The sequence below is a fragment of the Nuphar pumila genome, chromosome 7 (assembly GCF_984573655.1).
Source record: "Nuphar pumila chromosome 7, dmNupPumi1.hap1.1, whole genome shotgun sequence".
In the NCBI taxonomy this organism is placed as follows: Eukaryota; Viridiplantae; Streptophyta; class Magnoliopsida; order Nymphaeales; family Nymphaeaceae; genus Nuphar; species Nuphar pumila.
In genome coordinates, this window is record NC_143255.1 from 5,500,559 (window position 1) to 5,572,647 (window position 72,089).

At 38.2% G+C, this 72,089-nt stretch overlaps 2 protein-coding genes, 1 long non-coding RNA gene and 1 pseudogene across 3 annotated transcripts; 2 read left to right on the top strand and 2 right to left on the bottom strand.

Annotated features, from left to right (window-relative positions):
• The first annotated feature begins 13,592 nt into the window (after positions 1–13,592).
• On the top strand, positions 13,593–14,483 carry LOC149830966 (uncharacterized). Its single transcript, XR_016433250.1, has 3 exons — positions 13,593–13,699; positions 13,818–13,861; positions 14,106–14,483. It is a non-coding gene; the product is annotated as an uncharacterized LOC149830966 (long non-coding RNA).
• Positions 14,484–17,885: 3,402 nt separating this feature from the next.
• On the top strand, positions 17,886–19,172 carry LOC149830967 (tryptamine hydroxycinnamoyltransferase 2-like). The gene has a single exon (XM_090011859.1). It carries the CDS (start codon positions 17,886–17,888, stop codon positions 19,170–19,172), a length of 1,287 nt encoding a protein of 428 aa, XP_089867985.1.
• Positions 19,173–23,993: 4,821 nt separating this feature from the next.
• LOC149830968 (tryptamine hydroxycinnamoyltransferase 2-like) lies at positions 23,994–27,565 on the bottom strand. The gene is made up of 2 exons (XM_090013576.1): positions 26,471–27,565; positions 23,994–24,527 (listed from the first exon to the last, which is right to left on the bottom strand). Exons 1-2 carry the CDS (start codon positions 27,389–27,391, stop codon positions 24,159–24,161), a joined length of 1,290 nt encoding a protein of 429 aa, XP_089869702.1. The 5' UTR covers positions 27,392–27,565; the 3' UTR covers positions 23,994–24,158.
• An 18,207-nt stretch (positions 27,566–45,772) lies between these two features.
• Positions 45,773–49,221, bottom strand: LOC149830969 (tryptamine hydroxycinnamoyltransferase 1 pseudogene; annotated as a pseudogene).
• Between the last annotated feature and the right edge of the window lie 22,868 nt (positions 49,222–72,089).

The window sequence follows — 72,089 nt, forward strand, 5'->3', positions numbered from 1 at the left end:
TATCTTTGATCAGCTTCGAAACAAACTCGGGTTGTGGATTCACCCCAACTCGAGTTTGAGGGGGAATGATAGTGATAAGGCAGCAATGAAGAGTTCAAACTTAATAAAGAATCTAGCCCATAATGCTAATGTGAAGAATCCAGACGATAATGCTATAAGGAGTTCGATTAACATGAAGAGTTCAAACTCTATGAAGAATCCGGATAGCTTTATGAAGAATCTGGATAATATGATAGCTTGTAAAACTTTATATAAATGCTCAATGAAACCTGCTCAACTATCACGTTGAGTAGAGTCTTTCATCGTGGATGTAGGTGTTCATAAACACCGAACCATGTAAATTCGTGTTTCCCTTTCTGCTTCTCATTTTTTTTGTTTTCAGAAACACCAACGAAAACGCAAAGATTTGCAGCAAATTTGCACACAAACCCATCCACTAAAGTCTGTTATGTGGGACATCTCTTGCTTCAATGCGAATCGAGGCTCACCCACCACCATAAAAATCTCAAATAAATGGGATCACTGAAGATTTTAGTATGTGGTCGATAAGAAAGGTAACAATGAGCTGATTTTCGTAGCAACGTTGATGAGAAAGAAGAAGAAGAAGAGCTATCACAAGAAGAGCCGCCGAAATCTGATGTAGGCCGCCGGAATCTGCTGCTAGTCAAAACACGATCACAGGCTCACAGTCGGAACCCGCTCCATCGTTCTCCGATGGTTGTCATTCGGACTCTCGCCTCTCAGGTTTAGCATAAACCCCAGGCCGGTGGAGGACACGGGAAAGAATCTAAACCGCTGAGTTTGAGAAGTCCAAATGAATCCAGATTTGCAAGATTTTACAGATAAAATGAATAATTTACATTTTTATCGTTAGGAGTTTGGGTTGGGTTAGTTTGCAGTTTTAAAGGTTTTGTTAAGTAAGGTTAATTAAGCAAAAGACCCGAATCTATAGATACCCATTTAGATTCATTTTATGATCTATTTCTTAATTAATATAAGTTTTATCTTTTTAAGAATTTATCAAACTAGGTGTTTTACTTGGATTGAGATTTGTGAGACATTATTTGAAAGCCCAGAATTCAGAGTTGGACTATTAAGAATTGTTATTTTCTTTGAGTTTTATGCAATTTTCAGTTTTTTCTTATTATTTTTAGATTTTGTGCATTAGTTTTATCGTAAATCGAGCCTTGGCAATTTACATCAAGGGCTGAGAAAGGTTTGAGCACATAGTAAAAACTCTTGTTATACGGATTTTCTTCACAAAAGAAAATCTCATAATAAATATAAAAAAAAAATAGTTTTTACAGATTATATAAAAACAGAGACAGACCTGCATTAGGACAGTCCCCTCCCCTCCGAAGAATTTAAAAATTCCATTGGAGTCTTTACTTGGCAGAAGATCCTAACGTAGTTAAAAAATTTCTGGATCCCTATGAAAAATGAAATATCTTGTTTATGTTTGCCATCTCCCCCTCCAATAAAATATAGCGTTTTTTACTATCATATTGGCTTTTCAAAATCCCACGATAAAATCAAGAGGTTTTGAAAAACTACAGCAATATTTGAGATAATGGTTGGGGATAATTAATGTTCAAAGTATTTTAACTCAAAAATTGGATTTTGGATCCAAATATCCAAATTAAGGCAGACTCTGGATCTGGACCTGACTCGGTATAGGACCACCTAAGTTGACGGTTTCTGCTTACTGGGCCCACCTTTATACCTAGATTCAACATAATCAAACCAATATGCATATTTTAAATATATAATAATCACGGTTTTTGTACATTTTAATTTGTTTGTTCGGATTTGACTGTGTCACAACTCTATAGTTGGGATTAGATTTATTTATTTTATTGTTGAACTACATTACTGATATTGGCATGAAAAAGAATCATGAATGACCAGCAAACTCAGAAAGTTGGATAGGTTGTATTAATGGTCATTAAGGCCTCTTGAAAGGATCAATTTAATTCATTGAATTATTCTAATGAAACAAATTGGGATGATCTTATGCCTTATTGAACCTGTTTAAATGTGTGCTTAACCCATTTTTCACTTGCAAGTTAAGAGACTAACAAATCAGTTTGGGTTGGGTGGTTGGCTTACCATATTATAAAGATCCAAGGAAGTCTTGCCTACGATTCAAAGATTATTAGCGTAAAGCCTCATGGAAAATGTATTGTAAAATTGTAAAATCTAGCTGCATAGGGCAAATTTCTTGAAGTGAACCCAAACAAAAGAATCCTATTCCTATGTGGTTGTGGTTGGTGAAGACTGAGAATTCCTGTTCTCTCCATATTTCTGCCCTATCCAGACACGCCCTTAGGGCACATTTGGAAGCAAAAAATGCATAGAAAAAGTGAAGCAAGGTAAAAAAAATGTACTGTTTTTCCAACCTTTCCAAACAAGAGAAAATGTTTCTCGTCCAAATATTTTGAAAAAGGTACCGTTTTTATAGGAAAGACTCATCACGGAGGTGGAGTCTTTCCTATCAGAGTTTTTCAATCTCAACGTTTCCTGTGATGGATGGTTTTGGTTCCATCAAAGGGCTTAGATTCCAAGCAGGTTACCCATCTCAACATTTCTTGTGATGGTTTTGGGGTTACCCATCTCAACGTTTCATGAATAATCATCTTGGAAGGCATCTTGTTCAATCCAAAATGAATTACCCTGGCAGCAGGGGAGCTTCTTGTATTTTCTTTGGTAATAACAAAACTATATTTAGTTTTATCAGTATTGATTTTCTAGAAAAAAGAGAAAAAAAAACAGGCTTGTCTTGTTCAATCAGATGTAAAGAAGGGGGCAATACGGTTGTGTGCCTTTTCCTTCATTTTTCTATTGAACTATGCCTTGGTGTCACTTATCTCTTCAGTTTCCCTATCAATTAGCAATGCAATTTTCATTGTTATGCATGTGGTTCTTGACACTTGGAATTGAAGTTATCGAACTTTTAGTAATGAGTATTTTGCATCGTTTGCTCAATACAATGCAATTGATGTGCATTTCTCAAGAGAAGAAATGCTTTAGAAACCAATCTGACCATAAAAATGGTTGAACTAAGAGGTGTTGCACCGAGTTATGCTATATATGACAAGCTTCTTCAAGTTTTCATAATCCATTAAAACCCTCTGGTTCTTATTTAATCATACGCAGGTCTAAAAAAGATTAAAAATGTTTGTCCTATATGGCATATTGGTTGGTTATTATGCAGTCTATCATATTTTGTATATGTTTTTGTTATGATTATTTTTCTCATGTTTATTCATATATTTGAATATTATAAATGTGAAATTAGGGATGAATGAAAATGCATTTGACATAGATGAGAGCATACCTGAGGCACATATTGTAATTTGCTCTATGGTTATTATGATTTGCTCTAAAAATTATTGTTTTGATCTTATCAGCTGATGCACATATCACAACCTATAATGTATGATTGGAGAAGGTAAATGTAGGACCAACTGAAAATTGGATGTTGGTAGAGCTCAAGAATTGGTATGAATTCATGTTGCGGCACTCTCAGCTTATTGGATGGCCTGTTGAATACTTTGTGAAAAGCAGTACACGTTTCAGGAACTGCATATGTATATTCGTGTACTGGCTACTATGCACACCTTCATATCATATTAAATCCACCATTATGGGACATGGAGTCGTCAGCACCGATGAGTATGACTGTTGTTTAACACAGTGAAATTGTCCAGAATCTCTGAGACTCTTCATTGTGGAACGTGTGCTTTCTTTTCTCTTTCATATATATCTGTGTAAACCTATGAACTTTGTTGCATCTCTGTCTGTGTGCCAAGCACAAGGGAATGTGTAAGTCAAATAAATGTTCTTTTTCTGTCTTGTTCAATTGTCTAAACCTTCATAATCTATATAACTTTAACCATTGAATTTCATTGCATCTTTTTATTTATTTATTTTGGTATTCTTTATTTAACCTGTTTCTTAAACTTCCCAAAACTGCTTGAATAGTTGACTCCACAAATGCAAAAATAATGTAACAGAAAAAGAATAAAACACACCCAAGTGTTCCCATGAAGGAGATAATACAAACGCAAGAGAAACTAAAAATGTTATGGCTATCAAAAGAAGTTGAAAATCAGTATTCTCGAGCCGATCCCGATATTTAGGAGAACTACCATTGTTAGTTAGGAGGAAATTTTTTCCATGCACAAACAAACAAGCAAAAAAAATTCTCTTTCATTTCCAGCCCATTTTCCTCATGCTACACAAACAAGCAAAAAAATTCTTTTGGAAAACTTATCATAACTTCTCATAGAAAAATTTTTCGTTTCATATGGGAGTTTTTCTTGCTTCCAAACGTGCCCTTAATGTGTTTACTTGTACATTTCATCATTGTAAAGGTTGTCCATTATATGTAACGGTGAAAGGATTGTATCAATCTAGTTAGATAGGAAAATTTGCTTAGATAAAGCCCAATCCAATCTCATTCTTAATTTCAAGGGATTTGAGATTGATCACAAGTGTATTTCTATGTGCATTTTCTTTGAATAAAGACTTTTTTTTCATATCATTTTGGGGTTCTCCATTTTAACATGGTATCAAAGCACGATACATGAACTTGTTAATCTTAGCCATGTTATCAGTTTAGTCAGCATCATCTAATGCATCAAGGATGTCCAATAATGATGAAGCTGACACGTCCATTATAAATCCTGTCTATCTTCATAATTTTGATAGTCAAAGAGCAGTTCTCATCACCCAAGTTCTCAATGGAGAGTACTCTACATGGAGGCCTGCCATGTGCATTGCTTTGAGTGCCAAAGGTAAAATGGGTTTATCCATTGTTTCTTTCCAAAATCTAAAGCATGCAACAACATGGTATTGTCATGGATACTACTTAACTTTCACAAAGATCTGGACAAGCATAATATATGTCAATATGACAACTGAAGTATGCATGCGACTACATGACAGATTTTTCCAAACCAACACTCTGAATATTCTAGATTCAACATCAAATAATCAACCACAAATAAATGCAGTCCTTCATGGTGACATACTTCACAAAATTAAAGGGCTTATGAGACAAACTTGCATCTTATATTACATTGCCCATGCACTGGGGCAATGAAACACGTTAATGGTCTTCATCAACAAGATCATTTTATGCAGTTTTTGATAGGCCTCAGCGATTTGAATTCGGTTACCATTGGTGGAATTCTTGCCACCAATCACCAAAGAATATCATTGATCACGCAAGAGGGGAGAATGGAAGATGAACATGCTTCCACCATGTTTCTGATAAGGTCGTAAACATGAGAAACATGCACACCCACTATTTGAAAATGATGGCTATACTCTGTTTGGTGGAAGTATGGCAACAGAGGAACACCGTCAAGAGAGTCCTTAACACTATAATAGAAGACGTCATATCTACCATTGATGCTTTGTGGCCTGAATCTGGTCTCGACTAGAAAAGGCAACATGATTGTCACTCACTGTTCAATGGATGTTTCTCTCGGGATCGCTTAATTATAGATGCCCATTAGGCCGAGGGCTCATTTCCTGAATTCTGCATTTTTGCTCGGATGTTTCATCCCTTTGATCTTTCATTGTTAAACTTTTCTTTAATTAATTTTGTTTCATTCACAAAAAAAAACTATTTTGATGTAAAACTTTCTTTTTTTCTGGGCATAAGGGGATATGGATTTTTACATTCTTTTGAAAGTTGTCTAAACGTCAACATTTTTTAATTTAATTCATGTTCACTATTAAAAAGACTAGATGATTTGCATGCACAAACACATACATGTGTGTATAATTTAATTCATGTCTTAATTGCCTGGTCCAAAACCTGTTTCCTACTAAACAAACCTTGCGGATCACATATATAGGTTGATCTAACAGAAAACTAAAAAAATTGACGGTTTCTACACCATGATGCCCAATATAAACTGGAATATGTAAACCAACAAAATATGTAAACTAGTATGAACCTATATATATATATATATATATATATATATATATATATATATATATATATATATATATATATATATATATATATATATAGAGAGAGAGAGAGAGAGAGAGAGAGAGAGAGAGAGAGAGAGAGAGAGCCGAAAGTAATTCAACATTACCACTCATGAAGATCAACAAAATGTTGAACCCATGAACTGAACAAGAACAAAATCCAAAACAAATAAAGAAAGCACAAGAGAAAAGAACATTAGACAGATAAAATGGGCTCACGCCATAGCCGCGTGCCCAGATTGTGACAAAGGATAGGTAGCATCAGCAGGAGGGAGTGGAAGATCACTAAGATGCATACGCAAGATCGCATAAACATCTACCAAAATTTTATGCACCAGGTTTTGAATGTTAACTCGAATATGACGAAAATGAGCATCGTTACGCGCCATCCAAACAAACCACCAAGAGGTAAGCAACCACGTCCGCCAGATGAACCTCCACCTCTTGCTGCGCCTAATACAAACCGGCCCCAATATCAGATCTAGCGCAAATGACTCCTCCTTAACAAATACTTCCGGATGCCTCCAGGTTCTACTAAAGATTTCCATAAATATTGGGCAAGACCAGAACAAGTGAAACGTAGATTCTTCTGCAGCTTGACAAAGCACGCACCAACTCGGCAGTTGAATGCCCCACTTCTTTAGATTACTGTGGGTCTGGATCCTATCGTGCAAAATTAACCAAGCCAGGACTCGCGAACGGGGGGAAGGACCCTTCGCCCAAAGCACATCCTCGGGCAACCAATCAGCCCCTGGCGGTAGCAACGATCTATAGACTTTCTTGGTGAGAAACTCTCCACTTGGAGCCAACGCCCACTGCAACCACTGACCAAAATTTCCGGAGACCTCAAAATGGTCTCTAAAGCAGGCTAAAGCCCTCAACCACGATTTACGCAAGTGCGAGAGCGCCAAACCTCGGGTTCCCAGACGAACCGGAATAAGAGTTGGATCCCCATATTTAGCAAGAAGAAAACTAGCACAAGGGTTATCCGGTTGGTGGGCCAACCAACATTGCTTGGCGACAAGAACAATGCTTCGCAGTCTGGGCACCGGGATGCCTAAACCACCCATACGCCGAGGTAGAACCACCGAACGCCAACCAATCAAGTGACGCTTACCTGTGAGTTTACACCCAGACCAAAGAAAGTCTGCCAGCAAGCGCGTCAGCTGCTTCTCTACTCCCACAGGCATCACAAACAGAGACATGAAAAATTCTGGAATAGTTGAAAGAACATGTCTGACTAAGGTTAGACGTCCAGCGCTAGAGAGATAAGACGACTGCCACGAAAGCAATTTGCGCTTCACTTTTTGAAGCGTCGGAGCCCAAGCCGCTAAAGATAGAGGCTTCACTTGTAACGGCAAGCCAAGGTACATAATAGGCAAGTTAGAAGTAGTGCAATTAAAAATTCTCTTTCCAGCTGCAAGCATATTGGCATTAACATTGAACATGGTAATAGAGCATTTGGTCTCATTTAGAGAAAGCCCAGACATGGAGAGAAAGAACTGAATGATAAGCTTGAACCTGAGCATCTGTTGAACATTTGCACGACCAAAAATGATCATATCATCAGCATAAGTAAGAATATGACCCGGGAAGTCGGAAACCTGCAAAGGATCAATGAAACCCGATACAACAGCCCGCTTAAGCAAGACCACAAGACCCTCAGCAACTGCATTGAACAACAAAGGTGATAGGGGGCACCCTTGCCGCAAACCCCGCCCTAGCTTGAACCGGTCTCCTCTAATACCATTGATATTTAACATGGCCTGGGCATTTGAGACCAACTCTCTCACCCAACCAGAAAAACGACGACCAATACCGAAATTTGCTAACATTTGAAATAAGAATGGCCAATGCACAGAGTCAAAAGCTTTATGAAAGTCTAATTTAAGGACAAAGTAAGGTTGACCGCTATGCTGCAAGGAATGGACCACCTCGGACGCCATGATGAACGAGTGCTGGACCCTCTTATTACGGATAAAGGCGAACTGAGAGTCTGAAAAAATCTGGTTAGCCACCGATTTCAACCTATTCGCCAAAACTTTGGCAAACATCCGATAGAGAGCACTCATAACTGAGATAGGTCGGAATCGAGAAATATCATTGGCCTCATCATCTTTCGGAATGAGCGAAATAATAGCAACATGCAAATGATAAGGCAGTCTGGAGTTACGATGAAACTCATCGAACATACTCACCACGTCTGATTTAACACAGTCTCAAAAGATTCTAAAAAAGTCGACATGAAACCCGTCAATGCCAGGCGCTTTCCAACCCGACAGATCCTTAATGGCCGAAAAAATCTCATCTTCAGAGAACCTTCTTTGCATATATCTGGCTTGCTCAAGCTGAATTGAGCAAACTAGGAAATTACCAAAGACACCCTCCGCAGTTAACGAAGCAGAATATAAGTCCTTAAAGTATAGCGAGACTGCCGGATTAACGTGCTGATTGAGATAAGAAACACCCTCAATGGAGATAGAAGGAACAACCTTCCTCCTATGACGATGGGAAGCATATGAGTGAAAAAATTTAGTGTTGCCATCACCAGCCGCAAGCCATTTCACCCTAGACCTTTGCTTCCAACGAATTTCCTCTTTGATCCTCCAGTTTTTCAAGAGCATGGTTAATTCTAAGGACCTGGCCTGAAGATTGAGAAGTTGCAAATCAGAAAGAGAGTCAGGAGAAGACATAGACTGATACAACTGAGAAATCTCTTGATCCCATGCGGCTATTTGCTGAAATTTCTCCACCTTACGACTATGAAGCCAAGCTTTGATATTCTTAGCTAGACGAGAAAGCTTATTTTGAACACGTAGCGCGGCCCAATGCACATCAACAGTTTTGTTCCAAGAATTAGTAACAACCGTGAGAAAATCTAGCTCCTGAAGCCACCATTCTTCAAACGCAAAGCTCCTAGTGGGTTGAAAGCCATCTCCCCAATGAGTGATGATCTGCCCATGATCCGAGATAGAGGGAGCAAACAACACACACTTAACGTCGGGAATGAGGTCCAAAAAATTAGGTGTGACAAAGACCCTATCAAGGACCCTACAGCACGAACGAGACCGCATATTCGACCAAGAGAAGCGCTCCCCGGTTAAAGGAATAGGGTAGAGAGAATGACGGTGAACAAAGTCTTGGAAACCTCGCATAGAGGGATTGGGAATTACGAGGTTATTAGAGTCATGGATAGATAACAAACAATTGAAATCCCCCATAAGAAGGTGACAATCCGCGTTGGAAACGACAACCCTATCCAAATCATCCCAAAAAGCGGGCCTCATGGCGGCGAGATTAGGACCATAAACAACAGAAACCACTACTCTTCTATCAACTGCCTGCAAATTGAAAGCAACAGACAAAGAGAAAAGACCCACATCCAACTGTGATAAATTTAAAGACTGCTTTCCCAAGATAAGGATACCGCCTGCATGATTTACCACTGGCTTATAGAAATAGTCAGCTCCCTGCCAGATGCTAGAAACGACCACGAGCGAGATGACCTCCATTTTAGTTTCACATAAAGCAAGAAGGTCGGGCTTTTGCTCCCTAACCCAATTAGCCAGAAACAAGCGTTTAGTGGGACAATTTAAGCCCCTAACATTCCAACAAACAGTCTTCATGGAACAAAATCTGGAAAAACCCGTGGTTGGTGGCACCGAGATGACCTTCTTGGGGACCTAGCATCGGTAGCCGAAACAATTAATGAAGGCCTCCTTCTTCGCTGACCACCAGCACTGACAGACGACCTCAAGTGACCATCGAAAATGCCCAACTGCTCGCAATCTGCTCCACCAGAGTTGCAGAGAGAGTCCCCAATAATCGCAGAAATATCTGAAATCATAGAATCCATATCAACAGCTATCGCTTGCAGCTGTGAAGATGAGAGAGAGATATCCAGCAACTTAGCTGCATCGACAACTGTGACACCCAGGGGTTGTGGACTAGGATGCTGCTGACCCTGTGCTGGACTAATGAAGGAGACCGCGTCTGGCGGAATACCAAAAGATTTGGTAGAAGAAAAAACCTCAGAGACATAATGCGATACAGGGAAAGGACGAGGAACCGAGGAGCCAAGCACCATGCATCTGATTGCCATGTTGGTTCTAACATTAAACGCAATAAGATTGATAACCAGATAGTCATAGCGTCTGGAGGGAAAAATAATAAGGGACGATAGCAAATTCGTCCTTTGTCCATCACGCGCAAGCCTGCCCAACCGCGCCTCCAAGCTGAAATGGCAATTGGTACAAAGAGAAGCAGATACCAGGCCTCGAGCTTGAGAAAAAGCTGACGACTGAACTCCATTAGAGAAAGCATTGCTATCATGGTCAAATATTTGTGGGCTCACCCTAGACAAAGCTCGTGATGACGAGGATGGCAAAAAATTTCTCTGCTTCCCACGAGCATACCTACCCAACCGCGCCATCAGTCCGCCACGAGAATTAGCGCTAAAAGAATCAGACGTCGAGCTCTGAGCATTATAAATAGTGAGCGGCAAATCTCCAAGAGATGAAGCATTGATGGCAGACCCAAATGCTTTGGGGCCCACCCCTGGCAGAACTTGCAAAGGTTGGGAGATGCCATCAAAAGCTGGCGAAGAGTCTAACATAGATGGAGCAATAGACGGAAAAGATAGCCCAAAGTGCTGCGGCTCGACTGGGACCCAGATAGACCCAATCTTGACAGCATTAAATGAAATCGCCGGGTTGTGGAGATTGCCAATCTGCACCCATGGCGAGAAGCATAATTTTTGGGAAGGCCGTTCAGGATTCCGATTTGCCGGATGACGCACCACCCCAGAAAAATCTTTAGAGACTAGATTCATCCCCGATGAATGAGAATGAGAGGGGTTAGATCGTCTTCGCTTCCAGACTGGGTGCCGACGAGAGAGAAAAGATAAGCCGCACTTATGACAATCACAACGTTTATGAAAATTCAAAGAAAAACAATTAGCACACCACCAATCCCCCGGCCTGGCACGACTCAACTGAGATCTATAACGAATAGCATGGAAGGAGCTTTGCCAAGTAGATGAGACCTGCTTCCATCCTCGATCAGCAACCCATTCTGGAAGCTCACGAATGAAGAAAGGAGAAACAAGCAAAGCCTTAACAGAGCACGCTTCGAGAGGCTCCCGTCTAATAGCTCGCAGGAAAAACCTAATGTCTGAAATACGAAGAGAGCCCACATCTAGGCATGATCGGAGGGACTCCGAAAGCTTAGAGAAGAACCAACGATTGAGTCTGAAAGGCAAGACGACATCCAATCCCCATCGGCGAAGCACAAAAGCTGCACCCCAATCGTTCACTGCTTCCTTGATGAAAAGTAGGGCTCGCTGGTTGACCCTCAATGGGAGATCGGGAGCAAGTCCCCAAAAACGGCTAGACGAGGGGCGCATAACCGAAAGACGAAAGGCACCGATGAAGGAGCCTACGAAACTCTGAAAAAGGAAATAAACAAGATAGAGGCACACCTGCGAGGGTCGGGGGCTCCGGTGGTGATCGGCACGACCAACCAACGCAGCACAAGATAGGGCAACCTCCGTTCGAGTCTGCAGCGTTCGACGAAACTGGAAAACCACCGGAGGCAAACGTCGACGGTTCCTGGGCTCAGAATGGCAGCATCGGCCTTCCCTTCGGCACCGGAGAGAAGAGAGAAAAAACGAAACCGTGGCTCCCACGGGTTATGCAGCAATAAGCACCGCGCTGCTCGCCAAACCCAAAACTGGAGGAAGGCTGAAGCCGCTGGATGTGTGGCTACACGGCTCAAGCAAACACGAGGTCCCACCGAGAGGATCGACTTGGGTTTGAGAAGAAAAGGAAAACAGTGGGGTCGCCGAATGGAGGCAGCGGTGGTGCATCGTCAGTGGAAAAAAAAAATCAGGGGAAGAACAAGACATCGTGAGCCGAGGGAGGCAGCTCAGGCATGGTGGATGTCGCGTGTGGCCGAGTTGGTGTTAGCAGCAAACAGAAAATGGAGCGGAGTTGGGGTTGTCGGCTGGTGGTTGCTGCTCAGGGCGGCCGTGCACAGGGAGATGATTCCACCGCCAGGACTAGTCGGCAACGGCTACATCAGAAGGGTTCAGCCATCTCCAAGGAAAGAGGGGATTAAGAGTCTAAAGACGGAAAGAGGGGACTCGCTCGCCATATGGTGGCCATCCTCCACTAGGGATCAGTGTTTCGGCGGAAGGGTTCGACGGACCGACGGGGGAGTGAGGCGGCAAAGAATGTGGTGGCGGGCGGGGTCGGATGGGATGGCTGGAGAACAAATCTAAAGAGGGGGAGCGTGGCACCGGAAACAGGGAAACAAAACAAAACAGAGAGAGTTAGGTGCCGCCGGCCTGTTGGCGGCCCCGACGGGGGAGTGAGGTGGAACCGGCCGGATAATCACCGGCGGCGGTAGCCGGTGGCTGGAGGAGGAGACGGGTGAGGGGGGAAGAATGTGGTGTCGTGTGAGGGTTTCCGAGCAAAGAGAGAGTCACACCCACGAAATCAAAAGAGAGGTAGAGCAGGCAAGAAAGGGGATACGGCATAGCAGATTTTCATTTTCATTTTCATCTTTATGCAGTGGGCGGCGACAGTGGATTAGGTGAATCCCGGTGATAGGTGGGGGATGGAGCAAGCACGTAGCAGAGAGATATGGTCGCAGATCTCCGGCAAGTTGGGGGAAGGGTCTCCGGCAGCGTAGATCTCTCAGAGAGAGAGAGAGCAGAGAGGGTGGTATCTGCTAACCACATTGAGCAGAGAGAGAGAGAGACGTTCTTTCTACAGTCTTTCACCTCGAGAGAGAGAGAGAGAGAGAGAGAGAGAGAGAGAGAGAGAGAGAGCAATCGAGAGAGAGATGAGGGGCCTGCGATAGAGGTGACCAATGATGGTGGTGGCTTGCGAAGGAGGTGGCCGATGATGGTAGTGGACGGCTAATGGCAGCAAGGACCGGATTGTCACCCAAAGGCCGTCTTTTTCGACAACGAAAAGATGCAGACACAGAGTCGGCGCCTGATCTCCCTCTCTCCAAGCTTCAATGGTCACTCCGATCGCTTCCCGAACATCTCTTTCGATCTGATCATCGACGACGATGAGGACTTCCAGTTCAACACCTTCAGCTCCTCCGTCGATGAACTCGATGCCATCTCGACCGACAAGCTCTTCGTCAATAGCCGAATCTGGACGCTATTCAAGATTCAAAACAGATTCCTCCTCCTCTGACCACCGAATCCGGTCCTTCTTCACGTTCATCTGCTTCGGCTCGGATTCTGCTAAAGACGCTCTTGTTGGAGGAGCGGGCGGTGCCAGAGACCGAAGAGCTCGCGGGTGCGCCTGTCGAGAAACTTTCGTTCCTCTCATCCATGTTACTTTTGTAACCTATATATATATATATAGAGAGAGAGAGAGAGAGAGATATGGGTAGCTGAGCAATGGATAGGAGATCAATGAGAGAGCAAGTCTGCTAGCCATTGGATCTTAATAAGATCCAGAGGCTAGAAATCATACTACTAAAGATAACGGGCTTTAGGGATTTTTTTCGCATTTTTGCTCTCTCTCTCTCTCTCATTCTCCTCTCACCTTCCCTCTCCCACTCGAGCTTGAGACAACCAGCACCATCACGCTGCCGTGTCGAGAACCACCACGCCATCAGAGGTGCCTCCCCTAAGACGTCGAGCACCACCACTACGCCATTGAAGGTGCCTCTCTCTAGCCCTCTTTCCCTCTCTCTGCAACTCTCTTGTCTCCCACTCTCTGCAACCCCCTTTTCTCTCTCTCTCTCTAGAACCTTATTTTTTTTGGTTTCGTGTTGTGTAGATCTGATTGCCAAGGTTCGGGTGGGAGTTGTGAGAGTTCTCATGGTAAGAGGGTTTTCGGGTCCTTGACTCTGTTTTTTTTTTCTAAGATTTTTATTTGTCTTGTCCGATTCTTGTTGTACTATGAGAAATAGTAGGCACTCAGAGTAAGATATTGGTATAACTACATTGCCATAACATGTATAACAATGGTGCTTGGTTCTTGGTGACTGAATGCTACCTCCATAGGAATTAATTATTTGGTTCCTCATGGTCTTGTTCAAGATCTTAACCCAAACCTTGCTTCCAGCTTCATAATCGAGCCATGAGCAGGGTTTCTACCGATCGTTGGTGGTGCACCCAGCCTCAACCACGAACAGGGTTTCTATTTGTGGAGGTTTTTTTTTTGCGGTTAGAGCAGAGAACCAAACCTCATCAACAATTTGGTCATGAGGTGGAGAAAGCTTGACTGATCCGCTTAAGGATGATCAAGTGCATGGGCATGGCCATCAGTTTGTTCAATTGCGATATTTTTTATGGTCATTACAAGAATTAGTTGGATTATTAGTGCATCCATGTATATGACATTTGTTTCTTCTGCTTGCTGTATTTGTTCTTTCAAAGGTTAATTTCTTTACTTCCATTGTTTAATGAAATGAAAATCTAAATAAATACAAACAATAGTCTCAACTCCATAAAACTGTTTGTTGTTTTTTCACATGCTTTTTGCTTTAAAGCAGAATCATTCTATATAGTTCTTCTTGATAGCAATGGCAAAGTTCGTTTTTCAAGTCTGAAATTTGCCAAAGACATGCAAACAGGCCTTGCAACCACCAGAAACGGGTAAATAAAGCAAGTGCCCAAGCTAAAAAAGTAACTGGCATAACCACTTGCTTATCCTTATAGCTGAATGTGTATTTTCATTCTGCTTCTATATTTTCCAATCTGAGTATGGTTTCATTGGCAGTCCCAATGTGGTCATTTGCATCAATGACACCATTGTATTTGGAAGCATATTTCTGAAATAATTTCAGCAGCTTAGGTGATGGTAGATGGCATTTGTAAAAAAAGGCCATTCGATTTGAGAGGGGGCTGATTTGGCTGGATGTGACTACAGAAGTTTTTTCTAGTAATTGAAGCCTAAGTAAATCCAACCATAACAAAAAATAAAGACCATGTGGAAGCAAATAATTATTTCCTGGAGGAAGCACTTAGTCACCAAGCACTAAGCACCACGGTTATACATGTTATGGCTATGAAATTATACCACGGTTATACAACCAATATATTATTCTGAGTGCCCTTTGCTGTTATGTTATTTCTCACAGTACAACAAGAATTCAACAAGACAAATAAAAATCCTAAAAAAAAACAGAATCAATTACTCGAAAACCCTCTTACCTGATTACCATGAAAACTCTCATAATTCCCACCTGATACTTGACAGTCAGATCTAGAAACCAGAAAAAAAATCAGGGTTCTAGAGAGAGAGAGAGGGTTGCAGAAAGAGGGCTAGAGAGAGAGAGGCACCTCCGAAGGCATGGTGGTGCTCAACATGGTTGGGATCCAGGCGACATGGTGGTGGTGCTCATTGTCTCAAGCTCGGGAAGGAGAGGTAATGTGAGAGGAGAATGTGAGAGAGCAAAAATGAGCAAATAAGCCCTATGGATCTTATTAAGATCTAATGGTTAGCAATCTCTCTCTCTCTCTCTCTCTCTCTCTCTCTCTCTCTCTCTCTCTCTCTATATATATATATATATATATATATATATATATATATATATCCCTCATGGTAAGAAACCCCTTAATTGAAATTCATAGTGAGTGGTTGTTTTGACCAAATCTAACCCATGGATGCATTCATCACGGTTAAAATAGTAGGAATCCACTCTTGGACCATAGTAAAAATTAATATAATTTCATGAGTGTTTAAAATTTGAAACATTGTAGTCCGTTGGTTTTTCAACCTCTTCAAAATCTTACACATAGTTGGAATAACATTTTCCAATTACTGATTTCTACTACCCCAAACACACACACACACACACACACATACATATATATATATATATATATATATATATATATATATATATATATATATATATATATATATATATATATATATATATATATATATCAGATGTGCGAAAAATATTGAAGAACAGGGTTCCTTACCGATCAGGGTATCAGACATTAACCCCACATATATAAATAGGGATGGCAGTGGACCTGGGCGGAGGTGGGGGACAAGGTCTCCATCCCCTCCCCGTTTCAAAATCCAAACCTTCATCCCTGCACGGGGATTAATTTTAACCTCCACCCCTGCCTCAATCCCCGTTTCATGTCCTCCATTGTCCAAACGGGGGCGAGGTGGGGCGGGACCCCGTTTCCCCTTAGTCTATGGTCATCCCTTAAAGGATTGGGGACGGGGCGGGGCTAAACGGGGATTGGGATAGAGACGGGGCGGGTGGGGAAAAGCGTAAGTCCACCCCCTCACGGGGATAGATTTTAACCTTCATCCCCGCCTCCATCCCCATTTCATGCCCTTCATCCCCGGTCCAAACAGGGCGAGGCGGGCCGTTATCCCCCGGTCCACTGCCATCCCTATATATAAAGACATTTTAACAGGCGTGGATCTGACTCATATTATTGAACGTGAATGGGTAAAAGAAATATTTAGAATGGAACACATAGAACTATATAGAAGGGTGAGCTATAGCTGATTTGAGGTCCAGAACACAAATTAAAATAGTCTGGAGCAAGCTTTATTTGGTAGATCTCATTCTTATGTCCAAAATTTGTGAAATGTGTGACTAGGCTGGATCAAGGATGGGGAAAACTAAATAAGAGAAATGGTGCCTGTATTTTTCTCTGTTTGGATTGGATATCATTAACCTGTCCCAATAAGTCCCTTGTCTCTCTAGGTTTGGATTGCCGCACATCTTGTTGAGCAATATACGGGTTAGGCACATTAATCAAGATCCAAAGTTGAGCTGAAGGTCCAACCTTGCTAGCATGAAATTTAATTCCAAAGAAATCTAACACGTGGGTCATGAGTAGGTATATGACCAGGCAGGACTAAGCACCTCATCATATATGGGGTCAATTAATCCCATGCATTTTCTGAACAAAATTATCGCTAGTATATGGCCAAGGTTGCATAATACTCAAACCAAGTTTTATTCAACAAGGATTTGGCTCCAATATACCTAATTAAGTAGATAAAGCCACTAAATTGACCAAAGGCCGCGGTCATGCGAGATTGGATTTGTTGCTCATTTGATGACAGATAATGGAAAATTTTAAGTCAGATGAACATAGAGAAGATTAAAAGGTTTCCAACATGGATGTGTGTGTTTTCGCCTTTTTTTTTCTTTTTTGAGAAATTTCTTTTCTGGTTTATGAAACTCGTCCAAGAGTTAATACGTCAGACATTCCTGATCAGTTGGTAGGAAAAAAAAAAGCTCACAAATGGAACCAGGAGAATAACCTCACTACCTTGCATGTGACTATTTGGTACTCTATAGTTTTATATAGATTAATGAACAGTGATGGGTCTACCTAATCCCAGTTCAGCTCTGCAGATAAAAGTTAAAAACACAAGGTGGGCTTATATATTGTGCTATTCAGACCCCAACTAATCACTCACCTACATGGAATTGACAATGAATCTACGAATCAAAATTCAAGCACTACTTTCATTTTTTCAATGGTTGCAGTTGCGGAGTGTACTGGAGCAAGCTGGCTTTAAAATTTTCTAAATGGTGACTAACTTAAGTGGTCCACAAACTGACCTAACCTTGTACGTAAAAAGCTCCAAGGCCATCATTCCCTTATATATATATTGACAAAGAAAATGTCAACCATTTAGAGTAGCTCTCCAAAATAAGATCAAGAATCAGGCCCCTTTAATTTGTATAGTACTGTCAGAAGGCAACTAAACCAACCAAAAGGGTTCATTCAATTGAATTATCTAAAAGAAATACTTCGTTGCAAGCAATCCTGTTCAGTGCAATAATTGTCTAATTTTAAGTGTATTTATAGGCCACAACATATTCGTTCTGATCAACAGACTCTTAGGGAAAAGATGGAAATTCGTATAGTGAACACTACTTTGCTCAAGCCACTCTCTTCCACCACTCACCCTAACCAACACAATTTGGTTCCCCTTACAATCTTTGACAAGGCTGCCTTGAATTTTCATGTAGCCAGTGTATATGCATTCCGCACACCCACACCAAGCAATGCAACGATATTGCATGCCCTCTCTCAAGTGCTCTCACACTACCCTCACCTTGCAGGCCGGTTAACGATCGTTGATCATCGCCAACCTTGTATCCATCTCAATAATGCCGGCGTCCGTGTCGTCGAGACAACTGTCAATGGAAATCTAGAAGACCAACTTCCATTGAAGCCATCATTTGAGCTCACTGCTTTCCATCCGTGCATATATGTTGAGGAGCTTGTGCAAATCCAACTTAACCGGTTTGCATGCGGGGGCCTTGTGCTTGGGCTTACTGTTCACCATCAAGTAGCAGATGGGCATTCTATGAGCTTGTTCTTAATCAACTGGGGAAGGCTAGCAAGAGGTCTAGCAATAGACCCTCTACCATTTCATGATAGGTCTATCTTTGTCCCTAGGAGCCCTCCCAAGCCTGAATTCCCTCACCATGATATTGAATTTCTTACATGCACCAACTTGCCAAAGGCCTCTGCACTGATAGAGAACATAGTAGTGCACTACTCAGCTGAATTTGTAAGGAAGCTCAAGGAGTGCACCTCAAGTGTCAATCTTGATAGACCATACAGCACATTTGAGTGTATAATGGCTCACTTGTGGAGAAAAGTGACATTAGCACGTTTAATTGTAGAAGATGAGATCACAGAAGTAAGAGTGGCGATGAATGGGAGGGCAAGGTTGAAGCCTGGTATTCCTTTGGAGTACTTTGGCAACTTGGTTCTATGGGCATTCCCCAAATCGAGAGTGACTGAACTGCTAAGTGGGGGGATTTTGTTCGCTGCGAAAGCGATACGAGATGCGATCGGTCAGGTAGGTGATGCATACTTCCGATCATTTATCGATTTCGGAGCAACGGTGGAGCCAGAAGAGGGCCAGGAACTTGTTGTTACTGTACCCCCCATTGGCAGCATTACCAGTCCCAATCTTGAAGTTGACAGTTGGTTGGGGTTTCAACTTTATGAAATAGACTTTGGTGGGGGAGCACCTTGTGCTGTTCTCCCATCATGGCTGCCAGTTGAAGGGTTGATCATTTTGATGCAAAGCCTAGATGAGAAGGGTGGCGTTGATGCAATAGTGGCACTTTGTCAAGATAACGTCCCGCTTTTCAGGCAAATATGTTATAAGTTGGATTGAATTAAGGAGCTAGAAAAGATGATCCAGGAGAAATGAATTCAGAGTGGTGGGTTAGTTTGCTAAGTAGCAATTAATTGAAACAAAAGGTTAGTTTGCTAAATAATATTTGGAAATAACTTTAGTGGATTGGTTCAGATTCAATGTGCTCACAAAGTTTGCATTGTTATATTTACCTTTGATATCCATATCAATGATGTATTTTGTACAACTCTTTAATAAAAAAAGCTATGTTGTGTAATATGCTTGCTATGGGGAGATTGATTTTTAGGGATTATGGAAAATAGATTAGGTGATATGCAAAATTGTCGATCTTTTGTGTTTTGGCATCATAATCGTTCTTTTAAAAATCAATGGCAGCCAGCGCGGTGTCACAGAATCAGATGATGACAACATGCGGGTCATCAGTGTGGCCCCTACTATTTGAACAATGAATGATGAAATGAACGTAGTGAACTATGGTGATACCAAAACACTGAGTATCTGCTATTTGACATATCATGTGATTTATTCTCACATTTGTGTAGTGCTGAAACGGGAGTATTTTCTCTCAAAGCCATGGATTCTTCTACTGAAACAAGAAAACTTTCTGCCAAGAAAAAGGCCCATGTTTCAAAACAAAGTCGATGTGTGTGTGATGATTTTGGGGGGGGGGGGGGGTGGAGGGAGCAAGCTTGTTATTTTGATACTGATTTCTTGGTGATTTGTAGTGTCAGAGCAGAAAATAAAGCAGTTGCTTATGAGGTGGAATTTCAGCATTGGATATCAAGAATACAACTTCGGTCAACTTTATGTTTGTCTTCCACGGATATTAAGGACTTGCTTCCCTTCATTCTTTTTTACAGAGATGATGAATTTCCTGTTAAAGAATTACATGGGATTGTACACACTGTTTACCGGTTAGAAAACCCCGTTGCTCTTTGTGCTTTTTCTATCCAAACTTTGATTTTAAGCATTTGTATTAATATATTCATATTTATGTTTATAATTAAAAACACACACATTATATCACTACAAGAAAAACGCTAATTAGCAACAGAAAAACTCCGGCGCAAATTTGCGACGGATTAGCGAGAGAAATATATTTGTCGCTAAAATATCGCTTATTTGCGAAATTAGCAATAAAAAACATTCTATCGGTAGGGGTGGCAAAATCTGACACGACCCTCCAACCCGCTTCTTAGCCGGGTTCGGGTTTGGCTTAAACAGGTTCGTGTCGTAAATGGGTCGACCCACTTAACCCGTTTATTAAACGGGTCGGGTTCGTGTTAGGGGTATGCCAACCCGCCAACCCGTTTAATAAATGGGTTAGGCGGGCGGGTCAACCCGTTTACCCGAACCCGACCCGCCAACCCGACCGGTTTATCGCAATATTTAGTCACGGGTTGGCGTTCTCCATCGGCAATCGGCATCAACTCTGTCAGAAGCAACCCCTCCTCATTGTTCTTCTCTTGATCTCCCACTGGCACGCCTCGAGCTCGTCGGAGACGGGGCAGTAGCCGGCGAGTGTGATCTTGTCGTCGGAGGCGACGACGGAGTCAGACTCGAAGACGGTAACGACGTCGGGCCTCAGCACCTCTATGGCGCCATTCATCCCTTGGACCTCCTGTGCTCCGACCAAAATCCTTATCAGAAAACCCTAGAAACCCCCAAAATCTCCTTCATACAAAAGAGTACAGAACCAATAACCCACCCTGAAGTGACGCCAACCGTTCAGAAGACCACTCGGAACTACGGAGCGTTCAACCCCGCAGAAGACAGGATCTCCCACCGTCACGCCTCAAGCTCATCGAAAATAGAGCAGTAGCCGGCGAACGTGATCTTGTCGTCAGAGGCGGCGACAGAGCCGAACTCGAAGACGGTAATGACGTCGGGCCTCGACACCTCCATGGCACCATTCATCCTCGGGACCTCCTGCTCTTCGGTCGCCGCGTTCATCGCCGGCTTCTTCGTTTTCCGCCCTTCCTTCCCCTTGTCATCCTTGGACTGCGGCGCATCGCCCTTCCTTATGGAGAACCACCAGCACCACTCCATTTTTGCTCTCCCTAGGGGTTAGGGTTTTGGTTGGGGGGGGAGAAGTTAGGCGAGCAGGTCAACCCGGTTACCCGAACCCAACCCGTCAACCCGTTTACCCGATCCGTCTATTAAACGGGTTAACTGTGTCGTGTCAGGTTACCCACTTAATAAATGGGTCGGGTTCGTGTTTGCCACAGCCGACCCGTTTAATAAACGGGTCGGGTTCGTGTTGAGGTATGCTGACCCGCCGACCCGACACGCCAACCCGACCCGATTGCCACCCCTATCTGTCAATAATCTGTCGCTAATTAGCGACGGATTAACGATGAAATTTATTTTGTCTCGATATCCGTCACAACTTAGCGACAGATCAGTGGTAGAACTATTTCATCGTTACCCCTTCGCCAAATAGCGACGACCTAGCGACAAAATTTGTCCATCGCTAATTTTCTCATAAATCCTTAATTTGAACCCCTTTTTTCTCTTTTCTGTTTCGTCTCTGTCGCCTGTCGCCAACCGCGTTTCTTCTCCGTCGCCCCCTAGTCTGCCGCCTGTCGCCCCCCGGCCCGCTGCCTCTCGCTTGTCGCCCGACGCCTGTCGACCGACGCTCGATGACAGTCGCCCGATGCCAGTCGACCGACCCCCTTCGGCTTAGGTAACCCCCCGACTCCCCTGTCTATTTCCTTTTTTCGCCGACAATTTCATTTTTCGGCAGAGAGGGGTCTAGCCTCCTCTTAGGAATAATAATATTATTGTCAAATCCATAGCCTAAGTATAATTTTTCATTAAGGATCCAAAATTGGAATCAACCTTTATGGAACTCTTCCATAAAAAAATGACAAACTTTTCAAAAATAATTTTAATAAAATATTTTAAGAATTAATTTATCAAATTACCAAGCTTGGTTTTTTCTTTTAATTTGAATTGTATTTTTCTCAATGTTGTATATTCCTCAAAAATGGTATTGGATCCCATGACTGCTCAAGTATTTCACTAATTATCCAATGTACATCCTTCAATAAATTTATTACAACTTATTTAGGTGTATTTAAAATAATTAAATCATTTACTTAGTAATAAATGAGCTCATCAGGTCAAAGGATATTTTGAACCCTTTTGTATACGACAAAATTATCTTTTAACAATAAATAGTTTTTCAAGATAATTTCTCATTGCAACCTGTCAATATACAATTAAGCACCCATGTGTTGATGCAAAGTCCCTACTTCGATGACTCGAGAATAAGTAATTTCATCTCTAATATGAACATCATATACTATGACAACCACATAAATGAGTTGTCTAGCCTCATCCACAATTGTGACTATTGCAGGCAAAGGATATGAAAAAACTAATTCTCCCATATTGACATGAAGTCAAACATCTAGTTATCCCACAATGTAACTTGTGGACCAATGTTATCAATATCGGTCCGTATGGGCCTGTATCAGTCGATACACATTGTATCAACAAAATTTTGATACACTTCACCCTAAATCAGCTAATGCTTAAATAAATGCTAAAAATACTAAAAATTAAATTTCCATTATTAATTTAATATTATTTTAATGATTTTAACACATGTCATGTTATGGTTGACACATAATAATTTTTTATTATTTTCTAGCCGATACAAAACGATCCAACTAAGTATCGGTATCGGCCGATACAACTGAATCAGTGGCCCAACGATGCATGCCAATGCCGATACCGACAACATTGTTATGGACCCTTATGATATCTTATATCATATTAATGATCTCATGATCATTTTATTTAATACACCCATGAACATAATCGTCTCATACTAATAAATGTCACATTAATTTTTGTATCAAATACATTTTATTAGATTTTCAAGACAATATTTCCAACAGTCTTTTGTCAAACATGGTTGAGAATGGATCAAAGATATTAACCATGTCCAACTTGGATTCGAATTATACAGTTGAATAGAGAACAATTTAATTTAAATATTAATTGAATTGGTTGCATATGCATGATTAGATTATGTAGATCTGGACCCAAATCCATGTGCATAATTTAACAAAATCTGGTATCAAATTTGATCTAAAGATCTGGACTCAAATCCAAGCAACTCTTTTTGAATGTCAGCAGGATGTTTTCTAAAAGAATTTTTTGCTAAAAATTTCTCAGTCTACTTTTAGTATATATGTGATATATTTGCGGATGTGATGTACATCATATGCTAAATCAAACCCTTTTTATTTATTTGTTAGCTAATTTTATTTTGATTGGCATGCTTGGAGGAAGCCCTTATGGGTTCCAACCTGAGAGGTTGAGAACCCTTTGGTTATGATGTTGCAACCCATAGTTACCAGGAAACAAAATAGGTAACAAAAGCAATGTGTGAAGTGGAAGCAGAAAAGTGAGTTAAAAAGTTGTATGAAGCGAGAAGTGGGATACAATTGTGAAGTCGATTATGCAAGTGCATGAAAAATGAAAATAAAACACATAAAAAATAAGATGCAACGCAGGTAGTAGCAAATAAGAAACAAATATAAATAGATATAAAACCAACATGCAAACTTACATGTCATAAAAAAAAATTTTTAATATGAAAAATGTAAGAAGTGAGGGAGATGTGAGTGAGAAGTGACAAGAAGCAAGAGAAAATTGTTAAGTGAAAGGGAATCAACTTGGGAAATGATGCATAAGTGGGCTTTCCACCCAAAACTTCTCCTCTTTTCAGGGAATTGAGAAGTTTCCCGCTTTGGAAGCAAACTTCCCCAATGTAGCAAGACGCTTATGGTAGCTATGGTTCAACTTAACCATCTAGCTATTTCATTTGACCTCTATTTGGTAGTTTTTTTTAGATAATTTGGAAAAATTACATCATTCGCTCGCAAGCTAATATTTATAAAACAAACATTATTGAGAACCACTTGTTCCCCCATGTCCTACATGCAAGTTGGTAATAATTTATTCCATAACAAAACCCTATATGAATCATTAATCAAGGGTGCAAGCTATCCTCTTGAAGGCCTCTGCATGGTTACGAAGCAATGTGATGTGCACATTGATTCCCGGTTTGCCCTTGCATGATGAGGGAATAAAGACCACAACACCCTCTGCGGGTATCCAGGAGGGAAGGAAAGCACAGAGTCCACCACCACCAATGTCGACTTGATCAAACTTCAGGCCCAACCAGCTATCAACCTCAAAATGAGGACAAAGATGGTTTCCATCCATGTCTGATACTGGGTGCAGCTCTTCTTCTTGATTCAGCACTCCAAAATCGATGAAGGATTGGAAATACTTCTTGTCAATTTTTCCCAGTGCATCCTTGATCAGCTTTGCTACATGTCCTAGGGCATCTTGCTGCAATATCACACAAATGAAATGAGGTCATGTATGAGAGCCCTAAAAAACGGAATGTATCATATAACATGATGTGGCCTGGCCTAGACGCAACTGAATGCATCTTGATGGCTAAGATCATATGTATGAACAGGTGAGAATGCTGACGACAAACATGCATTCAATTGGACAACTAAGATTAACATATTGGTGCAATCTTGCTCAAGTATATTTCGACTTGAATAGACAGGTTCAACTTGGAATCTCAACTCTGCCAGTATCCAAGTTAGTCCCTTGGAGGAATGGATGAATTACATTAAGAACCTAGATCTTAATCTCATAAATCTGGCCTTCAAAAGTGATCACCTCTTTCAGAAGCAGACTTGCATTCCCTTAAGAATTGTTAGAGATGTTAATGGGTCAGTTGCAACCCGACTCCCGACATGAATCTTAATCTATTAGGCAGGTTTGGTAGTCAAATCTGGATCCAATTAATAATGGGATTTGGGGTTGGTATAAAATTTTTCATTCAAACCCAAACCCGACTAAAAATCTGACCCAATTAATTGTAAATACTGGGTTTTAAGCATCAGATCTGGGTTTGGTTTTATCTTGTTTCATCAGAATAAAAAATTCAAATCCAATTAAGGCAAACCTTTCCAAGGGGGTTGGCATTGTGAGGTAGGGCCTTGGCTGCTAGACGAGCAGTCAAGGTTCAATTCCCATGGGTGTCACCCCTCTGCGCAAGCCAATGCATAACATAGGCCCTAAATACAGGGGTCCTAGTCTCATAATTTTACGCAACTGGCACGACGACCGTAGGTATGACAGGCTGAGCCAACGTGATCAGGTCTTCATGCCAGGTGCAATGTCTTTGGGTCATAAATTCAAAAAAATTAAGCCAAACTCGATTAAGTAAAACTTGGTAATGCCTAGATCTGACCCGAATCCGACCCATTTACATCACCAAGAATTGGTAACAGCATTAACCTCAGGACTCACTAGGCCCGATATACACAATTTATAATTGGAATTAGCCACCTTTCAGTGTAGCTTATTATTTCCTCTCCTTTCAGTCTAGCGAGTTTATGAGTTGGTAACAACAGTAGGGAAGGGACACAGCCGCCTCTAAAGGGAGCAATCGGCTTGATAGTAAAATCGTTATGATTATCGGATCCATGCCCTATATAAACTAAGCATTGATTTGGGTAATCTAAGAAAAGTGGAGTCACACAATCAGGATGTGAATGGGGGTTAAAACCACAGTGACAAACGGAAAAATCTCGTGAGAAATTAAAATTTTGAGTTGCTGGACGTGAAGATTTTGGACATCACATGGAGCAGAAGGCATTATTGATCGAATACTATTCCTGTCTAGGCTGGATCAGATGCAATCACATTATTGCACATTTGTCATGTACCGCTACACCTGAGTGGCCACCATCTTTCCCGTATTTCCCGTGGAGTATCTCAATTGTAGGGCCCATTTAAAATGTGCAATTTGACTACACCTTATCTTTTTTTCTATTCGTGGCATTAATTCATTGGATGGCTACCTATATATGGATAATGTGACGTCTCATTTAATCCCATTCATTTTGCAAATAATTAATGGGGTGCACCATAAGGAGAGCCGATCAGGTGATCTGTCGAATCACTTTAAGAAAGTGAATCGACATCTTCACCGTCCATTGCTTCATCCCACGAGGTCTGTATGCATTTGATATTCAAATACTATTTGAGAGGAATCAATAATCTTCAGTTTCCACGGATCTGATTACATAAATTTTCTTAATTCAGAAAACAATTTCTGTTTGGTTTTGGAGAAAAGTTTATGGTTAAAAATGTATATGTCATAATAACATCTTTTTTCGTGTATTCTAACGTGCAATAATTTATAAAAATTGCCATTGTTTCTCAAAACTAAAAAAGAAATATTCTGATTTTTGGTCTTTTAGACTTACCCGTAAGAGATCTTTGACTGTTGCGGTTGGGTATGCACACAGCACCATGTTCCCAAAATACCCATTTGGAAGCATCAACCTTGATCTCCCATTCATCAATACTCGCACATACGTGGTCTCCATCTCTCCCAACCCGCGTGCTTCAGTCGCCTTCCTCCACACGTGTGCCAGAAGGCACTGAAATGTGCTTTGTTTAGCACCATCGCCATCCTTGCAGGCTCTTTCTTTCAGCCGTCCCAAGAATTCATCAGTGTAGTGCACAACCAGATTCTCAATGGACCCTACATCTACCATTTTCGGTGTCCGGCTCCAATCCGCAAACTCCAAGGTCCGGTGAGAGAACTCACACATAGGAGGGTCCCTAGGGACTAGAACTGAGTCGCCGCGGACCGGGACCGGATTGATCTCGAGACCTCGAACAACTTGGCCCCAATTTACTAGGAAGTTACCCATGGACATTCCATCAGCAACCCGGTGGTTCGCGGAAAGGCCAATGATAAGCCCCCCACAATCAAACCTGTTTAATTGGATCGTCATGACCCAGTCCAAATCTTGGGTTGCAGGATGCAGCTTGGTGAGAGCAGGAGTAGGCTCAAGAGGGAGAATGTCTGCCAGGCGACCGGCGATCTGGGTCTCAATAACTGGCACACATGCATCCTGATCAAGTTCTATGCAAGGACGCCCATGTTCATCAACTGCCAGTTTCCCAGTGAGCTGAGGAAAGCTATACAAGAGCTTGGCTAAAGAATTTTTCATGGCTTCATTGCTAGGTGTAGGAGGAGAGAAAGCGAGAACAGAAGAGATGAAGAGATCCGAGGCCGCGACGTCGAAGATCGTCAATGGAATCTTGGATTCCAGTTCTTCCTTGGTTCTTGACGGAGATGGCTTGATGAAGGTTGAGCTAAGCACTGTGATCTCCATGCTTCAATTGCTGGCTAAGCTGATTTGCCTAGAAGGTGATGGGGCTCTAAGCTCTATCCAAGAGCTCCCGGTTCTTATCTGAGAGCCAGAACCATGAAAGAAGCAAACTCTAGCTAAAAGGATAGATGAAAAACCAGAACAAACTTTCTTGAAAAGTAATTTAGCAGAGGCGTGAAAGATTTAGAGACTTGTATTCTGTATATATAGCGCTGAGCCTACAAGCATTTTGATTGCTTGTGTGTGTGTGAACAGACCACAAATTTTCCACGTGTCTTTTTCATTCCCTAATGAAACACATATAGGTGCCTTATGTATGGCAAAAAGCTTCAAATATGAAAAAAAACATGTCTGTCTTTTTTTTAAAAATTGCTCAAATGACTGCCTGAGTTCCTTTGTATTCAGTTAACTTTTTCACAATAATAATTTTAACCTTTCTTTAAGCGCTAAGATTGTGGGTTGTGAAGTTTTATTCATTTTTTAGAAGTTGTTGGATATTCTAAACGAAAAATGATCGTCCTGTACGATAAAAATGACTTATTTTTCGAAATGCCTCAAAAATTTTGAATTTCTCCCATATGCAATTTCATAAATTTTTGTCTTTAAAAATATAATTTTACCTTTCACATATGCAGATTTCCTTCATATATGTGAATTTTCTCCCAAACATGTGAACATGCGAATTTTCTCTTAAATATGCAATTTTTTTTTTCAAATATACAAATTTTCTTACAAATATAAGATTATGCAAATTATCTCTCACATATGTGAATTTTCTTACAAATATAAGAATATGTAATTTTTCTCTTAAATATGTGAATTTTTTCTCAAATATGAGAATTTTCTCATAAAGGCTTTATCGCACTTTTGAAGCACCATTAAAAGTTTATTTTTTATTTTTATTAAAACTTTTACAAATACCAAGCATGAGACTATTTGTCTGACGTGACATTCACAAATACAATATGACATTCACATCTATGAGTTGCAAAGGTTCATAAAATGTGCAAATTGTTGGAAAAGTGTGCAGTTTGGTTTCTACCTTAATATAAATCCTTAATTTTCGCAAATTTAACTTCACAGTAAGTTGGCGGAAGGTTGCAAGGCAATGCCCCCTTGCATGTAAGGTAAGGGTTTGAGAGTGAGCTCCCGAGGCAAGAATTTTTGAAAGGTATTTATTTAAAAGATGTGCGCATATTTTGGGGACCTTCACTACTCATGGTTGCAAATGTCTCTGAAATATGCGAGTTTTTTTTTTACTAAAATTGCATAAGGGGCATAGGCAGGAGGACATTTACAAATGTGCCAGAGATAATTTACATATTTAAGAGAAAATTTACATATTTTGAGAAAAATTCATATATTTTGATACTTGAAAGAAAGTTTGCATATTTGGAAGAAATTGGATTGTGCCAAAGGTAAAAATATTCTTTTACAAAAAAAAAAAATTATGAATTTGAACATTGATCCGATTTCAAAAATTATACAGTATTTCAAAAACTGCGTTAAATTTGTCAATCATTTTTAGTATTGTAAATGACATTTGATTGTGGATGAAACATCAATTTTATACCTAGGGATGCAAACATACCATATCTAGTATGAAAGTTTTATGATTTTTTTGCTGTTTCAACCTGATGCGGATTCGATTTTTTTAATGCATTAGCTGATCCAGATCCAATCGGTTTGCATCCCTAATCATATATGCCCTGCACACTTGGGGGAAAGAGTTCAGTCATAGATAAATAAGTCAGTTCGAAGGGTAAAAATAACACCGGCAGTTAAGAGAGCAACTTTTTAAAACATAAACTGTATATTTTAACTATTTGAAACCTGAAGCGTCCAACCATTAATTTACCACAAAATAGGAGCCTGTCTGTAAAATGTAAATTGCCCTTAAAATATATTCGACTCTATATAATGGACCTCGTGTGAAAGCATACCCACGTGGGCTGCCATAGAATTGTGTTTTACATTACTGATTTGCCAGTAGATGCCGTGTCAAACCTACTTGATTACAAATTTTTTTTTCCGGGTTGGGTTAGGCACAACCAGTTATTATCCTACCAACCACATGGAGCCCCGGCCCACCACTGGCAATAAAATTTTCTTTTTTGTTTTTTTTTAAAGACAAGCTGGGGTTAGGCAGACCCCCACCTGTTATTATTCACCCTACGACTAGGGTTTTGAACATGCAACGTCACACCAACAGCTCCTGTCAAACTAAAGGCACAAAGATTGAACCCCTCTGCCATATGGGACAGCTGTTGTTCTGGTAGCCTGACCCCAGCTTGCCATTTTAATATAAAAAAATAAAATATCTTTTTTGTTTATTTTTAAAAGGCAAGCTGGGTTGGGAAGACCCACCACTGACAATAAAACTTCTTTTTTGATTATTCGAAAGGCAAGTTGGGGTTAGGCAGACCCCGAACGTCCCGCCACACAGAGACGTGCGGTGGCAGCTCTGACCAAACAATGCAGAGCCCTTGTCGGTGGCAACAAAATTTCTAGAAATCAATAAAGGGAGTAATATTTAGTTTTGCAGACCATCTATATGAGCTACAAATCATAGAGCATTGAACCAATCAGATCCCACAGATGGATTCAGTATGGTTTAGTGTTTGGAACTGGCCTTTGAATTGTATTTTTTCAATAAAAGAATATAATTTTTGAGTTGAGAAAATATCTCATATTATAAGCCACTGATTTTCTAATGCCCATAAGATAATACTTGTGTCGAAATTGAGACTTAGGGCATGTTTGATGGTTTGTACAAGATTGAATGAAATGAACAAAAACAAAACAAAACATAATACTGGTTATATTGGTTCCATAACATCGATACCAATTACAACGTCTGTTTGAATCACATTTAGATGTTGTGTTCCAAATGTCTGTTGTTTGATGATGATGATGTATAAACAATTTGGATAATCATGGATAATGGGTCAAATTACTTTGTTCTGCATCGTTATGACCCGATCTACCCAACCATATGTGTAAAACCTATAAATTTTGAGGTTTATGAATAAATAAAGCAAATATCTGTTTGAAAATTATTTTTTGGGTTAAAAATTTCAACTTTTTATTTTTATTATATATGAATTTGAAATGCTATAGATAAATATGTAGTATGATTTTTTCTATTGGATGTTAGTTGATACAAAACCCGATTTGGGGTTTGGGACCGAACCGAGCCCAAACCAAACCTGAACTGGATCCGGTTTCAAAGGGGCAGACAGAGAGGCTGGATGAGGCCCACTAGGGAACCCGGCCCCCTCTTCTTTCTTTTCTTTCTCAATCCCAAAAGCCGACACCCCTTTTCACTCTTTTCTTCTTTGAGTTTTGAGAGAAAGCCTTATCTCTTTTCGTTTTCTACCCTAGTTGACCCTTGCATTGGGATTCATGCCATTTTTTGGGGGATTGGAGCCACCCACAACAACCATCTCCTTGGGATTCATGCCCTCCCTTGGTAAGTTTGTCACTCACTTCATCTTCTTCATCTTTTTTTTATGAAGGATTCCTAATAGTTGATCCCCTCTTTGTGGATTTCTTCTATTTTATGTATCATTCCCAGCATTGTGAATCGTGCCCAACTTATTTTCACCACATCCACAGGCGCCAACACCATCCCACCCCTCTTCCTTTGATTTCCCTTTCACTTAGCTGATTTCACCAAGGAAATTGTTTTTTCATGGGAATCATGCTTCTTCTTGAAAAACATGCAATGAGGATTATTTTGCAGCATTGGGGGTTTGTGCAGACTCTGGAGGATATCCAGCTTCGAAGAACCAGCCTAGCCTTACAAATTTGGAGTTGTTTAAGTCAATTTTGAGGAAATCACCCCACCCAATTTTCAATTGGGTGTCAATTTTTGTGTGGAGATACTTTTCGACACTACCTCATATTTTGCGCAACACTGTAGCATCTACGTTAGTGTGAGAGCACTCCAACTGAACCCTACTGTGTTGTTTCTCTTGGTGTTGCATGTGCATGGCAAGTGTTTGGTTATTTGCCTTAATTGCAGTGCACTGCAAATTTCACAAAACCCCTTGGTCTTTTGGGTTTTACAATGTTAATTACCGAATCTACAAGGGTAGGAACCTTTAACTAAATTTTTAGAAAAACTCATCTAACTTGTTTTGCCGTCATTGTGTATGATCTATCGCTAAATTAGTTATGCATGTAGCGTAGTCTAATTTTAGCATAAATATGTTTGAATATGCTTAATAGAAATATTATGCTAATGTTAGATTAACTTGTGAATGAATCATGTAATTTGAATTGTTTAATTAATGTATTAAATTCTATTTTACATCTATAAATTTTCAAATTTTAGTTTTTCCTTGAGAATTATGTTGCACGCTAAGTGTTCAGTAAAATGCCTAAGAGAGGAAAATTTTTAGATTTAGATGTGATTTTAAACATGTTTCAAAATCAGTTTTAAAATATTAATTCTGTGTATTTAAAACTTAGTTTTGAAGTGGTTTTTATACACATTTATGCCATGGTTTTGATTATGCTTTACGTGCATCATAAATGCATACGAGCAAGAGCGAAGGTGCATAGTTAACTAAGTTAACACGCACATCATATTTTCAGTTTTGTATAAGTGTTCATGAATTGTTAATGTTAGCATTTGAATATGCATAGATGACCATGTTAATTCAATTTTTGATTTATATCAAATGCTTATATGCATGTACTATGCGTATATATGAATTATCATGCAGGTACCATAAAGATACAATAATGCTAAGTATCACAAAGAAGCTATAAGCCAAGCACATTAAAAAAAATGCAAACGACTATGAAATCAGGTAAACTACCCATAGTAAGTATGTACGATGCAATGCATCATGAAAATATTGAAAGAAGCCAGAGATCATTTAGAGCATGATTTGAATGTATGAGAATTAAAGTATTTTTTTTGTTGTGGTACGAAGATCATGCTTAAAATAATGTTAGAATAACATAATATGCAGTGCTTTTGTACGTATATGTTGTGAATATATGATCTAAATAAATATATATGTGACATGAATACATGATTGAAATGAATGCATAGTGAAATGAATGCATTATTTAAATGAATGCACATGCAAAATGAATGTATGTGAATCATGTCATATATGTGATGAATGTATCATGCATATAAGTGTGTATGAATGAATCATGCATGGATGCATGAATTAAATATGACATGTATCATGTATTGAAGCATAAATGAATTGTATCATGTATCATGCATGAGGGCATGGGTATAATGATGACATGTGTCATGCTTAAAAGCATGGATTAATGAATCAAGCATGTGGGTATGAGAGAGTTATCATATAAGATAATGACACTGAGAGTGTGACCTATGACTTTAATAAAAGATAACCTTGAGACCACGAGTCCAAATGAGACGTCGGTGAAATTGGGCTCTCAGAGATGGCTGAGTTCATCTCAATCTCAATGAGATAGCTGAGTTCGTCTTGATCTCATGTCTTTCTTGAAGAGGGAAAGGCAGTACAAACCTCAAAGGGTAAAAAAATGTTGGGCGACTATGTGTGCCTCATCCCTGCACCATATAGGTTATGGAGACAAACCTACCCAACGATTCAGATGATAGGACCAAAAACTTTGTAAAGTAAGGAAATATGTTCATTTTGTTTTTAGCTCAGGTGGCGTTCAAGGGATAGATTAGTAAAAGAACTCTATGCCCATATCTCAATCGCTATACTGTAGTATGAATCATCTGAGATAGACCCAGTTAAGTCATAGGGCGGAAATTAAAAATACATAACATAATAAATACTTCTATGGTTGTTTCTTGGCAGCTATACTCTCTTTTACATCAGATGAGTTTAAGTAAATCAAGAGAAACAATGCATTAGATTTTTAGAATCACTTCTATCATATATGTGAACTTCGTATAGTAGACATGTAGATTACTAATATTTATGAATGTCATTGAGTATGAACATATATGTGAATAAAAAAGACATGTAAAAGGTCATCTGATTGACCGAATGAAGTAAGTCAATGAGTTGTTTGAAATACATGTGAGATGCATATGTGTGTGTGATACTACCTGAAAAGGTCATGAGAATTGACTTGTTCCTCTTTATGAAAATATAAGAATGCGTAGTAGGGTTATGATAATTGACCTATGGGCTACATAAATGCATAAATTCATATCATAGTCATGTGATTGATTTGTTTATTCTTTTATGAAATAATGAATGTTAATATCATAAATGATTATAGACTTCTATGTCTTGTTTGCCTATAAAGCATGCACATATGATATATGCGGGAATGGTCAAATCAAATTTGACCTATTTGTTATATGCAAAATTGTGCCTGCATGAGGAACTCATATGTCCTAACTTGTTTGGAAAGCATGTGCGTGTGTTTCACACTGAACACGATCAATGAGATTTGACCTATTTGCTTTATGCAGTTATATGTGATGTGTGTTAATTTCTTATTCATTTATGTAAATGAATGCCATAGAAGAAAACAAATGAATGCAATATGAATGAATGTTATACATATGGATTCATTTAACCCTCATTTTATAAATGATGAGAATTACACTATAATGGTATCAATACAAACTTGATTTATGTTTTTTAGGTTTGGTTTTGAGTTTTCTACAGGCACATGTTAATGCCCTACAACATTAAATATATCATCCTGGAGAACTGAAGCGAATGACGGGTTGTGAGGCTCTCGAGGGACACTCTTACCTATTACACAACTTGAAGGATCCATACTTTGTTTCTTGTATAGACTTATAAAACGTTAAACCTTTACTGTTCGAGATCATGACTCTTATCTTGAATTTTAATGACCAAAGACTTGTAAATATTTTGGAATAAGATGATACTAATAAGTGTAGCTGAGATGCGTATGCTGAGATGGATGTGTGAAAATACAATAAAAGATAAGATTCAGAACGAGGAGATACGTAAGAAGGTAGGCGTTGCACCCATTGAAAATAAGATGAGAGAGAATCATTTACGGTGGTTTGGACATATTCAACGAAGGCCTAATGATGCTCCAGTTAGAAGGATGGAGAAATGGGAAAATATATTAGTTAAAAGAGGTCGGAGTAGGCCTAGGAAGACATGGATGGAGGTGATAAGAAAGGATATGAAAGCTTTGAACCTCACCGAGGACATGGCATTGGATAGAAATGAATGGAGGAGAAGGATTCATGTGGAAGACCCATAATGATTTTCTTTGTTGGTTCATATCACCGACCCCAATTGTTTTGGGATGAAGGGGTAGTAGTTGTTGTTGTTGCTATGATACTATGGATGTTGATTCCTTTCTCGTACGCAAATTAAAATTTCATTTCAAATTTTAAACTTTTACGTAACTCCTCAAATATCTTAACTTTAAAATGGATTTTGTCTTTCACATTTATTATATGAATTCTGATGGTATAATAAATCCAATCTAGTTGTGTCCATGGATGGTTTCGTAATATACCTGATACTAGGAACTTAATATACGCTTGCGCTTGCGCTCAGGCAGGCCGTTCAATATTTAGAATAGTTAAAATGTGGCTCTAGATGAGCTTGTTGACATATTATCCTTCAAAATTTATGATAAGATTTACTAAAATTAAAATTTTCAATTTTTTTAATATTTTGGGTTTTAAGAAAGGTTTTAAAAGATTGGATTTTTGAGAGAAGTTACAATATTAGTGTTTTAACATGTTTATTATAAATTTTAAATTCAAATATAGATATCAGATCAGATTGGATTTAAAAAATGCTTAAAATCAAAGAAAAAACCCTAATAAATGAAAATCATAGAAAAAACTTAATTAAAAAAATAAAAAAACCCCAATCAAGAAGAAAATCAAATTTTGGCCCAAATTATGATTCTCTTGTCTCAGTAAATCATGAATTTAATAAACATTTAGTTTTTTTTCATAAAAAAAATTCCATATTTCTGCAAAAATTGAGAAAATCAACTAATCCTCATCTCTATACACTATATTCGCCTTCCAACAAATTTATAAAAAATAAAAAAAATCTCCATAGATAACAAATAGATATCTTCAACTCCCAATTTGTGCTTCTTAATCTCATTACATGAGTCAACTCTCTCGTATTTCTGCTTTCTCCAATTTCTGCATAAGACAATAAACCTTTCTCACTACACAATCCAGCACAAACTTCAAGTCCAAAAACAAGCTCAAACAAAAGAAAAGGAGAAAAAACAACAAGATCTAATACAAACAAGTCTTTGTTAGTCTAATTCCTACTTCAACTAAACAAAAGATACACTAAATTCCACTAATTCGATCACTTTCAGTGTGATCTAATCCAAAATACGGCGACTAAAAAAAGAAAGAGGTTGGGAAATTCCAATGAAAAGCCCTTGAATCTCTCTAATTCCAACCTCCCTCTCTAATAGAATCTGTCATCCACCGTAGAAGAGGAAGCAAAACTAGCAACGATCGATCAAGTAGGAGAAACAAAACAAGAGGAGGCATCATCTTGGACAAGCTGTCCGGCTAGGGGATCGGAATCCGGTAGCCGCGGGTCAAGGGGACGAGGCAAAGCGGCAACTCCTCTGGTGGTGGGCAGTGGCGGTCAAGGCTGAGCACGAGCTCCCGCCGACCGGACGCCGTGAGCGAGTCGCTAAGCAGTGTGAACACCAAGAGGAAGAACACAACCACTGCCACGAAGATGGCCCGCCTACACGAGGTCTAGGAGCGATCGGTGGTGCCCGTGCTTCCTCGTCGAGAGATTCCCGTGGCCCACCACCACCGCCATCTCCGACCTTGCTCATCCACCAGAATCCGGCGGTTAATCAAGCCATGTGACCACATCTGTAAAGTTGTTTCAGCAACAAAAGCGAAAAAAGTAAAAAAAAAAAAAAACTCCATTTGTACGTAATGGCATGTGGACCACATCCCAGTGTTCACGTGTCTTTGTGACATAACTACGAGCAAAGAGAGGAATCAAATGGGTAGGTGGCAATGGGCCATTTCCTACCCACCCTGCTACTTGTCAAGTCAATGTATGCCCAAAGCAGGTGTAAAGTTTGCAAAGTCTTCATAGACCACTTAGCCGAATCTCAGTTTTTGATATATTTCTTAGTATTCTTAATTACAACAGCAATGAAAGAATAAAAAAAATTACAGTAGCAGATACGGTTTCAGCTAATTTATAAATTCCACAATATCGGCAACAGTCCATGATCTCAACAGCAGCACTACGAGCAAAGAGAGGAATCAAATGGGTAGGTTGTCAATTAACTATGTAAAATTTTCTTTCCCATGCGGCTTAGTGAAAATGTAAGCTATTTGGCTGTCTGTGTGAACATATGCAGTTTTGACCCTTTCTTGAGTAATTTCATTGCGAACTATATGACTGTGTTTAGTTCACTCATAGAATACAGGATTTGCAGCAATATGCAATGCTGCTTGATTGTCAGAGTCCAATTCTGCAGGGAGTAAATGATGAACCAGTAAGTCTCTCAAAAGATATAGAAGCCAAGCAAGTTCGCACACTGTATTTGCCATGGATCGATATTCTTCTTCCGCCAATGAACGTGAGACATTATTTTGCTTTTTGGTTTTCCAGGAAATTAAATTAGATCCTAGAAAAATATAATATCCTGTCACAGACCTCCTTGTATCTGGGCATGCACCCCAGTCAGCATCACAAAACGCCCTTAGTTTGATCGGAGTTAGTCTTGATAAAAAAATTCCTTGACCAGGTTTATCTTTTATGTATCGAACCACTTTGAGTGCAACCTTCATATGGGGTTCACGAGGAGCATGCATAAATCTGCTCAACACGTTGATAGCAAATGTGATGTCAGGACGTGTTATGGTTAGATAAATCAACCTGCCAATGAGACATCGATATTTTGAGGGATCTTCAAGAAGATTTTCTTCATTGATTTGAAGATGAGTGTGTTGCTCCATATGAGTATGAGCCAGTTTTGCAGCTATCTTCCCTGTTTCATCAAGAATTTTCAAAGCATATTTTCTTTGAGACAAGCATATCCCATTCTTTGATCTATCAACTTCAATACCCAAGAAAAATTTCAAATTTCCCAAGTCCTTCATATGAAATTGCTGATGTAATTAATTTTTGACATGATTTATTTCAACTTCACTGTCCCTTGTTAAGATTAAATCATCAACATATACCAAGAGAGCTATGAAGTGACCTCTCTTTTGATAGGTAAACAAGGAATAGTATGCTTTAGACTGATTGAAGCCAAACTTAAGAAGAGCCTTGGAAAATTTCTTAAACCAATTTCTAGGGGCCTGTTTGAGACCATAAAGTGATTTTTGTAATTTACATACCAAATTCTCCCCCCTGTTTGTGATATCCTTGTGGTAAAGTCATGTAGACGTCTTCATGTAGATCTCTATGTAAAAAGGCATTATGAACATCCATTTGTTCAAGAAACCATTTTTTTGTTGCAGCAACGGATAGAAGACAATGAACTGTGGTTAACTTTGCCACTAGAGCAAAAGTTTCACGATAGTCTATTTCTTCTTCTTGAGTATAGCCTTTTGCAACTAACTGGGCTTTATATCTTTCAATAGATCCATCTGACCTGTATTTAATTCTAAACACCCACTTATGACCGATAGCTTTAGCATCTTTAGGTATTTGAGTTATGGTCCTTGTGTTGTTTTCTTCAAGAGCTTTAAGTTCAGATTTCATAGCTTCTCGTCAGTGATGACTTAAAATGGCTTGATTATATGAAGAAGGCTTAGACTCATTTGAAATTGACACAAGGAAGGCTTTATGAGATGGAGAGAATTTTTCAAATGAAACAAAGTTTGACAAAGGATACCTTGTGCGTGGCGTTGATGAGGACATTGGTTTGGATGAAGAACTCACAGCTTCACAATAAAAGTCCTTCAATAGTATTGATAGCTTTTTGATCCTTTAAGATCGACGTGGGGGATTTTCAATGGTATTTAATGATGTATCAACAATTTGTTCTTGAGGTTGTGGCTCTAAGTCTTGTGATTCTTGATGGAGGTGAGTATCACAAGATTCTGGTGAGTTAAATAACTCATCAATTTCATTTGATATGATAGATAGAACTAGATCCAAATGAGACTCATGTATATTATGAAACAGAAAGGCATTTTCATGAAATATGACATCTTGACTCGTAAAAAGTTCTTGTTTTCCAAATCATAAACTTTATATGCTTTTTGACCATATGCATACCCAAGAAAACCACACTTTCTTGCCCGAGAATCAAATTTGGTCTTATAGCAGCTATAATTGGTAGCAAAACAAAGGCAACCAAAGACTCAAAATGTTTATATGAAGGTTGAATTTTGTTAAGACATTGAAAAGGACTTTTTCCTTTTAATTTGGGTGTTGGAGTGAGGTTTATCAAGTAGGTTGCAGTTAACATGCACTCACCCCAAAACTTTAAAGGTAAATTAGCTTGAAAACGAAGAGCTCAGGCGACTTCAAGAAGATGCCAGTGTTTTCGCTCCATAACTCCATTTTGTTGTGGAGTACCACCACAACTATGTTGATGAACTACACCATGATTAGTCAAAAACTTTTGCATATTAATAAAAAAATACTCAAATCCATTGTCTATCCTAATATTTATAATTTTGGATCTATATTGAGTATTCATAAAAGAAAAAAAAATCAATAGAGATTGAGTTTCAAACTTATGTCGCATGAGAAAGACCCATGTATATTGGGAGAAATCATCAACAATAGTAAGAAAGTAATGTGCTCCTGTTAAAGAAGCCTGAGAGCAGAGTCCCCATATATCACTATGAACAACTTCAAAAAGAGTTTTGCTATATTTTTCACTCAAGGCAAAGGGAACTCATGTTTTTTTAGCACGAGGACAAATTTCACATAATTTATTATTGTTCATAAAAATGCTTGAATCATAATCACATAAGAGTCTCATTCGTTCAGTAGAAAGATGACCAAAATGATAATGCCAAAGATCTTAAAATTGATGAGGCGAGGCTGGTGGGAATGTCATGCTGAACTTTTAAATAGTATAAGTCATTTTGTTTTTCACCCATTCCAATCATCATCATCATAGCAAGGTTCTGGATAACACAAGAATTTGGCAAAAAGGTTATAGAACAATTCAAGTCCTTAGTCAACTTACTAATGAAAATCAAATTGAATTGATCAGTTACAAGAAGACAAGATTGTTGAAGAAGTTGAATACTATCAATCAGATGATATGCATGACTTCTCTTATGGTCACCATGTCACACATGGTCTGCATGTCACATCTCCATTATTCGATGGCACACGTATAGAAGAATGTGATCCAAATGATATACCAAGTGGATGAGCGCCCAATGTAGAAGAAGATGAAGAGGAGGATGAAGAAGAAAAATATGAAAGTGAAACATTGGGACATCATTAGGTAAATGTCTTTATGTTATATTTATTTTTAGGTATTCATTATGTTTTTGCTTATATGTTGATATAAACATTATTACTTGTTAATCGTCTTTATAGGATCCTAGCTCAGTAATAGGCAGTCTCAGCCTTCGTCTTCACGCAATGCTTTGATAGGTATATCATTTAAATAATTATATATTTGATTAGTTTAAATGTGCATTGTGTGAATTTCTAACTCATTGTTCTGTAGATTATGTTTCACCTACACATGACCCACCTACACCAGCTACTCATACACATCACGAGACAACGCCGAATGCAGGGTTTTCTCAGTGTTACACACGATGACTCATTCAAATAGTGTAGATCGATAGTCGATCGTAAGTATTTCATTATCACTTGTTCAATACTTATCTTATAAATAGTGTATATCGACAATCAATTGTTAATGTATATCAATTCATGTGTAGTGCGAGGTTCAAGCAGCAATAAGTAATATGAGAAATTAGGAAGTCACTATTGCATCATCTTCCAAGACCGGTTACGCAATGAAAAGAGTACCCAATGGAGGTGTTGGACAGATTAATGTCCTCATTCATGGTATGCAATCATTTATCATAACTAATGTATTTCATATTTAATTTTTTGTTATACTCATGTGTGTTAACTTTCTGAAAGTATTTGTAGGCTTCCCATCGCTTCAACACTGCGAACGAGAAAAATGATGCAAGAGTAGTGTGACAGAAGGTGACTGCCAATCGATTTGCCAACATGCTGCACAATATGAAGACTGCAACAAAAAAAAAAAGCTGGTGGGATAGATGATCCACTGCAGTGAAAGAGTCATGAGCCTTCTACTATCAGGAGAGATTATTGGGAGGGCATGTGCGACAAGTGAGCAAACAATGAATTTTGAAACCGCTCAGTAAAGGCTGCACAAAATCAAGCAAAGATGCCCGATGCCCATCTACACATAGGTGGATCTAGGACTTTTGGGAGCCACTAGAAGAAAACAGTAACTCATCAATATATATATATATATATATATATATAATCAAAATTTTAAGTATTTCTGCATACTTATTAATTGATTTTTTTATCATTTAACATTGCAAGAAGTTGAAAAAAGAGACATTGTGCCTTACAAGGATGTGTTTGTTGAAATACATAAACGTAAGAACATAAGAGATTTTGTATCAGAGAAGGTGAGAGTGACATTGGTATATATTTATTGTATTAATAAACATTATAATGTACAAGTTACTATGAATTACGTTATCATAAATATTGTAATTCTTAATTCATATTATAATTGTTACTTTGTAGGAGTCATACGAGCATCAAATGGTAGAGCAATATAGCGATGACTCCACTCAGCATCTGCCTTTTGATCCTGCAGCATGGGTGACTACAACCGGTGAATCTAAAAAGGGTCGTGTGTTCAACTTTGGGAGTAACATTAACACTACAACAGTCGTTGCTTCCTACAACTATAGCTCTCAGAGTTCTCCCGCCAGTATAACCTTTCAACGTCCGATTCACCCAGCTATGTCTTGGGATGGTGTCTGTCAGCGTCTTAAAGACAAAATGCAGTACTTTTTAAATGAAGTCATTCTCAACATTGTCCATAATGAGTTATGCAACTTTTTTTGGGACCGAAGAACTTCATCTGCATTCAACATGAGCTTTGATGCCCATCAGGTATCAAGATTCATGTCATTTATTTCATGTTGTTAGATTTCAAGCTAGTATATGCATGATTGAATACATATATGCATGATTGCCTCACTATGAATTTTTTTGACACCTTTAGAACACATATATGCTTGATTGATTCACTATACAATTTATATGACACCCTTATATCACATATACGCATGATTGAATCACTATGAAAGTTTTTTTACAACCTTACAACACATATACGCAAGATTTCATCACTATAAATTTTTTTTAGTGCTTTAGAACACATATATGCATGATTGAATCACTATGAAAGTTTTTTGACAACCTTAGAACACATACAAGCATGCTTTCATCACTATGACAACCTTAGAACACATATGAGCCTGATATTAGCATATATGAAAGTTTTTTAGTGCCTTATAACACATATATGCATAATTGAATCACTATAATTTTTTTTGACTACCTTAGAATATGATATGCATGATTGAATCACATATAAAGTTTTTTGACTACCTTAGAACACATATGAGCACGATTGAATCACTATAAAAGTTTTTTGACTGCCTTGTAACACATATGAGCATGATATCTGGGCATTATATGAAAGTTTTTTTACTGCCTTATAACACATATATGCATGATTGAATCAATATGAAAGTTTTTTGACAACCTTAGAACACATATATGCATGATTTAATCAATATGAAAGTTTTTTGACAACCTTAGAACACATATATGCATGATTGAATCACTATGAAAGTTTTTTAACAACCTTAGAATACATACAAGCATGCTTTTATCACTATGAAATTGTTTTACTGCCTTAGAACACACATATGAATGATTGAATTACTATAAAATTTTTCTTAGAACACATATATGCATGATTGAATCGATATAAAAGTTTTTTGACTGCCTTAGAGCACATATGAGCACGATTGAATCACTATGGAAGTTTTTTGACAACTTTAGAACACATATATGCATGATTTCATCACTATGAAAGTTTTTTGACTGCCTTGTAACATATATATGCATGATTGTGATACATAACACATTTATTTGACAACCTTATAAACCATATATGCATGAGTGAATCACTGTGACATTCTTTGACAACCTTAGAACATATATTTGCATGATTGAATCACTATAAATTTTTTTCCAGTCTTAGAACACATATCTGAATTCTGTTAATGTCCTTTAGTTTATTGCTAGTCTGTGTCATTCAGCCATTTACTTTGTTGTATTATATTAAGTGCATTGCATATAATTTATTTCATTATATTTTGTTTATAAATACTAACATTTTGGTTCTCTTGTAGGATGCTGGAGATGATTAGCGTAGAGGAGCTGATGGGGGCATGGAGGGAGGGGCAGATCAAGAAAATGAAGAGGATGATGCCTCGAATCTTGGCGAGGATTAGATTCATGTGTTTAATTTGTTTGACGTACTTGTAACTAATTATAATTTGGCAAAGACTGTATTTGGTTGTTAAAATTGTTTAACTTAGAACTTGTGTTAAATTTGTTTCACCTGTATATGTATTTTTTATGTGTACTTTGTTTTTTATAAGCATGTTATATGAATTGTATAACGAGAATTTTTTCTCGAGTTTCATATTTCAATTTTTTTTTTATTTTTTTTAAAATTAACGATGGATTAGCGACAAATATTATTCGTCGCTACTCTGTCACCAATTTAAATCAGTCATTGGTTTGGGACATAATTTAAGCCGTCGCTAATGTCTGTCGCCAAATTGGCGACAGACATTAGCGATGGATACATATCCCTCATTACAGTTTAACAATGGATTAACGATGAATTAAATTTCATCGCATAACCAAATCAATCTCTATTTAGCGATAGATTAGCGACGAACATGATCCACCGCTAATCTGTCACTAATTAGCGATAGATTGGTGATGGATAAATTCTGTCATAGTTTAGCGACTAGGATTATGCAATGGACGCTATCCGTCGCTAAACACATTAGCGATGGATTTTGTGATGAATTAGTGACGGATAGCGTCCATCGCTAATACACATTTTTCTTGTAGTGATTTTCAATGGGGTTTGTGGTGGTAGCAGGGGGATTGGGCCGTTAGGCTTGAGACTGGACTAGGTCCAAAAATATTTTTGGCTTTGCTCCTGTGGTATGGTATAGACTTGTTTAGTTTGGTAATCTTTTCTTTTATAACGATTCAAGTTTTATGCTCTTCGTCATTTTTATAGCCGCTTCCTTTTGAGATTTGGTGCATGAGAGTTTCGAGTGTATTTGGGATTAGGGTTTTGAGAGTTTTGTAGCTTTCCTCTGTATTTCCTTGCATTTACTAATAAAATTTTTGCTCCTCTTTTACCTATGGACGTAGACCTGAGGGGGCGTTTTTGTGTCATGAAAAATTTGGGATTTTCGTGAAAACACATCGATGGGCGTTTATTTCTGCAAAGCCCACAATGCCAAAACAAACATGGCATCGTGGAAATGCCTCGACAGGTGTGCCATTTTGCATATTGGACCCCTCTTCCCTGCTTTTCGCTAAAACGGTTCCCGTAGGGGGGGGAGGGTCTGATTCAATTTTCACGACAAAGAAATCCACCAAAAGGGTGCCACGACACTCTGTTCTGTGACAAGCAAACACCATTTGAGTGTCGAACTACGTAAATCTTGTGTCTTCTCTTGTTCTTTTCTTCTCTTTGTCAGGTAGTTTGCTTTATTTTCATTGTAGTTTTGCATAACATCAAGTAGAACTATCCTAGAGCAGCTCTTACTCTTCGGTTTGCTATTGCAAACCTCGTCCAGATCTTATAGAGGAATGAAAAAATAGGGGTTGCAATGGCAAACAGATGTTGTCATTGTAAAACAAAGGAGGAGACCATCCACCACATGGTCATTGAATGCCAAGTGGTGCCGAAAATTTGGAGAAGAGTTGTCAATTGTTTTGGGCAGTGGAACACACAAAGTAATTCTATTGTAGAGGCTCTAAGGCACTAGGGTAAGCATTCCTTTAATGATAGATCCATATTCAAGGCTTGGGTTGTGGCTTTTCAAATGGTTGTTTGATCATTGTGGGAGGCTCGTAATAGTATTATTTTTTATAATTGGCGTGTTGCTAAGAGCCGCATGGTTGTTAGAGCAGTAGATGAGGTGAGAGTTCATGTCATTCGAATATGTGGTCAAACATGCTATCCATTCAAGATAAGATGTCAAAACACAGAACAAACCTTATTCGACCCAGACCAGATCTAGTGACGAGCCTCAAATACTTTCCAAAGTACTTGGGCCACACAAAACATAGAAAGTCGCAATTCATTTTTTTTTTATATTTACATGGAGAAATTGCCCTCAGGATCATAGACCTAGCTGCACTGGCTCTGCCTGTGATCAGGGTCGGCTGGCCTCTTTGAGATTTGAGGCCACCACCTAGGGCCTCTTATTTTGGAGGGGCCTCATTTGGATTTAATAAAAAAAAGATGAAGCCCTTTAATAAATAATAGAATTTTTATGCACAATGGAAAAAAAATTAGGGCATCATTTGGAGGGTTTGCCTAGAGCCCCAACTTCTCATGAGCCATCCCTGCTTGCCATACTTATGATCACTATCCTGGCAGCGTAAAATTCTCTGTCTTGCTGCCAAGGACTGGCCACGCTTCAGCTTGCGCAAGGGATGAATCCCATAAGATTTGAACCTAGACCGCCTGACTATTGACCTAGGCCCCATCCCACTACACCAAACCTCTTTGTGGCCAGAAAATGGTTGCTTGCATAGCAATTTCCTATGTTTGTATTTTACATAGAAAATTACTACGTGCATTGGCGAATTTCTGTGTTTTGTGTGGCCTAAGTACTTTGTAAAGTACTCGGCCCTCAGCTCGATCACCTAATCACGTCTCTATTCGACCTCTCATCGTAGCATTTCTCTATAATAAATACTATTTCTTCGAACGCTTAATAGGGTACTATTAAGAGCTATTTTGCCTTTTGCTCAAAGAGATATTAAAGAAGTTTAGCCTACTCCACGACGTATCAATTGGGGTATATACATATTATTAGCTTTAGTTATAGGTTGGAATAATGATGTATTGATAGACTACTTTTGCATACTTGTTCACATGGTATCAATCCATAGCGGGGTTTGTTTTCAAAAAACACTGTACTGGGATATCTTTTTCCAACCTAATGTTTGTTCTTCATTGCCTTCACCCATTTGAAACAAGACAATTGAACTGCTAGGAAAGCTGTCATTCATCAGCAATCTTCTCAATGCAACTTGATGATAATATTGATGATAAGTATGATGATGATCAATCAAGGGAATGAGCTATCCTTCTGAAGTTCTCTGCATGGTTAGCAAGTAAAGTAGCATGTACATCGATACCACCCTTGTCCTTGCACGGGGAGGGAATGAATATCACCACCCCCTCCACTGGTATCCAAGAGGGAGTGAAAGCACAGAGGGCACCACCTCCACCGATATCGACTCTGTGAAACTCAAAGCTCAGCCAGCTATCAACCTCTAGGTTCGGAGAGATGAGGTTGCCATCCATGTCTTGTGCAGGGAATAACTCTTCTCCTTCACTCAAAACACCAAAGTCAATGAAAGACTGGAAGTACTTGTGATCAAGCTGCCCCACAGCTTCTTTGATAACTCTTGCTGCATGTGTTAGGCCGTCTTGCTGCATAACACCACCACAACGATGATCAATTTAATCTATGACATTGTTGGTAGCCAGTTTAGGCTCCAACCAGGTGAGGTTTGATCAAGTGCAATCACATTGCACACTTTGAGTGTGCTGCTGCAGCTGTCCACTCTTCATCTTTGAGATAGATGCAGTGACACACTCCGCAATGTGATTGCACGTGATGCGCCCACCAACGGGGTCGATGATCTCTTACTTCATCTCCTATGTGTTCACAACTAGGGGTGGCAATCGTGTCGGGTGGGGGGTCGACCCGATGGGTTGACGGGTCAGCATACCTCAACCCGAACCCGACCCGTTTATTAAACGGGTCGGCTGTGGCAAACATGAACCCGACCCGTTTAATAAACGGGTAACCCGACACGATCGACCCGCCAACCCATTTAATAAATGGGTTGGGTCGGGTAAACGGGTTCTCAGGTTGGCGGGTCGGGTTGGCGGGTTGACCCACCTGCCTAACCCATTTATTAAACGGGTCAGCCGGGTTGGCATACCCCCAACCCGAACCCGACCTGTTTAATAAATGGGTTACGCGGGTCGACCCGTTTATTAAACGGGTTGGCTTAAGCCCAACCCGAACCCGCCTAAGAGGCGGGTTGGCGGGTCGTGTCAGGTTTTGCCACCCTTATTCACAACCAATCATATGACAGCATTTCAAATGGGATGCACATTCAGTGGGCCCGTGGAACAATGTCATGTGATTGGCTGTGCACACATAGGAGATGAGTGGATCCCAGTCGATGGCAGCATTTCTGTGTTTTCAAGAAAGAAGATGGATATCGGAGTAGCATTGGGAGGATTTCAGCAATGTCCTCACAAGAATGTTGTTGCCAAATCCACGGCTTTCATCACTGCTCCCAACCCAACAATGGCTCCCAAAGAGAGCCTTAGGGGCAAAGTAATTCACTTCTAGAATTCCACATATCATAAAAAGAGTGAAAATCAGTGTTTGGGAGTTATAGTTCTCATATTTCCAAGAAATAGTCTATTTTCCCCAAGATTAAGCATAAGGCGACCTTGAATGTATTCTCATTCAAGTAAAAAGAAATTATGGGCAGGGAAAAGGGTTGCTCATACCTTTCCATTCCCAATCCAATACTCTGTGATTTAATTGCAAGGAGTCCACATTGAGACTTCTAGGAATGGATGCTAATACTTTGAATAAAACAATGGGCAAAATGTATATGGTTTCGACTCTGAACGGATCAAATCTGACAAATGTAGTGGATTTCAGCCGATCGAAATTTTATTTTTCAAAAAATTCCATTCGGAGCCACATCTTTTGCCAGATATTACAAAAAGGATTCCATATTTTTTAAAACATATTTTTAAGACCTAACTTTTCACTGAAACTGTCAAATATAGACCTCGGAGTAACTGAGGTTAACGATAAGATATGTGTGAAAAAATTACTAGATTGAACCTGGGCATGGTTTTAACAATGGTTGGCCAGGTCGGACAGTCTGGAACCAGTACCAACACTTCTTACATAGATCCGAATCCGGACCCACCCGTTTTTGCCCAACCATATGGCAGGGCATCATTCTCTGGGGCCTCACACGTGAACCGGTGTTTGCCCTTGTTAAATATCGAAAGGGATGCGAGTCGTGAGAAAACTTAGACCAATCTGCTCCGTAACTTTTCAGACTCTCTCTCTCTCTATATATATTTATAGAGAGAGAAATGGGTAGGTGCCAAATGGGTTTTTATTGTTTCGGTATTTTGTTTGCAGATCAGACCCTATAAATGAGTTGGACCTTGTCGATTTATGAGGAATCCACACCTAGATCATGTGTTTTGGACGAAAAAAATGACATTTGAAGCCTAAAAAAATTTACAAAGATTTTGGATCATTGATTTTTCAAACCTTATAAAAACCCACACGTGTCCGAATCAAAGATCCCTATAAAATCAAGTACATAGGTGCAAGTATCATTTAACACCTACCCATTACTATATATATATATATATATCACCTTATACCTGAGGTGTCTTTGAATTGCATTCGGATAAAGCATGCGGTTGAATGTAATGACAGAAGCTAAATTAGGTAGTTTTTCATCAATTATTCTATTTATTAAAAAAAAAGAAAGGAATAAGGGAAGAGTGATGACTAGAATGCCTACCTGCAGGACGTCCTTGACAGTAGCAGTTGGAAATGACCACAGCACTAGATTCCCAAAGAATTCTTTTGGAAGCATCAACCTTGGCCTCCCATTCACTGCTATCCTCACTTTCATCCTCTCCATCTCTCCCAACCCACGTGCAAGGGCCACCTTCCTCCACACGTGTGCTGTCAAGCACTGGAACAGGCTGTGCCTGCACGCTGGACTAGCCTGGTTCACCCTGTCTCTCAGCTGGCTCAAGAACTCATCCGTGTAATTCACAACTAAGTTCACAATTGACTCCTCAGCAACAACCTTAGGCACTACTTGATTCCGGTCCATGGCAAATTCTACAAATTGGTGCGGGAATTCACAAACAGGAGGGTCTCTAGGTGCAAAAAGCGATCGGTCGTGGATCGGCATGGGCTCAATCGCCAAGCCTCTAAGGACTTGGCCCCATGCAACAAAGAAGTTACTCATAGACTGTCCATCAGCTACTCTATGGTTTGAAGCAACCCCAATGACAAGTCCCCCGCAATCGAATCGATTAAGTTGGATTGACATGATCCGGTCCAAGCCAGGATTTGGTGGCTGCAGCTTAGTGACCTCAGGGGTAGGCTCAATAGGTAAAAGATCTGTGAGGTTGCCGACGACATTAGCCTCGGAAACAAGCACACATGCATCTGAATCAAGAATGATAAAAGGGTGTCTGTGCTCATCAATTAACAATCTCCCTGTGAGAAGGGGGAAGCTAGACAAGAGCTGGGCTAGGGCTAGTTTCATGGCATCGTTGGTAGGTGTGGGAGGGGAAAAGGCCAAAAAGACATTTATCATGAGATAAGAGGCTGCTTGATCAAAGATGGTCAATGGAATTCTCTCTCCCAACTCTTGTATGTACCTTGTTGAAGATGGCTTTACAAGAGTAGAATTGAGTCTCCTCACTTCCATGCTTGACTTGCTATTTGGCATACAGTTTGATGTAAGAGTAACGAGCTTTCTAGGACCTTATAGCTTATCCTTATTAAATGAAGGTGGGCAAAAATCAAAGATAAAGGAACAACCTTTAAGAGAACAGAAAAGCATCCTGCATAAGGGGACAGCAGGGAAAAGCTACCATGATGTAGGTCATGACTAAGACATGAACCCGAATTAGAGGCAATGTATAAAGCGTGCATATGTCAGTTGTTGCCATAGAGTTATTCGGTTTTTGCATTGGAAGACCGCATGGTGCTCTTTTAACAGTAATATATATATATATATATATATATATATATATATATATATATATATATATATATATATATATATATATATATATATATATAGAGAGAGAGAGAGAGAGAGAGAGAGAGAGAGAGAGAGAGACGCGTGGTTCAGATTTTCAAAATTCTCCACCATTGCAGACGGATCCTGGATCCTAGACCGTTTCGGTTTCAGACTTTTGGATTGATCTTCGGCTGATCCAATGTCTGGACCGGGGTGGATCAGAACCATTTCCCATGACAGATGCTGAACTGGTTCCTAAACAACATACCGGTCCAGACCTCCTCGCTGGATGCTGAACCGTCTGAGCTTCAGTTCCTAGACAGAATTGCTGGACACCCTCTTCCCGCCATGCTGGACGTCGCTGTATGCCAGGAAGTGGCGCTCTCCCGGCTGGTAGAGGTGCAGGCTATTGGGATGGATGTTGAACCGGTTCGACCCGATCACAACAGCAATGGCCTTCGCAGCATCGACGGGCTGTCTCCTCCAGTCTCATCGGCCACTGATGACCCTGGAGTAAGTTTTGAAGATGAGTGCACTCTCAAGGAGATCCTGGATGCCATCAAGTAGAAATTGGCACCGTCTTCGTCTTCATGTTTGTCGATTTTAGCATATATGAGGATCACAAGAGCTGAAGTTCACTCATGGAAGGTCTCATCTGTTCCCTAGGATTGAGGCTCTTTTTTTCGTAGATGGGGGAGGTTTGGCTATGTGTTCTTCATGAAGATCATGATGTGGAACGTCTGCGGGCTGTGTGGGAGACAAAAAATAGCTACTCATATCGAGTTTCATTGGTTAAAAAAGTCTGGACGTGATTTGCATCCAAGAAACAAAATTGACGAAACTAGATAGATCTTTTATGGATGCACTTTGCTGACGATGCTCATATGCTGCCTGCCCATTGATGGGATAATCTAGGGGCATCTTGATGGCATGGAAGGGCTCCGTTGTCCATATTGGGAGCTTCTTCATTTCTATAATTTTTTTTTAGCGGGAGCGGTGGTGATCCGCTCCTCCTCAATTCGGTTTATGGACCTTGCACACTCAATTGAAGAAGGAATTTTGAGCTGAATTATGGGAGATCCAAGCTGATTTGGAGCCGTCCTTGATGAAGGATTGGCACATTAATGGCAATTTCAATTCCATCCTTAGCTTGGAGGACTGAAATCGTACTCAAACGTACATGAGGAACATGCAACATTTTTAAATACTGCTCAATTATTGGACCTTCCCATGCAAGGGTCACTGTTTATATGGTCAAACAAAAGGATGCCAATATTTTTTGTCTCTACAAATTTGCTTCATCATCTCCATGACATGAGGGGTACAACAGACCCGATTTCAATATCGGACCACTCCCCAATTTGGTTGTTATTGGGCTAGACATATGAATCAAGGCTTTCTCCTTGAGCTATAGTGGCTTAGAGAACTAGGTCTCCTGGAGCTCTTATGTGAACGGTGGAACTCAGCTCCTAGTATGAGGGGGAGGACAACCCAAAGAATCAATGCAATGGTTGGATATGTGAGAGGTAAGCTAATTGAGTGAAACCGGTCAAAATGCATAGTTAAGTTTAAAGACTTAGATACATGGGAAGACCGGTTAAAGTTTTTATATTTTTGGAGGAGAAAACTACTAACGTGGTGGAGGCATCAAATCTAAAAATGAAACATCAAAATCTTGTTAATTTAATTGGCTAATGGAGGATACGTGAATGCATACAATGTAAACAAAGAGTGGAGGCCCATTGACTCAAATCAGATGAGTTTAATTCTCACTTTTATAGTGCCAATTACATTTCCTTCTTAGTGATTGACATAGCAAGAAGGGATGGCTCCTATATGTTATCTAGTATCACCAATTTTTTCAAGGTATGCTTCTCTTATATGGTTGTTGCAGAATATGATAATTCTTTTATGACATTTAAATATTTTAAGCAATCATATGGATAACCCGGGCCCACTCACAAGCCATGCACATGCAACATACCACATACCACATACTTGATACATAATGTTATACAATTGTAATTTGAGACAATAATACATAACATCAAATTTACCTCATTAGGCTCACTATTCATCCTACACTTTTCAAGTCATGCAAACCACATTACATTGTCATCAAGCATACACTGATTTATATGTTGTCATCAAGCATACACTGATTTATATGCTCACATATTACAATCACATATTGGCATCCTACGTTATATCATTCACTATCATGCTTATTCATCATGGTCACATATGCATTCATCCTATCTTAATATCACACTTAATGATACATAATGCACATTCTTATATAACATGATAAATAGATTCTTAGCGTATACATGATTCAACATGATAAACATTCATTAAATATGTGTAAAGCATTATAGAATAGGTTTTACCCATCACTGGTCATGATTAGCAATATGGAAAATTGATTAAGAATTACCACATGCATTTCGAGAAATTTGGATCCATGTTTACCTGATTTTGAAAAAATTATCAAAAATCATAAAAAGTATTTTTTTCCTCAAACTTTAACTGGAGTTGCCCCAACATGTCAGGAACAATTTTCTAAAATCTCAGCCCCAAATTCGTTATCCATGAATCAATAGAAATTTTGAAACAGACCCTGTCCAGAAAAATTTCAAAACAAAATTTTGTAACTCTAGAACTTTTTTCTAACTTGATAATTTTTTGAGATTTGCTTTAGAGTCTTTTGATAAAATCCATTTTACTAAGTCTTCTTCTATGTATTTACTTTCACTCAAATTTATTTTGTGTCATTTGGAATAGATTTCTATAATTTTCAAAATAATAGGTTCAAACAGTGCTATAACCAAGGCAAAAAAATTGTGCTTTATTTCAACAATGTTTTTGCCCTCAATAAGGACTTAAACACGACCAAATAAGATTCCAAAATCAAACCTTATTTGTGTAAAATATCTTAATAGTTTTATTTGTATTTATTAGACTTGTATTCTAATAAATATAGATTTATTTTCAAAACCGGTCGGGTAAAAAACGAGAACAACATAACAGTAGATTGCAAAACTCATGATCCATCTAATAATGAAGATCAAGAGAGCCACAAATACATGATTAACCTTACATTTAGATGTTTAAACACATTTAGAATGCAACATAGCAATTATTAAGGCTTTGTTTTGCAATCCACAATCGAAATAACTACATTCATCATTTCGAATTCAAGCTTCTTTCATGTTTCTATTCTAAGACATAAACTTATTCAACAATTAATATAGAAATCAATCAAAGCATAATCATCATAATTTTATGGAGATATTATCATGCTAATTGATATAACTAACATGAACTTAACTCACTAACATGTTAATTTCAATGTAATCCAACTATAAGACATAAAACCCCATATCAATTTTGCCTAAATTACTCAATAAAATAATTTTGCTTGATTGAAACATAGATCTAAGCCCAAATCAATTTCAGAACCTAGAAATCATGCTTGCAACATATAAACTCATCATTCAAATATTAAATATGCTGAAAATAGTTTAGATCTAACATTGAATCATAGATCTAATCTTCCCCAAAACCAATTTTTGTTTTAAGGCTTCAAATATTATTTTTTGTTAAACTAGTTTTCAAAAATCAAATATAGTGATATGGATTCACCAAAACTGATTTGAAAAGCCAAAACCAAATCCATTTTTTGTTGTTCCAAGGTCTGATCCACACTTGGTTTAGATCATGGAATAACCCCTATGCATATCCCATGCATTTAGACTGACCCACACCTACATGTTTGATGCACCCACCTCGTACGATGCTCAATTATGAACTCCTTCATTTTCGGTTTCAAATGCGAGTAAGGTACCTCCTAACTCCAAGCTTTCTTCTTAAATGTGCAGGTACACACTGTTGGTTCAGACTTCCACCTAAGAGGAAGAAGATAACAAAGAAAAAGAAGAAGAAGAAGAAAGTCTAAAAAAATCAAAAGGGTGGGACGCCGCCTCTTGGAGTCCCCCTTTATAGATCTTTGGGCTAAGCCAAAGTTTCCAAAAACACAAAACCCTTACTTTCTAATTTATTTGTCCTAACTTCTTTAACTTGACAAAATTCTACTAAAGATGAGAATGGTGATGAGGACATACCACCTAGTTGTTCACTATAGGCATATAATATACATTATAAATATTATTATATTATATATATATTAAGCTACATACATTATTTTATTTTTAGATCTTAACCAAGTAAGTAGGGGTGCCCCATGTGGGTCCCTCTACTTGCCTTGTTGAACATATGAGTCCAATTTGGACTCATGGCTCCTTGCCAAGCTTTGACATCTTCTTTTTGGTAAGTTTTAAAATTTTATTTCTTTCTTTTTTTAAATACATTTCAAGTAAATTTCACTTACATTTAATGTTTTCAGAAAAAAATGTTCAGACAAGGGGTATGGGCTCACCTAGGGAGGCATTCTCCACCCTCTTGGGTTGCCTTACTAATTAAAACAAATAATTATATATTATTTTATTTACTAAAAACCCTAATTTCCCAATTTGGATTTTAGATCCAATTTAAACCTAATTTTGGATCTCACTCCATATACCATATCCAAATTTACTTGTAATTAAATCTAAATCCAGATTCATACTTGATTAAAATTTAAATTCTAATTTGCCTTAAATTAACTTCGAATTAAATTCAAATTTCACTTTACTTTAATTAAAATTCTAATTCACTTGAGATTTAATTTCAAGTTACTATACACAATTAATTCTCATCCAAATATATATTTAAATAAATAAGTCTCCATAATTAAGATATAAATCATCTTTATTTATTTAAATAATCACCAAAAAATTATGAGTTTTACAATAAAAGCTGACAATGACCTAAGTTATCATTAGAGCACTTTTTTTACCAAGAATTGTTGTTAAAGCTACTTGTCATTAGAGCACATGTTGTTAGAGTTCTTTAAGTTGTCATTAGAGATCTTTTTTTGTCCATGAATTGTCATCAGAGCCACTTGTCATTAGAGCAAGTTGTCATCAGCGTAACTTGTGGTAAGCGTACCCCGATGCCAACTCGTTGTCAGCAGCTATTTTTCACATTGTTGAGATGGATAGGCTTTCCAAAATCAGAATAGAAAGTCATCTATTCCAAAATTTCTTGCCTTAAAATGAAAATCCATCCAAAAAAACAAAACGTTATCCTAATATGATCTTTCTATTCAAAACAGTTTGAACCATCTATCTAGATGGATCTCAGATATAGAGAAAACATATCCGGATTTGCCTAGCAAACTATAAAAAGGGTGCTCCCTCTTCTTTATTAGAGATCATGTCTTCGTCCCTCCTAGCACTGTCACTTTGCCAGAATCCCGACCAATCCAAAGCTATCTTAGCTGACTAACCTAGCCAACTAGCCTAGTGTAAGTCTCCACTACACCTAGTCTAGTATCTAGATCCCCCAAGTCTCTTATCTTTGGAAGCTATGACAAGCTCATGTCTATCATGTTCTCACACTCGTTAACCATAGAAAGAGTTAACTAAGCCTGAGGTGAGATTTGGCTTTCTATTTTCATCTTGTATTTTGTATATTTTGTGTATTTTCCTAAATCTTGATAATCTAACAATAATATATTGCGTGCCTTGTGTGTTTTTTTGGTTTTGGTGGATTCCACCATTGAACTTACCTATTTGTAGGTCTTCTAAACGAAATGTACAAAACTCTACTGTGCCGCCACCCCGAAATAAAGATCAAGGATTCCTGGTTTGACTGATCCCTGCTCGTCAGAGGAGGAAAGGATCTTTACCTTGAAGAATGGTTCCTACACCCTCTCAAAATTTGGATCCATTTTAGATTAATTTTAAAAACAAAATTTTAAATGAAAGACCTTGCTTTTTTTCGTATTTTTGAAAACCCACGGGGAAGGTATCCACACTTATGGAATGAGAAATATAGGATGTGAGTGTCATCAGTAATAACCATGTTTCTTAGTGGGGAATAGGCTCATGAATGATTGTGTTAGGCCTAGAGGAACATCCACGAAAGCTCATACGCTTTTAGTTGATGCTATGCACGAGTGTCGTCCAACCAATTCTATGTGAAAGTCTCTATAGATATTTTGTTAAGAGAGTATCTTGGGCACCTTTGTTTGGAAAACAATGAACAATAAAGTGAGACCCTACTAATTTTGGAGGCTTGGATAGGATATTCCTCATTATATATGATTCCCTGAGCATGTTTAATATATCCTAATAGATCCTGACCATCTTTTCTTTGCACGTGATCCATAAAGATAGGCTTTTTTGTTAGAACATGCTCTTAGAATAAATCTTCTGGCTGGATTCCATAACCAAGCATGCATATATATTCTCATTAATAGAAACCTAGTCCCTACATAGGTATGCTAGATGGGTGCATGGCCCAAGATTTTTTTAGAATAATCCTAATCATAGAAAAACCCTATGCTTCTAAGGGATTTAGAGAGTTGTAGCTCTAAGCTAGTAGATGTAGAGAGGTCAAAAGAAGCTAGAAGCTAGGAAGTTTATGCTCTAGCTTTAGGATAGTGGTAGCTTTGATCACAAGATGATGTTGTACCTAGTAGGATCATCATCATAGGGTAGTTTTGGTCTTCACCTGGTTGGGCACAAGGCATGGGAGGGTGGATGCACACACATGTGAGAAAATCGATCGGATGCACAAGCAGACGCGAGAGAGTATGGGAGGACAGGTTGCACTTTGCTTATAAAATCTAACATTTTTTTCTAATATTTTAATATCTGGATAATGAAAATTTTGAGACATTTTTCATGACTATTGTGTGTATTGTTGTCTTCTTAAGCATTTTTTGAGAAGAACGATCTTTATTTTGTCAAAGACGAAGTTAAAATGAATTTGGAGAAAGCCCGACAAATTTTAAGGGCATTGTGGATATTTTGGGGGTATTTCAAGGGTGTTTTGGTCATCAGTGTCAAAATTGTCTAACCCTGAGTTGACTTAGCAAGGTCAATTGTGAGAAGGTCATTTTTAGCCATTTTGATTGACCCAGTGGCATGTAGTGTTATTTCTAAACATGAGTAAGGGTATGAATGGGTTTAGGGACCCATTCAAATTTTTTTTGGCAAGCAAGGGCAATTTAGTCCTTGCAATGCCTAGGCTGCCACACAGACCAACCAGTCCTAGCAGAGCTAACCCTGCCAGGGTCAGCTAGACTCAACTAGGTGGCTGAATTCATAATTGGGTTTGGTCCTGCCCAAGTTGACCTAACTAGGTTTGACCTAGTTAGCTCAACTTGGGAGCTAACTATGCCAATGGGGCTAGATATGATTGGATCTTGATCGGATCTGGGTTAGACCTAGATCCACCACTAATTTAAGTCCTTCCTCCCCCTCTCTCACTATATGTATTCTCCTTCTCTCCCTCTTTTTGCCCCAACACATCCAACCCACCTTCTTCTCTCACCCTCTTCCTCTCCTCCATCGACCAACCACCCTCTACTATTTTTTGGAAACCACCGTTAGTGTGCCACCCGTCTCCTCGGCTTGGTGTTGCATGGGAGACACTTTGCCCTCCTCTCTTTCGTTATTGTGTTAAGGAGATGCCCTAAAATATGGGCATTCAAGGGAAGAACAACCCTTGAAAGATTGTTCCCTCCCTCCTCTTCTTTTCTCTTCATTTCCATTTCATTTTTTATAGTTTTTTTGTTTTGATTTTCTGATTTTTGTTTGTTTGTTCTTGTGGCTGTTTGGGACATCCCCTAGAGGGAGGATGATCGACAACCACAGGTGTGCCATAGGAACCACGATGTGCAACTAGGAAATGTGTCTTTGGGATTTGTGAAACAAGGTAGGTGCCGACTCTTCATTTTTGCGAGACATGCATAGGCATGATATAGTGATTGTATTTGATGAATGGTTGTGGCTGAACGTAATACATAATTGTTCTTTGTTGTTCTAGCCATTGAAGAAAAAACTAGTTTTAATAAAAAAAACATAAAATAATTTATTTTATATGTATATATTGCCTGTGATTTTTTTGTTTTTGTGTTTAAACTTCGAGAATGAAGTAGTGATGGATAACATGATTTTTTATGAGAAAAATATAATTTGAATAAAAAAAGACTTGAAATAATTTATTTTATATGTACATATTGCCCTACAATTTTACTGTTTTGGAGTTTGAACTTCAAGAATGAAGTGGTGATGGATGATATAATGTTTTATGAGGAGAAAAAATTAGTTTGAATAAAAAAATGGAAAATATTTTATTATATATATATATTGTCCTACTCATTTTTATTATAACAGAAACTTTTTGTTATACATGAATGTCTGCCATGCTCATTTTCATTTTAACAAATTTTTTTTGTTATACATGAATGGTTGGCGTTTTCATTTTTTTTTTCTAGAAATTTTCTGTTATACATGCATGCTTACTATGCTCATTTTCATTAAAACAAATTTTTTTGTGACAGAAATATTCTGTTATACATGAATGCTTGCCACGCGCATTTTCATTATAACAATTTTTTTTTTATATATGAATGCTTGTTATTTTCATTTTCTTTTTGATAAAAAATGTCTGTTATACATGAATGCTTTCTATGCTCATTTTCTTTTTGATAAATTTTTTTTGTTATACATGAATGCTTGCCATGCTCATTTTCATTTTGACAAAAATTTTCTGTTATACATGAATCCCGGCCATGCTCATTTTCATTATAACAAAATTTTTATGTTATACAAGAATGCTTGCCATGCCTATTTTCTTTTTGATAGAAATTTGCTGTTATACGTGAATGCTTTCCATACTCAATTTCATTATGACAAAAAAATTTTGTTATACATGAATGATTGTCATACTCGTTTTCATTATAACAAAAATTTTCTGTTATACATGAATGCTTGCCATGATGATTTTCTTTTTGACAGAAATTTTATCATATGTGAGATGAATACTTTGAGACAAAAAGGGTTCATTCAAGAATATTAAGCCGAGTTTGAGGACTTAAGCACGATGTTTGGTTACTAATATGAACCCGTCTTGATAATTAAATGCATTAATGGGAGGTCTCGAAGAAGGTATTTAAATTTAGCTTATGGCTCTAGACCCCCATACATTGAAAGAGTGATTTGTGAAAGAACAAATCATGAAAGAAAGGTGAAAGGAATCCAGTCACATAAAGAGGCCTACTCAACCCCTCGATAGGACGGGATCACACACCCAAGTTAAAAAAGGTGCTAAAAAAAATTTGGACCCCTTATGAAGTCTGAGTTTGTTAGTAGATCCCAAATAGTGGATCGACGTAGAAAGGGGTTGTCCTATAATTGTGATGAGAAGTGGATCCCATGGCTAGGTGGAAGGCCCTTAAAATGTATGTAGTTTGCGAAAGTAAAGAGGAGACAAGTGAGAATGAACCAGTCCACACTTTAGGTGAATCAAAGAATGAAATGGATCAAGGCAAGGGAATATCTTTCCATGCCCTCTTCAGATTCTTCTTTCCAACTCCATGTGTGTAAAGGGAAGATTGTTCTAGTTGCAAGTGAACGTATTGGTTGACACAATATCTACCAACAACTTCGTGAGGGAAGATCTTTTACCAAGCCTTGGATGTAATATACAGGAAAAACCTATGTTCAAGGTTATAGTAGAAGATGAAAACTAACTTAGATGTGTGAGTGTGTGCCTAAATGCATATCTCAAGATGCAAAGATCCAAATTCAATGTTGACCTTTACATACTTCCTATCAAAGGGGTTAAAATGGTCATAGGGATGAGTTAGCTCTGATCCTTATGAAAGGTCCATTGAAACTTTAGCAAGATAGAGATTAGTTTCGAGAAAGGCAAAAGAAGTGTGCAACTCAAGGCCTATAGGCCTAAGAGAAGTGACAAGATAGGCTCAAGAAACTCTTAAAATTTTAGAGCAACTCGTGTAGCCTTGTTGTGCATGGTGCAAACGTTCGAGTGAATATGAAACAAATAAGTGGTAGGGGTCCTTTCTGAACTCAAGAAAGTTTTGATAGAGTTTAAGGATATGTTCGGGAAACTGACCTCCCTTCCCCTAGAATATTCTCAAGACCATCACATCTCTCTAATTTTGGGTGTCAGACCCATGAGCATTAGACCTTACCAGTATGCTCACCCATAAAAGGACAAGATAAAAAGATTATTTTGAAAAATGCTCAATAGTGGGGTAATTCGACTAAGTTTCAACCCCTACTCCTTACCGATCTTATTGGTGAAAAAGAATGATCATACTTGGTAGTTTTGTGTTGAATATCACACTCTCAATATGGTAACCTTAAAGAAAAATATCCCACACCAGTCATTGATGAGTTATTAGATGAATTGCATGGGGCACGAGTGTTCACAAAAATTGATCAAAGAATCAGATATCACCAAATTTGGATTATGGAAGAAGATATACCGAAAATGACATGTAGAACTCATGATAACCAATTTGAGTTCATAGTAATGCCTTTTGGATTGACAAATGCCCCAGTCACCTTTCAAAGGGTGATGAGCCATATCTTCTAGCCAATACTTAGAAAGTTTGTCCTTATATTCTTCGATAACATACTTGTCTATAGCTGCATTTGGGAGGAACATTGAGAGCATGTTAAGTTTGTCTTATGTACCCTAAAGGAGCGTCAATTCATGGCAAAAAAAAAAACAAAGGTGAAACTTTGTATCACCCCATGTGTCCTACCTTGGCCACTTTGTGGATGAGAACGATGTTAGCATGGACCCCGAGAAGATTGAAATCATGATCTCTTTGCTTAAATCTGTATTCATCAAGGCCTTGAAAGGGTTCCTCGGTCTTACCGACTGCTATATGAGGTTTATGCAGAGATATAAAATCATTGTCATTCCATTGAAGGCAATGTTGAAGAAGAATGCCTTCTCATGGTTGAATGATGGTGAGCTTGCCATCAAGAAACTCAATCAAGCCATGTTCAAGACCCCAGTTTTTGCCCTTCCTAACTTCTTAAAAGAATTTGTGGTTGAAACCTATGTGTGCGGCAATGGAATTTGAGCGATGTTGATTTAAGAGGGCTACCCCTTGACTTTTTCTAGCAAGAGTATCGCCAATAGAGCTAAGGCTCTATCAGCTTATGAGAAGAAAATGTTCACAATCATCTCCTGTTGGCACTTCGTGGTATGCATTGACCATAAAAGCCTGAAGTACCTCATGGAGCAATGGATCATGACTCCACTCTAGCATAAGTGGGTTGCAAAGATAATGTGTTATGATTTTGATCTTTAATATAAGAATATGCCCAAAAGCCAAGTCACCGATGCTCTATCCCAATTAATGGAGAAGTCAAGAATGAAAGAAAGAGGTGAATGATTTTTGCCTAAGAGACTAGGCAAATTTCAAGTGGGAGAGAATGATGCAGACCAAGTTCCAAGTGAGTTTGATCTAACTTTTAGGATCCAAAACAAGCAAATAGATCTAAGCAAGGCTGATCTGGATCTCTTGTCCGAGCTCCACATGTTGCAAGCTACCTCAGCCACATGAGACCCATGCTAAGGAGATGCCACATCAGCTACGCATCTACCTTAGCCAGCAACCACCTCATCTATGTGGGACCCTTTATTGGGCATTCCCTCATTAAATGTATGTAAATGCGACCCACATGGGGCGTCTCCTTTAGAAGCCTCCATGGGAGAAGTGTGCACCCTACTTGGTACCTCCCTAGGAAAATTAATCTCTCCTAAAGGAAGTCGTGTAGCCGCTTGGGCTCTCTCCTTAATGAGCATTGGAAGCCCACAAGTCTCTTGTGATTTGGGCCCTCATTAAGTGACTTAAGAGAGGTATTACCTAAGTAGAGAAATAGGTAGTACCTAAGTAAGGCTTATTGTTTTAATTATACTGATAAATTTGTAATGCTTTTATGAGAGTTCCCTTGGCCTATAAAATGAACTCATTTTAGATGTTGAATATCATGAAATGCATTAAACTTCTCTCTCAAAAAATGTCTCTCTCTTATCTCCTCTCTCTCTCTCTCCCATTACGCTTATGAGTCCCTACCTCCTAACTTATCCACCCTTCTCTAAGGGATCCTCTCTTCATCAACATAAGGTGGTTCAAACATTGCTTGGGTTTGGATTTCCCTAAGTGTCAAGTAGGACCATTTCTACTTGGTGTTCGGTGGACTGCATCAATGTGGAGTACTCTACCCAACCCAGTTGTGTACGAGAAACGATAGCTAACTTCGGATAGGCTAGATGCTTCCCCAGCCTTAGGACACTTCTCTTGAAATGCGTAAGTCATGGAAACCCTTTCTCTAAGACCCACTTCAGCCTTAATCTCTACTAAATCCCAACTTGTCCAGAATCTTGTTGTTAACGAAGAAGAATTTTTATCAAACTTATAGAAACTGCCCAGCCATATAAACCTAAAACTTGGACCTTAACACCCTTAGGATATCTATACCAAACCCTTCAAAACTCAACATTATATCATATCTCTGTACATAGATATTGATTTTATAATCCAGGTTTTTTTTACCTAAATGGATGTAGTTTGGATCCATGTATGACCCAACCCTGATCTGACCTAAAGTCTGATCTAAGGTGGATGGGTCCACATCAGTGCTCTATATTGGCATGGATCTCAACGAGTTTGGATGAGAAACCATAAATACCCCTTGGGGGCCTTATTTTAGGCATTCTGAGTGTGGGTAAGCCCTTCCACTTGAGTGCTTAGGTCTTGGTCAAGAATTGGGAGCATCCACTTTCTTACTTCCTTTTTTCTGCATCAGGAAGAAGCTCCTTAGATAAATTTTCAACTTTCTCCTTAAGCTATGTAGCTTATCTAGATAGCTTTTCTAGGTTTTATGCTATATTTCCCACATGGTTGAACACCATAGGACAGAGTCCTGAGCACTCTTCTTACATAGGATAAATTACTTTTCTATTGTTTTTTTCACTTTATAAAATAGCTTTTCTTATGAGGAATGCCCTTCTCACATAGGAATCCCAACTATAGTGGGGAGACTCTGCCAGATCTGTGGCTCTGTGGCTCGTTGTTGGGTGAAGAGATTCTGAGTGAGTATTCTCTCTCTTTTTCTTATTTTTTATTATTCAATTTCTTGTAATTTTCTTTTTTTAACTAACTGTCACCAACTTGTATGAATATGTTTTCTCTTGTTTGTGTCATGGGTGGGTCTACCACTCTAGGCTTATTGCACAGGTGCTTAAAGAGGCTTCTTTCTCAAAAAAAATCTCAACCTTGATCGAGTTATCCCTTGCCACTTGGGAAAGAACGGCCTTACCTCGTACCAACAAGGACCTTACATCTCTTGAAATATTTTCTAAAATCTTTCAAAATAAAATTCTTTGTTTTCAAAGGTAGGATTTAGACAGTTTAGAAAGGCAAAGGCTTTAGGAAAAGGGTTGATGTATCCAAACGTACGTTAATGTCTACCATTTGTTATTTGCAGAAGAGGAAAGATTTTGTATAGAAAGGCTGAAGGCAAATCAAGAGATCAACGAGGGACTAAAGGAAAAGGTTACTGAGATGGAGAAGGCAAGTGCAAAACGAGAAAGGAAGGTGGATATCATGAGATAGAGCCTTCGGATCATGAACACCAACCCCGCCAAAAAGCAGTCTATAAGTACCAATGTTTTTTAGAAGTCTCCATGTATAAGATTAGCAAGCTTGACCGGTTGACAAGAGGCATGGTAAACCATAGGGATTGTCTATTAGCCATAGTAGAAAATATGAAAATATTATTTAGTAGATGTCATTTAAAATGTGATCATAGATTTTATCAGGATAAGTCTCCTCTCAAAGAGAGACCTGAAATTGGTCGGGGCTGGGAGGAAGATAAAATGTAAGATTCTATCAAAAATCAACTTTTTTTGAAAAAAAAAAATTCTTCTTTTAAAAGGTTAAAAAAGTTATAATTTTTTCTTTCATACTTTGCTTCTCCTACTGTCTTCTCACTTCCAAGCTTGCCCATAGCTTTACACGTGCTAGACAAAGTAAAAAATATGGGCTGTTTTAAAGAAGAAAAAAAAGTTAAATTGGCTGCCCAACCTTGTCTGGCAAAAGCACCAGAAATTAAGTTATTTTTAAAAAAATTTATTCACTTCCAAATTTCCGTAAAAATGATTAAAATTTTGTTTTTGTTTTTTTAAATATTTAACTTGAATGTTCTGTTTTTTTGCGGAAAACATGTGAAACTAAAAAATTTCAATGTGTCACCACTCCCGATTATGGGCTGCTGATATTTATTAAAAAAAATCGTCTGGTCTTATCGATGCTTTTGGTCTTATCGAAGATGAAAATTCAAGAAATTATTAATAACCGAAGGTTGCGTATAATACGAAAAGGTAGGAATTTTCAATGTGGAATCATTTAATGCTTTCATTTTCTCTTTCATGACAGAGGACCTGTGCTCTCTCTCTCTCATATGACCGTTTCACCATATAATAAATAAGATTTTAGCCCAGATCGACAGTCAAAACATGGACCAGGGCCATATTAATGCGGTGGGCTCCACCGATTTTGTGATACCAACTTGTATCCATGGGCCCAAGAGATTCTCTTCGGACTTCCTCGCACCTGTGACGTGGGAAAACGAAATCCCATGGTAAAATCTATGGGCCAATTGTATAAGACAATACTGAGAGTAGATTGTGATCGTAGGCTTTGGGACATGAAAACGGCCCTCAAAATAGACTTTCTATTGATCTTTCAACACGACAAGCTTTGGGGATGGATTCATTAACTACTCATTTTATTGTTTATGACAAGATTGAAAACTGGCCATATCCCATATTTTAATACAAGACTCCCAATGTCTTGTTTTCATAGTGCATGGATAAGTATCTTTGTTTTCATGGTGCATGGATAATATCAAGATTAACATCTGACTTGAGAACTGTGCATGAGTCCACACGTCTCCATCAAGTGACATGTATGATCAGATCTGTTGTATACAGTCCGACTTAAAAACTCCAAATTGAAGATAAGACCAACCAACAACCAACCTTTGGTATTCCAATCATGATAAAGAAACGTGAGAACTCGTCCTGGTGAAAAAATCAGGTGCAATATGATTTTGCATAAATATTTGTGCATTAAGACAGAGCTGTCAGTTGTGGGGCCCAAGGCCTGATGGAGGGTGATTAGGTGCTTAATACACAAATTTCGTGCTATGTGATTGCACCCGATCCGGACTATCTATCCTGGCTTGAGAGTTTATTTAGTTGAAAGATGAGAATGGTGTTGGGTTTAAATGGCTCATTTTCAACAACTGTAGTTGACAACTCCTCTCACAACACCGAGCCCCAAACATAATCTAAAAGCCACTAATTAAGAACATTTACGGCATCATAAAGTAGAAAGGAGAATAATTTTCTTAAAGAACAAGAACTGCTCTCTAAGAATAAATATATCATCACTAGAACGAGAACTTCAAATCAAATGTCTGATCTATTATCTCAAGTCAATGTAAAATATATTCCCTTCAAAGAGAATTCCATGTGATCTGAGGACACACCTCACCTAAGCGTGTCAACTAATTGGGTTTGGTTCAGACCCAGGTGAAACCAGACCTGGCCCCGATTTTTAGGTATGGTATCGTGTCTGAAACCGGGTCTAATTGGATCTACTATAAGAGAAACCATACCTGAACCTGATAAGAACTACATAAACCAGACCCGTGCTATGCTCAGTAAAATAATATTTTTATCATTTTGACATTAAAAATTTGTAGGTCTTAATCGAATCTCGGGTCAGGCCCAGGTCTGGTATAAAATTTCGCAAACCATACCCGTATTCCTGTATTAATCGGACTTTTGTGTCCAGACCCAAGTCTTAATCAGGTCTTCTTATTTATCACCATACCCGGACCCTATAGGGTTTGGTATATATAGGTTGGCTCCACATAAACCACACCCGTTGACACCCCCTAACCTCACCCCATGTTATTTTGGTTTCCATGAAAGTTTTTCTCACCCATAAGTTACTCTCTTTCTCCCTAAATGGGTTGGATATGAAAATCACTAGTCATCCTAATTAGATCTGCATACTAATACTTTTAAACTTCTTGTTTATCTTAAACAAAAACTAAATGAATAATATTGGTCTTGGATCTCCAACTTATTGTAGCATAATACGACTAACCATATGGATTCTCATTTCATATGGTTTAACGCATGCATAAAAAACTGATACATAGGTTTCCATATAATATGATTCATTTTCGTACATGATTTGCTTTAATATGTGAAAATGGATTCCTTTTTTGACGTGCCCTTCCTTTCAACCAGAGTTACATTGGATTTTGATTCGGTAATTTATTATTATTATTCTTTTTGAACTTTGCGTATCAAAGTGGAGATTCGGTAAGTTAATTTTAGGTATCCAATTCTTCTAAAAACAACAAATTTTTGGTATCAACGAACGCTCTGTTGAAGCAAATATTTATTTCTATTCTTGGTCCCTCAAAACTAATGCTGTGTGTGAAAGGAGAAATAGTGAATCATTCTTTCGGATAATTAAGGAAAAACTGCCCGCTCACAGGTTGATTGGTGTAAAACCTCAGGTTTCCCTTGCCAAATAGAAAGTCCACAACTTTGGCCTTTTAATAAAGGGCATGCACCCATGGGTTCCAGAGTTACCTACCATTCATTTTGGTGGCTTCGAGGAAACCCCAACCTAGATAAAAAAAACCATTTATGGATTGAAACAATGTGTCCTGATCAGAGATTTCAAACTAAAAAAAAATGCTAAAAGTTTAAAACTTTTTTTTTCAAATCATCAGCAGAAAACTTTTTTGACATTTTGGTCAGAACTTCAGGCATGTTACATGTCCATCAATCATAATCATACTAAATTTAAAGCAGATAACATTTCTCAAAATGATTCTATTGTATAAGTCTGAGTAGTTACAAAATTTATGATAATAAAAATGTTTTTACAAAACATCTAATACTATGTATATCCAAAATTCAATGCTCGAGAAAGAAAAATGATTAGCTCATTGATGCTACATCAACTTTCTGCAATCACTTTGACTCAGCTAAAAAAATTTTAAAGCAGTTTTTAGTAAGGGAACTGAATAGCCCCCAACAGAAATATAATGATAATGCATAGATGCATAAAAATAGGCAAACATGAAATATGCTTTTCAAAAATTAGTGCATAAGCATTTTAGCAATCAATCATGTTTATACATGAACATTTCATCTATGCATGACTTATCAGTACAAATGAAGCATTCAATGTGTTGGGATGACGCTCCGACAAGCAGCGATGAGGCATCGCTGGTTGTGCCACCGCCAGGTGCAAGCCCCTTGTGCATAATGTCAAAGGAGGGTTTCCACCATCTCTCCCATTTCTGCCACCGCCCCTCCCTCCTTTTATGCCTCCCGCACTACTGACCCCACTCACTCAAGTTTCTGCCGCCTTCAACCAACCCGACACCGCTCTGTTGACGGATGGGGTAGGATGGCGGGGGTCTCCCCTGCTTTGGGTAATCACGGTGTCAGTTTCCCTTTCATATGCTCCTTCCTCTTCTTCCCTGCCCCTCTTTCTGTTTCCACCAACCAGCAACCAATCTCCTAGTACTACCACCGCCAAAACCATGTCACCGAACTTGATCGGTTTGGGCACCTCTAGGCCATTTGAGAACACAAAAATAGCAGCCGATGGTGGCACCTCCACCACCAGCAACCCACATAATTATGAGGAAGGGTCAACGGCCAGACAATTGACCGCCAGCCATTCGCTAGTAGGATATCTCTCACAGGCCCGTGATGGCCGACGAGGATCTCGTCCATCGAGCACAACACTTCTCTCACCCAAACATTTGTTGGTCTGATTGTGAGAGAGTCCCAGCCCAACCCTAACATGGGTGGGGGACTCCCACTCGAGTCATCGGGTGGGAGAATCAATGCTGTAACACCCCAACTATTTTAACCATAAAATTTAAGAGAAAACTTTTTTTTTCTTTTTAAAACAACAGAAACAACATTTTTCTTTAGGTTAAACATTCTGGGTGGGTTACAATACAATCATTTATCATAACTGAGTTAAAATGTAAACATTAAGATTTAATTCAGTTTTAATAATTTAAAATACATATCAGAGTATTTTGATAACAATAATTATTTTTCCAAAACTATCATCGAGAAAGGAAAAGACTGACTCTCGATGCCACCTAAGCATTCTGCATTTGCTCCATAATTGCATATCATAATCTACTTGAAACCTCATCAAATGTGTCAAACTCGTAAAAGCCTGGTAGAGAATAACATACTTGCAAAAAATGCAAGGTATCAGAATATATTTAAACATAACATCATATATCAATCATATGACACATATCTTAGCAGACAATAACATAAAAGCATGCTAACAATTGAAATATCTTGTCAGTTTTATGCACATCTATTAATGCTAAGATTTATATCAATACAATAAATTATGCACATGATGAACATTTATAAATTGCATGAACATATACAAGATGCATGAACTTACCATTTCTGTGTTGTAAGTCTTTCATGCATGAATAAGTTTTTATCTTTAATTATCATTTTCTTGCTTAAATGATGCATGTCATGTTCTATCTATATGCAAGTCACAATCTTATTTTACTTGCCAATATATGTCTATGGGTACAACACAGACTCTCTTGGTATGAAGCTTCAGCCCAAGTTTGTATTTTTAAACAATTGTGTCTTATTAAGTTGTGTGGCACCTTAACTGTACATACTCTGTAAAGAAAATATAATTTTATAGAGAGAGTTCTCAATTCCTGCAATCCCGATATATCATATTTTCCTCATGACTCTTACCTATCACACTACAGACAAATCATGGTAGTTCTTTCGGTTACTGGTCCTGTAGATGGGGGACAAAAGCAACATTCTGTAATAAGCTAATATCCCACAGAACCGTCAATACCATGCTTACTCTCTCAATAAGCCCCAAGAGAATTAATTTTATTTTGATTTTTTAATTAACTCTCTTGTTAATCATGTCAATGCAAACATGCAATTACATTCAGGGTTTATATGCAACAATATTTATGACACTCTACGCATGTTTTTGATTAGTCTCTACCATAAAATCATTACAATAATGCAATCATCATGTATTTACATTGTCAAGATAGGCTAATCATTCATATTTATGCATGCCCAATTCAATCAATAATGAAATGCATTTAGTTAATATACATATCAGTTCAATATTCTATTTAAGCATCAATAAATATGCTGCACAAAGTAAAATACAATCAGGCATCAACACATGCCATATTATGCAGTTCAGATCCCTGTTAATCTAGTTTTAGAAAACTCACCAAAAATTACAAGAACCTAATTTAACTCTCAATATTTTACTGGGATTGCCCCAACATCTTAGGAACACAATTCAAAAAACAGAAGTGAAAAATTCGTCATAATAAAATCATAAAAATTCTATGATTGAATCCTGTTAAGGAAAAATATATGACAAATTCTATCAATTGAAAAATTTATTCCGGTTTGAGGAATTTTTCAATTTTTACAGAATTTTTTTGACAATATCCTTTTTATAGAATCTTCTTTTACATGTTACCTTTCACCCAAAGTTTTCACAATTTAATTTGATCAGTCTTGATTAGGGTTTTAGAGCTTTCAAAATCTTTGGTCGAAACAGTCATACTGATAGGAAAGAAAACTTGTGCTCTGTTACCATGGATGTTTCGGTTTTAAAACAGAACCAAACAAAATGAAATAAGATTCTAAATTCAAGCTCTGAATGTGTACAATACTTTAGTATTTTTTTTCATTTATTGACCTCGTAATCATAAAAATATTAATTTATTTCTAAAACTGATTAAAACAAAAAATGAGGATAGAATAACCAAGATTCAAACTCATGTAAGATATATTAAGAAAGAACAAGAATCATGGTAAAATTCATATAATCATAACTTTTAATGCTCTAAACATATTTATAACATCATACAACACATCTTTCATCATACTTATACTAATTTTGCAAAAAAATTATCATCCATAATTTAAGAATCATAAAACCATCATGAAATATCTCAAATATAATCGCATCTATGCAAGAATCACAAAAAATATTAAAACATAAAATTATAGTTTATTTATGCAATAACATGTTTAATCATGATACACATGTATTAATCTACCATATATGATCATATTAACTTTATTTAAAATGAAGCATCAAATCCCTAAAACGTTTTTGGTAAAACCTTCTTCAAAATGATTTTCACATATTCTTAACCAAAATCTATGCAAGAGATAAATTTACAGCATCAAGATCTATGAAAAAACACTAAAAAATATCCTTATATATTCATTATACATGTCAAACAATCCAATAAAATATAGATCTAACTATTTACATAATTTTTGCTTTTTAGGGTTTTGAAACTAGTCTTTTCCAAATCATTTTCTCAAAACCGATCTTCCAAAGCACCATTTTGGGATTTCAAAAATCTTTTTCATATAGATCTAATAACCATAGATGTTTTAGGCATAGATTACATGTCGATCAAAGCCCTGAATCAAGAAGAGGGTATGTTAATGCATCCTGAAATTGAACAACATGAAAGTAGAGATTCTCTACCAAAAATGTGCTTTCCACAATGATACCATCACTTTTTCTTTCACACACACCTCATTTTAGGCTGGTTTAGACTTTTACCAAAATAGTTGCAGGTCTCTAATGGAGGTCTAGACCACTTCCAAGGTTGGGAGGAAGAAGAAGATGTGAGGAAGAAGAGAGAAAGAGATACACTTGAATTAGAAGAGAGAACTACAATGTTATCCCTTCTCAGGAGGACCTCTATTTATAGATAACCTTAGGCAAAAGTCTCATTTCTATTATAAGAGGTTAATATATATTAAAAATTTTATTAATAAAATAGGTAAATAAATTATGGGTTATAACTTATTAAATTTCAAAATTAACTAAGCTAGAGAAGAAAGGTAGGGTCTTCTTACCCTGACTTGAGCTCCAGTGACATGGCAACATTTTGAGAGGCTTACAGACCCAAAAACTCAATATAATTTGATGTTTAAATAGTTGATTTTATAACTCTTAAAACGTAAATCATCGTGATAGTCTTAGATTTAATCGTACACACACGAATCAACAAAAAATTTAGTCGATGTCGAAAAATATTGATTTTTGATGTACAATTAGGCATGAACTTTGGTCGATGATAAAATGCTCAAATCAACACCAATTTGGGCATGTAGATAGTCGATTTTGATGCCCTAGAAGTGAGGAACATCATAGTTGACTTCGATTTAATAGGTCAGCAACTGATCAACTAGAATTTTTGTCAAAATAATAATGATATTGTTTGGAGTGTCTGATCCTATGGGTCCAATCTAATGAGATTATATCCAAAATATCTTGAATTATATCCAATCTGATTCTTCTCTAAATTGATCAAAATGTCATGGATTATATCCAACCTAATTGGGTTGGATCCAGAATACAATCTGATCAATTTTAAACAACCAAATTTTGAATCTTATCTAAGTTATAAAACCCAAAATAGAGGTCAGTCAATTTTAAAAATTATATTTTTTGAATCCACTCATAACTAAAATCACCAAATCTAATCTTCTACGAGATCTATAGCTCATAACGAACCTAACTAGAGTCCTAATTTAATTTAGACTCTTGAATTTTGCCTGAATTTAATAAGATTTTAGCATTAATTTTGCTTAAATTTTGATTGAATTTAAAAGTTACAATAAATAAATTTCGCAGGTGTTATAGATGCAAAATGGTTTTTTCCCTGACAACTTATCAGGGTCAGTGCAGGGGCTCCAGATATGATTCAAAAGGATCTGGACCTGGTTCATGCCCATTTCCAACCTCTTATGGTTAGGTCTGGTCCAATTTTTCATCCAGATCAATCCTAAACATAATATTTTGGTTTTGTTGCCGATAGTAGGTTTTATTTAACCTCAAATGAACCCTCAAAATCTATTTTAGACCTAACCCCCTTCCTAAACTCATTCTGACCAATCCAACATAGAATCCTTTTAAAGCCAACCCATATCCCAATATAATCTATCCTGACCTACCATAACCCATTTGGATCTTATTAATATTAACTTGGATTTGGTTGATTCTATTTGGATCCAAGTGTATCTTAAGATGGATCTTTCTGGTTTGAGTGATGTTATACACGAAGACCCATTGGGCTATATGCTACACCAACCATTGAATGATCTGTTCTTTATTCCACACTTGTGTGAGCATGAATCATATCACACCAGTGTTAGCTGATTTGTTCCTTCCAGAGGTTCCAATGATTCAATATTTTCTACATCTAGAGCACAATTGGAAGAGGCATAAGTGGGATCAAGACTTAAGGGCAAGTTTTATCTATCTCGGGGAGAATAATGCAGGAGCGAAGCGATGCATATCTGGGTCCACTTTTCCTTCATTAGATCATTTAAGATCTATTTTGTTTTAGTTTGGACATTTTCTTATTTTTAGATCATTGTGGGATATTGGATACGTATGCTTCATCCATATTTTAATTAAAATAAGTTTT

What these genes read in the sequence shown, in the direction of transcription:
- LOC149830967 (XM_090011859.1), top strand. Translation starts at nt 17,886, where the DNA reads ATGGAAATTCGTATAGTGAACACTACTTTGCTCAAGCCACTCTCTTCC.
- LOC149830968 (XM_090013576.1), bottom strand. Translation starts at nt 27,391, where the DNA reads ATGGAGATCACAGTGCTTAGCTCAACCTTCATCAAGCCATCTCCGTCA. An exon ending in CAGTCAAAGATCTCTTACGG is followed by an intron (nt 24,528 to 26,470) that starts GTAAGTCTAAAA and finishes GTGATATTGCAG; the next exon opens with CAAGATGCCCTAGGACATGT.